This window comes from Eumetopias jubatus, unplaced genomic scaffold (genome assembly GCF_037043125.1).
Source record: "Eumetopias jubatus isolate StellerSeaLion01/CBP00866 unplaced genomic scaffold, mEumJub1_p1.0 scaffold_9, whole genome shotgun sequence".
NCBI lineage: Eukaryota > Metazoa > Chordata > Mammalia > Carnivora > Otariidae > Eumetopias > Eumetopias jubatus.
The window spans coordinates 92,100,169-92,171,041 of NW_028274815.1; the positions used below are offsets into that span (position 1 = coordinate 92,100,169).

At 48.2% G+C, this 70,873-nt stretch overlaps 1 protein-coding gene and 2 long non-coding RNA genes across 3 annotated transcripts in view; 2 read left to right on the top strand and 1 right to left on the bottom strand.

Moving 5' to 3' along the window:
* Positions 1–1,678, top strand: part of LOC114224532 (uncharacterized) — a 3,700-nt gene extending 2,022 nt beyond the window's left edge. Inside the window, exon 2 of the long non-coding RNA XR_003612392.1 lies at positions 1,173–1,678. This is a non-coding gene — a long non-coding RNA (uncharacterized LOC114224532). The remainder of the gene's footprint in view (positions 1–1,172) is intronic.
* A 6,691-nt stretch (positions 1,679–8,369) lies between these two features.
* NXT1 (nuclear transport factor 2 like export factor 1) lies at positions 8,370–12,155 on the bottom strand. The gene is made up of 2 exons (XM_028123707.2): positions 11,702–12,155; positions 8,370–9,108 (listed from the first exon to the last, which is right to left on the bottom strand). Exon 2 carries the CDS (start codon positions 9,053–9,055, stop codon positions 8,633–8,635), a length of 423 nt encoding a protein of 140 aa, XP_027979508.1. The 5' UTR covers positions 9,056–9,108; positions 11,702–12,155; the 3' UTR covers positions 8,370–8,632.
* Positions 12,156–12,458: 303 nt separating this feature from the next.
* LOC114224520 (uncharacterized) lies at positions 12,459–53,201 on the top strand. The gene is made up of 3 exons (XR_003612391.1): positions 12,459–12,602; positions 44,362–44,514; positions 51,490–53,201. It is a non-coding gene; the product is annotated as an uncharacterized LOC114224520 (long non-coding RNA).
* The last annotated feature ends 17,672 nt before the right edge of the window (positions 53,202–70,873 follow it).

A 70,873-nucleotide genomic window follows, 5' to 3' on the forward strand; every position in this document is an offset into this window, starting at 1 on the left:
GCCACCGTGCACCCAATTTCCTTTTTCCCTCTGCTCTTCAGTTATTTGCTTGGCCCAGGTCCCTGAACCTGCTACTCTTGCAGTGGCAGCAGGATTACTCTGACCGCCAGAGACCCATTAGGAAGTTTACCCAGAGATGAGCAGGGGTCCAATCCCTTAAAAATCTGTTACAAGGGGGATTCCAGGGAAACAGCTACAACATCCACTACAGCAACATGTAATTTAAAAATGAGATTAGGGGCGCCTTGGCAGTGCAGTCAGTTAAGGGTCCAACTCTTGGCTTCAGCTCAGGTCATGATCTCAGGGTTGTGAGATTGAGCCCCGCATCGGGCTCCGAGCTCAGCATGGAGTCTGCTTGAGGTTCTCTCGCCTTCTCCCTCTACCCCTCCCACTCGTGCTCACTCACTCCCTATCTCTAAACTAAATAAATAAATCTTTAAAAAAAACTTAAAAATAAAAAAAATGAGGTTGGAGTGCTTTGTCTGATCTTAATATTCATCTGTATATCTATGATGTGCATGCATGAATCTTTTTACAAGTTTTCCATTTTGCTAAGCCTTTTACTGATTTGTACAAATTATGGTAAAGGAATTGGTAAATGGTAAAGAAATTATCTTTAAATTGTTAAGAAAATATCATTGTCCTGTGACAAATATTTTCCCCCAATTTATTGGCATCATTTAGGCTCTGACAGTGGCACCTCCTTAAATTTTGCACCTTAGGCACCTCATCTTACCCAGACCCAGCCTTCTGTCTATAGGACAGAGGAACTTCCTACAGTTTTTTGTTTGCTTTTTACAAAGGAGACATGGTGCCTGAATTAGGCCAGGTTGTGGAGGAGGCAGGGCTGGTCATCCAATGCAGCATCCAATCTCTGATCTTACCCAAGATGCCAGAGCTACATGCTCTGAAAAGCAGCTCCTACCAGACGGCTCTTCCCAGTCTGAGAGAATCAACATATCTTTAAGTGATTATTGGGGGAATTTAGGATTCTGTAGTCCCGTTGCCCTGTCAAGTCTCAGCGGCAGGGTCAGACTCCTAAAGGAAGCCCTTCCCATTCTGCTCCACACCCCCCTCCCCGTGCTTTAGGAGTGAGCCTAGATTGTATTGATCAGTGACCTCAGTTCCTCACCCCACATATGACCCATGCATTTCTACTTTTTCTCTAAAAGGTGGTGTCTATTTCCAAATCTGTTGACCTTGAACTCGGCCATATGACTTGATGGAGCCAATGGAGAGTGCAGAAGTTACAATGTGCCAGTTCCAAGCCTTGGCTTCAAGGGGCCAAGCCTGCCCCTGCTTGCGCTCTTGCACCTTTGCCATCACCATGAGATCACCCCTGGGAAAGCCCACTGATCCCAGCAGGAAGATGAGGGCATGTGGATCAGAGACTTGCCAGCTAAGGTGAACCAGCTCAGCCCAGGCTAGAAGAGCACCCCTGCACACACCCTCATAACTTGCAAACTCCAATAAGATCAGCTAAGCCTCAGCCTTGTGTCACCTGAATGAAGTAAAAGCTTCTGCTGTGTGCTGCTGGGGTTGGGGGAATGTTTGTTACCCAGCATTATTGAAACCATAAGTAACTCACACAGAACCCTACAGAAATCTGTGCGGTCTTCTTCCTACTGTATTTACATAGTGATCCACCACTTCAGTCAATAAACTGCTAGCACACAGAGATCTCTCTTTGGGGACATACCTATTTCCAAAAACTAGCACAATGCACAGACACCATCTTAGCCAAATTCACAAACACTTATTCTAACCTGTGTTAGAATCTTAATAGTTTTTATAAACTTATATTTTACCTTAGTAAAGACAAAGGATGTTTTAAAATATTGCTCTGCTGCTTTGTTGAAAAAGTGCTGAAAACGTTGTTTACCCTTAACAGTAGGGGTAAAAATACTTTGCCTGGTCGTCCTTAATTTCAGAAATGATGGGGACAAGTTAAAGATGACAACCTGGACTCATATATGCAGTCCTCTGGTATTCTGCAGGACCCCCAAAGACCCCTCTCTGGCTGTTTTTGCCCCCTACCCTGGGATTGGGAGAGGTTTCTGCTCCTGAAAGAACTGCTCGGCAGGAGACTCTTAAGGATCCTGTGATCCTGCAGGCTGGATTTTGGGGACAAAACGCTGGTCACCAGTGGGCTCCCTGGACCGTACCTGACACTCCAAGGCAGATCTCCCACAGGAATTCCCGTCCACAAAACCTTAAAAGTCCATTGTGGGCTTTTAAGACACCCGAGGCCAAATTCTGTCCGTGCCTGGCCCTCTGCCTGGCCTGTTCTTTCCTCCAGCGGGGGTGGGGGGAATCCCTGGTTGGAAGAGGAGGAGGAAGAGAGCAGCCCTGAGGGCTTTTTGCTCGCCTGGGGCAGCTGAGGGCAGTCCAGGCCCCGCCCCCCACCCCCCGCTGTGTGGGCCAGCAGCTTGCAGTCAGGTGGGCACCGTCCCATCACCACTGGCTGGCTTGGAGGAAGGATGGGGCAGCCCGCAGCCAGGGTTTCTGTGCTCCACCTTGGGCTCTGAGCACCTCGTGGGCATGGCCCGGGGGCACCCTGGTGTCCAACGGGTAGGATTCCTACTCCCACGTCGCCCACTGTAACTATCACGTGCCTGCCACGTGAACAAAAACACTCGACAAGTCCTTGGTCTGCGAAATCACGGCGACCACGGCACTGACAAATAAGAACATTAAATATATAAAGGCCTCCAGCGGGAGTGAGGCTCGCCAAGTAGTGGAGTTGGGGGCAGGTCGATCTGAGGCTTGTGGCTCAAAACACGACTCAGGAAGGTGAGCAAAAACTCCAGAGGGGTGCGGGTGCAACCTGGGGACCCCTGGGAAAGATCTCCAGGCAGGAGAAACAGCGTTTGCCCGGCACCAGAGGGAGGGTGCAGGAATGACATGGCGTGGACCGCTGGGACTGCCCTTGCCACCGCCCCCCCCCCAACCTCCGCCCCATTCCAAGGGTCCAGCTGATGGTCCAGAGAACCACTGCTCTCAAAGTGCTCTAGAGTGCATGTGGAAATAGGGATCAGTCTTAGAAGGCTCATGCTGCTTCCGAGGGTTGCAGCTCCCGATGTCCAAAAATGGGAGCACCTCAGTGTCCAAGATTACGGCCTTTTCGTTATATTGCGAGAAATGCCATGAGCTGGTGCGCTCAACCACCACCAAGCTTGTTGATGTTTATTACACCAGCATGGATGAAAAGAGGGACCAGGTGGCCATAAGTGGCGGATGCCACGCTGACATGGGACAGGAGTCCCATCTCTAGACAGAAGTCCCTGGGCGAGTTTTTCAGCTCTGTGCCTTCCTGTTCATTCCATGTCAGCACAGTCCACTGCCAGCCCATGAAGCCCCCAGAAACAGATGGCCAGATGAGTGTCCTCATTGTGATCTATGGGGCAGTGTAGTTTGAGGGCTGCCCACAATGCAACTCCCACCAGACCTTTGTTTTGAAACCACTCACTTGGTCACCACACACAGATAGGTTTCACAGGGCTGCTAGAAGTGGAGCCCCACAGGGGCTCGCCCTCCGCATGGTCTGTAATATGGAGGCCCCCCCTTGCCTTGTGGTGGACAGGGCTGCTGCAGCCCTGTGCTCTACTGAGGTTCACACCTTGAATATGAGCAGCCGATCTGCTGAGTAATTTGCAGTTTGCTATAATTCCCTTTTACCAAGCTATTTTTTCCCTTGCCCTATAAAAGGACCTAGTTATGAAATCCTGAAATACAAAAATGCAATGGAAATGTTGCCAAGTTAGTGCGGCTGGGATTGGAGGTGGGGGGGTTGGAGGAGTGTTGGGGGAAGGTTCAGCTATGGCGGCTGGCCGCCACATGCACAGCAGTTCACACATATGTGTGGCATTCCTTAGTGAAATAGCTCATCTTCAGGCTAGAGCAGAAGATTCAGGCACATACTCTAGGCTTTCCACTCCCACGTGACCCGGTCAGGAGAAAGAACATTCTGGAATTGGATCGCCTTTATACACTTTGCACTAGTCACTGAAAATAAGCCTACTGATCACCTGACTCATCTCCCTCTCCCAGCTGGGAGGTGACAACTGAACAGTAATGGTAAAGCCCCAAGCAGGACGGCAGCAGAGCACAGGCAGGGAGGCGAGGTCTTTCCCACCTTGCCTCCATGGAACCTTGATGGACAGGAGAAATTCTCTCCTTTGGAGATGGAAGGGGGGTTTCTGCATTACCTGTCCTGTGCCCAACAAGGACTGTGGAACCCTGTCTGGTTCTGAGACATATTCCAGTTAAGGAGCTCCCTGTCCCCTCTGGTCACTCAGGCCCCAGTGGTGGTAACACTCTTTCCTCATTTCTGGGTTACCTGGGAATGTCTCTAGACCAGCAATTCTGCTTCCACTGTACCATCCACTACAGATAGAACCAAGCACATGCAGCTATTCGGATTTAAATGAATTAAAATAAAATAAAAACCCAGTTTCTCAGTTATAGGAGTCACATTACAAGTGCTCAGGAGTCCCGGGTGGCTGGTGAGACAGGTCTGCCCATGAGGGTTCTGCTGAAAAGCCTGATGACCTTCTGTTCTCAGCACCACTGGCCACAGCTCCCACCACCCCCCTCCTTCCCTATTTCCAGAGACCACAGTGCAGTTTAGAGTTTACTGGTCTGCGGTGTACATTAGGCTAAGAGCAAGGTGACCAACTAGTCCTAGTTTTTCAAGGACTTTATTTATCTTTCTTTATTTTAAGATTTTATTTATTTGACAGAGAGAGACAGCGAGAGAGGGAACACCAGCAGGGGGAGTGGGAGAGGGAGAAGCAGGCTTCCCGCTGAGCAGGGAGCCCAATGTGGGGCTTGATCCCAGGACCCCGAGATCATGACCTGAGCCGAGGGCAGATGCTTAACGACTGAGCCACCCAGGTGCCCCTCCAGGACTTTATTTATCTTAGCACTGAAAGCCCACCTCCAGGAACCCCCTCCTGGGCAAACTGGGGTGATAGGTCTACCTGGCTAAGACCCACAGAGCAAATAATGTCTCATGGGGCTGTTTGTGGGATGGGGCCAGAGGGCTGCTCATGATGCCATGCACGGTCCCTTCAGTGGGGACCCTTTCCCCATTATCCTGATGACACCGTATGCTCACTCTTAGATGAAACAGTCCGCATTCACCTCAATTCCACCTCCCCCCGCAAAGCCTCAAGTGTGGGTGGAAGGCTCTGTGCCTTGTCCCTTCCCTCAGCTGGGTCAGCCACCATCTTGGAGGAGGCAGAGGTCCCCTCTGGCCACCTGCACCTACCTCTGTTGCTCCTGGGTTTCTCAAGCATGAGCCTTTGGAGGTGAATGTTCTGGTAAGAGGAGTTTGTGTTCTCTGAACTTGTGATTTTTTCCTCTCCGAGGGTACTTGGGTGGGTTTTCTGAGGCCCCCCACATCGCTGAGGTGTTCTGGCCCTGGAGAACAGACCTCTTATTCTGGGGGCTCTTCCTCCCCCTAGCAACTCTGAGGAACCCTAAGGGCCACCTCCACATTCCTGTCGGCCTTTCCCAGATGCCCTCCAGCCTGCACTCCCTGCTCAAGCCCATGTCTCAGCCTGGAAAACTGACGCAGGCTTGCTCCTGTGTACAGGCTCACCCCAGGGCAGCAGCCCCCTGCCTCTCCTCCTACCCTGTCCCCTCAGTCCTGCTGGCTCTCCATCCAGTCCCCAGGGTTCAGACCCCTTTGCTCCATGTCAGAGGGAAGTAAGACCCTTTCCAACATGGCAGCAATGCCCTGCCTAACCCAGCCATCCCAGGTGGATGCCACAGCACCGGCCTCTAGGTCCCTTCAGGCTGTGTCCAGTGGGGTCTCATAGACCCCAGACTATCCATGTCAAGCTAGGCAGACCCCCTGTTGAAGCCCCTTCTCTCTGGGCTAGAGGCAAGGGAGGTGGCACCTCACCACACTTCCCTGCTGAGGGGCCTTGGAGCTGGGGTGGGGAGACAGCTTTCTCTCAGAGATTTTCTCTCAGGAAACCTCTCCCCAAAATGCTCACCCCCCCCCCCACTCCCTTCACCCTCTCTGTGCCATCTTATGAAGAAATCAACACTTGCACCCTTGATGGCCCATTTTGGCAAGCACCGGGGTCTGGGGTTTCCTGGCTGTTGCCAGTCTTGACTGGATGGGAGATGGTACCTCCTGCCATCACCGAGGTGGTTGCTATACAACAGGGAGGGGGATGGAAATGGTTAGTTTATGCATCTTCCTCCCTCCCTCCCACCACCCTTTCATACATATTTTTGTGATTTGCCTGTTCTTTTCTTGTGCTCTTGGTTTTTTTCTATTTTTTCCCTTACTGATTTGAAGGTTCTTTATATAGTAAAGAAATACTATGCCTGTGCTTTGTTGTACGTACTTGCCTCCAGTTTGTTACTGATGAGTCCATTTGGCTGCGTGTAAAAAGGCCCCCAAACAACAGTGGCTTCAAGAGGATTGAAGTACATTTCTTGTTTCCCCTGAGACCCAAGGGAGGTCATCCAGTGCTGGTGAGGGACTCCATGAGGTTGACAGGGACCCCAGGGCCTGCTTTCCATTCCTCCACCCCTTGCATGTGGCCAAATAAGCCTCAGGGCCCAACAGAGCCTCTATCTAGAACATCAACTCTCACACCTGCTCTCTGAATGGCAGGGTAGAGGTAGATGGGTGGGAGGAAAGAAAAGATTGGATGCCCCAGTCTTTCAGGGAGACTTCCCTGAGGTGTCTCATAGCCCTTCCTCATACACCTCACTGGCCCCATCGGGTCTCAGGGCACACTAACTGTGTGGTCTAGGGAAGGCTGGTCTTTCATCTGAGTGCCTTCCCAACTAAACCCACTTTCCGTTGTTCCTGAAGGAGGGGAGAATGGGAGGCCACCAGAGGTGCCCTGGTGCTCTTCAGAATGCCATCTATACTTTTAATTTCCTGAACCGTTGTCCCACAGGAACACACACAGCTGCTGTCTTGAAGATTTTCAGGCCAATGTGATTCACAGACTCCAGAGATTTCACGTCAAGCTCTCTGATGGCCTGATGGGACTTGCACCCTCTATCCAAGGCTGAGGTGAGGCAGGTGCCATCCTACCTCACCCCTTAAGGGTTGAGGGCTTTCAAATTTGAAGCCCAGCATCTCCCTCCACATTAGTCTCTGCACTAATCCTCCCAGCCCACTCCACTGGCCTCCCTATGGGACAGAGCTCCAGGGTCTGACAATTCCGCATTGTGGTTTGGGACCTCACTTCCAAACTCACAAGTATTTCACCAGATCTCAGCTGAACTGCTTGTCTCTGCTTGCTAGGCATGTATCTATAGGATCGATTTGACTACTCTTCATATGTGACTTTGAAACTGAATTTATTTACCATTTTAATGTCTTGCCTCCCAATTAAGACTGTGAATTCCTGAGGGCACCTGGGTCTAGTTTGGTTCCCCAGGACACTATGACAGAGCCATTCCCCTACAACACACTCACTGTCTGCCCCTGTTGCAAATCTTTTTCCTTACTTGGGATTAGGTTTTACTATGGCAGGTGAGACCTGCCCCAAACCAATTAATATCTTCCAGATAAAATTTCTTTCATTTAAAAAGAAATCTAAGGGTAGGTGAACTAGGTCCATTTGGATGGTTCCACATAGTCATCAAGGATCCAGGCTTCTTCCAACTTAACACAATCCTACCTCCATGGATGGTCCAGCTGCCTCCATGGCCCAGAATGAGCCAGAGCCAGTGGTCAGGCCATCGTAACTGCTCTCTAGGAAGCAGGACAGAGGGAGGAAGGGTCTACCAACAAGCAAATTCCCACAAGTCTCACCCTTCTGCTTCTCCATCACTGGCCAAAACTTAAGTCATTATGTCAAATCCTCTTTTTGGTGGGTACTTTGTCCTGCTTACTGTTGGGCTTCAGAAACTAGGTAAGGGGAGGGGTATGAGGAGGAAACTGCCATCTGTGCCACCATACACATCAGTATTCTCCTTCTCCAAAGTTCCCATTCCAATATCCCAGCCCACAAACCCATCTCAAACCTAGCACATTCTTGTCAAAGAAAATGTAACTGGGTAAGCCACGTGGCCATGAGATCTCATTTATTGGTCAAAGGATGATGGAACCTTCTAGTTCTACTCTTTTTTTACATTGGGAAAATGCAATTAGAGTCGATCTTCAGGGTCAATAAAACTAGCTTCCTCTTAAGAGCAGTTCCTCACCTCCTCTTTACAAGAGTAGTTAGTACAGCTGCTTCATTTATAAGCAGTTTTTAACTAATTCTTTAGTATTTCACTAAAGAATTTTATTTCAGGTGCTTTCTACTAAGCTTCTGCCTTTAACCCTCCTTTGCCTCCTCCCTCCTCAAAACTTAGAACGACACATCAAGCAAGGGAAAAGCAGCAACATTTGTATTGTTTTATTTGTCAGAATTTCCAGAACCAGGGTCTCTACTGGACAAATAGAAAAATAGAAAAGTTGACTACTTTGAAAAGGCATCTATGACAAACAAGAATACACTCAGAAAGGGGCTCAAAGGACTCCAGCAAATGCAGTTAAGCCAGGGCAGTGTGGCCTGGAACAACAGAAAGGAACTTGTGTCCCCACATTTTGAGATATGCGTTTCCCTACAGAGCTGGGCTACAACAGAGGCCTTTCCTGGCCCCACTAGCTGGCCCAGTCCTGGAACCGGAAGCAGTCACTTGCTATTTTCCACACCGTGTTGCTGGGTGAAGCCTGGGCGGTCAGGATGAAGTTTTGGTTAAAGTCCCGTTGTTTGTTGCCTTCAAACTTCACTGTTCCACAAATCACAACAAGGACTGTGGTCTGGCTTGGGGTGGCTTCATCATGGACAGGCTGGCAGTCTACCACATTGATTTGGAACTCACTGGAAGGCAACATTTCAAAAAACTCACTCAAGGACTCTTGTCCCGAAACAGCGTTTCCGTTCCACACCAGGGTGGCCGTGCCCATGTACAGGCGGGACAGCAGGCGCCGCCGCTTATCCATGGTGGTGTAGTACACATTCACAAACTCCTCAGCAGCTCTGCAGGCCTGATCTACGTAGGTCTTGAAGTCCACTGATGCCATCTCCGGCCCTGCCAAAGGAGGCCCAGGTGCTCCTGAGCCTGAGGGAGCGGGGGCTGTGGAGCAGGAAGGTTGAAGAGAACCCATGTGAATGCCCAAGTTTGTTCTGCCCCGACAATGGAATAATTCTCCTTTTCTACTGGTGGCAAAACAATTACATACTGTGGGCAGATGACTCTAGGCTCAAATTTTGCTGATGCCTAATCTTACTAAGCCTCAGTCTGCTCATTTTTAAAATGGAAATATCACCATTCATGACACAGTTGTAATGTGAGAATTAAACAAGACGGTGTACACCAAGTGCTTAGTTAAAAAGCCTGATACCTACATGTTTAAAAAATGGTAGCTATTACTACGAATTCCAAAAATCTCATTTTGTAAAAGACAGTACATTTGACTATGGAAGGTCACTTTTTCCTGGAAGTGTGGACCAGGTGTGACTGCCCCTAGAGAAGTGGAGAAAAAGCAGATCCTGGATAAAGACTGTAGACCACAACGAAGGGAGCAGTGGCCCAATAAAGACCAATCAGATGGCATATGATCCTCAGCTGGTGGCGAGTCTGAGAAAACTATCATGAGCTCACCCAACAAGATACTGGGAGAGCAAAGAGAAGGCAGGTTTCTTAAGAGGATAAGAGAGCAAATGTCACTAGGACAGTACCAAAACATTGGTCACGATCCTCATGACAAGCAAACCTGGCAGCTGACTGGGAATGAGAAGGGAGGGCACCTAGCTTCTGTGAGTACAAATACCTACCAGGCAAGTCCTGTGAGCCAAAATGGAAAAACAAGTTAAAAATGGAAAGGCAAGTTCTGGGGCGCCTGGGTGGCTCAGTCTGTTAAGCATCCAACTCTTGATTTCAGCTCAGGTCATGATCTCAGGGTCGTGGGATCCAGCCTCGAATCTGGCTCTGAGCTCAGCGCAGAGTTGGCTTTTCCCTCTCCCTCTGCTTCTCAACCCCCCTCAAATACATAAATAAAAATCTTAAAAAAAAAAAAAAGAATTGAACAAGTTCTATGGGATAGAAGGTGGGGGGTGGTGGCATCAAAAAAAGAATCTCAACTATAGCTGATATGTCACATTTCCTTAAAAAAAAAAAAAGGAAGTCTAAAAGCATAAAGAAATATTACTTGCTTGTCTCAGAGTATGGTACAACTGTTACAGTTCTCTGCTCTTTTTTGCGTCATTAAAATATTTCACTAAAAGTGGGGCACCTGGGTGGCTCAGTTGGTTAAGCATCTGCCTTCAGCTCGGGTCACTCCGGTCCAGACCTTCAATGGGCTCCCTGATCAGCAGGGAGTCTGCTTCTCCCTCTGCACCAACCCCTGCTTGTGCCCTCTCTCAAATAAATGAAAATCTTTAAAAAAAATTAAAAAAAAAATTTCACTAAAAGAAAAAATTCATGAGAGAACATTACTAAAATAATGGATATGTTTAGATATACAAACTTAAATTTTTTGTTTCAAAGACTAACTTTTTTTTTTTTTTTAATATCAGCTCATGAAACAGATAAAAGATTTCACAAGTACTCTTAAGGGCTGAGCAAGGTCGAGGCCTCTGTAAAGAACTGTAAAGAGCAGGCAGGGAGCTTGGTCATAGAAGCAAGCAGTGACAGGACCAGGAACAGACAGAGGTCTTTGCACTTCCTTCCCGGACTCAAAGTCAAGCCTCAGCAGACACGGATTCTGAGCTGGGTATCTGCTGCTTACTTTACATACATCATCTCATTTAAGGGTCACCACAAAAGGATGAAAGAATTTTACAAAGGAGAAGGGAAAAACTTAGGGTCCTGACAGCAAGCACACTCCTGATGTATCTTTATAAGAAAGCACGTGGCCTTTGAAAATGTCAAGACTATGTTGCCTTTTACTTGCTTATCCTTTACCAGCTTATCCTTTACCTTTACTTGTTGTCCTTTACCTGCACTTAGGAAATTAAGTCTCTAAGGGCACCATTCCAGGACTGCTAGTTTGAAGCTGTCCTTTCATGGGCCTCAAATTCTCTCTTGCTGGAATTCCCGACCACCTGACATCCACATTACTCCTCACCCTGACGTGCCCCAGTCCCTCCACCATCTCAAGTCATTCTCAGAAACGCCCCCTCCTCCACGCCTGCTCAGTTCTGCCAAAGCGACTTTCCAAACACAGCTTAGCAACCTGTCCTGGCCCCACACCAGTAAGATAACCACCTCCTTGTCTTGTGGTTCTGCTACCTACAAAGCTGACAGCTTGCCCTTCTCTATCAAATCAGAGAAAAGAATCATGAAAAGTGAGATAAGTAGGAGGCTGTGAAGATGCCGCCTTCTCTCGGAAGCCCACACCGTCAAGTTCTTTGGAGCTGGACCAGAGACGATCCAACAGGCCTCATTTCTGGCGGAGAGTCGCTTTTCATCAAACACATAAAGCCAACCCGCCCTGGCCATCTCTGGCCCGAGACCTGCTCCAGTGCTCTTCATCGCCAAGCGGATTTACTGCCAAGCACTTCGCAAGGGCAAAAACCTGAAGCAGCACTGCAACGACACCACGAGGGAAAGGACAAAACCCGGCTGATTCCTAACAATAGGGGGAGAGCGTGGGGGTGCACGTGGCAGATGTCTCGTGAGTCCTTGGGCCTACTGTCGGCCGCGGGGGACGGTGGGGGACACTTACCTTCGCGGCTGGTGACGTCCGGGCTCAGCGCGGGCGGAGGTGGCGTCCTCGGTCAGCGGGGGGCGGTATCCCCGGTCGGCGGGGGTCGGCGACCTCGGTCAACGTGGGCGGCTCGAGTCAGCGCGGGCGAGCCTGGTTAGCGAGGAGGGGACCTCGGCCAGTGCGGGCGTCTCCCGGTCAGCGTGGCCGGCTGCGCCCCTGTCGGGCGCCCCCTGCGCGACCCCCAGCTCCACAGAGGGCCGGCCCCCGAAGGTCGCGGGGCGGGCCTGCCGAGGCTCCGCGTTCCTCCGCCGCTCGCCTCAGGAGGAACCGAAAGAGTTGCCCTTCTCCTACCCTTCCTCCCGGATTCGGCCGGGTCGCCGAGATCCCGGAGCCCGGGAACTCGTCGGCCCCGTCCGCGGCTTCCCGCGCGCGGCCCGCTGTACCCCGCGCAGACGCCAGCACCCACGGCTCCGCCCACTCCCGCCTCCCTGTGACCGGCAGCTGTGTCAGCCAGCGGGACGGAAGAGCAGGAGGCTAGCTCCGCCCAGGTGTGGCTCAAAGGAGGAGGTGGTTTCCGGGAGAGGGCTTTCCCAGAAGACCACAGAAAATCAGCGGTCGAGTTTTCATTGGCTCAACCGGTCATAGAAGCCGGTCCAACTGGCCAGGTGGGATTCTTGATTGGATGAAATCTCCTAGGTCCCGCCCCCGGAGCTCGAGGTGCGTGAGGTCTCTTCCAGCTGAGTGGCGGCCCGCTTGACAGGAGAGCATGGGGGAGAGTGTGTGATGCGGCCTCAGATTCTTGGCCTACGACCTTCATTCACCTGCAGTTGGGGTAATTCTAGTTAAATAAAAGACGACTTGATCCAACCTCGGGAAACCACCACCAGCAGCAGTGACCCAACTAAGGCTTTCACACAGAGTAAGTGGGGCGCCAGAATGTCCCGAGCGGCCCATGTCCCGCGGTGGCCGAGATGGTGAAGCCCGCACTGCCCTTGTTGAATTCTGCCTGATAAAGTATCGCAGCTGATTACTCTCCTTGATAGTTTAAGTCCCTAAGGACACATAGAAGAAGACCCATTTTAGTTAAATGAGAAACTCAACTAAAAGCTAAAGAGTCGAGGGTGGGAAGAGTCTAAGTTTGGGAAGTAACAAAAGTGTGCCAGAAAGGGAAACAAAGGCAATTTCCTCTCTTGTCCTGGGAATTGAGGAGCTCCGAGGAAAACCGTCTGGTTCCAGCTATGGCCCATGGCCTGGTTGGTATTGTGCTTCTCTTCTCCATCTCTGAAACTAGTTGCATTTCAGCCAATCCGCAACCCTAACTTTTCCTTAAAACAACAGGCTCAACAGGATGGAAACAGTGTGGGACTTGGGAAACAGAGTTTAGAGCAAAAAAAAAAAAAAAAACAAAAACGTTTCTTTAGATCCAGATCCTCAACTCAATCCACTGGTCTAAGAGACTGAATAATTCCTTAAAAACTGGGAGCCCTCTGGGCATGGTGAAGTTTACTGATGTTGCCATATCTTTGAAGTGTGGTGCATTTAACTCATATCCTCTTGGCTACCCTTTGGTGTACCTTTGCTTGCATTCCTGAGAGAACCCTTGCTTTCAGATTTCATGACAAATTTAGAAACTGGATGGGCTATTTAATGTAGACAAACCACCTCCTCCACTTAAATCAAGTAGGTGAAGAATTTGGATTATAAAAAAATAAGGTGGGGCTGAGTAGAGAGGGTTAAATAGCGTCTTTGGAGCAGTATTCACCCAGACATATCTTTATAAAGCCTGGGACAGTGAAATTAGTATTTTAGTATATGTGCTGCCGAAGCGAGCACAGTGAAATTAGTATTTAATGTACAAAAATCCAAATCACAGCATCAATGGAATGAGGGCTGACTGTGTGGTAGGTTGGAGGCTGTGATACTTTAGGTTTTATCACGTATCCCATGTAAGACTTTTTTATTTCATTCTTGGGGGAGGTATCGTTATTCCTGATTTATAGATGATGAGGCTGAAGGACAGAAATTAAGTGCCACAAAGCTGCTTCAAAACTAGAAAAGCTGTAGGAGAACATAAGTCCAGCTCTGAGGCCTTGTAAAAGCACAGGGCTTTAGCCCTGGGAGGCAGCAGAGCCAACAACAGCAACAGGAGGGGAGGAGGGCAGGAACCTTTCAGGTTTATGTCTCCAGCATCTAGAATTGTGCCTGACCCACAGCAAGGGCTCAGTCGGTACTGTTTGAATGAACAGGCAGGATGGGGTTCAAGTCATTGCTCCACAACATTCTAGTTGTGATGAATCCTCTCTAACAGCCACTCTCCTACGCTTGGAAGCAAGCCTGCTTTTTATTCCCCCTGCAGTCCTTGAATTTGGGGGGTTAGAGACACCCCTGACTCTAAGACACCACAGTGGCACTGTATGTCCTGAGCACACTACTGGGGTGGTAGGAGACCCAATTTAGGCGACTGATTCTCGAGAAAGTGTTTGCTAGGGGATTTGGGGAAAAATGCTTTTTCTCTCTCCTTCCAAACATGTGGAATATGGATGGTGCAGCTGCAGCCATCTTGCCACCGTCGGGGGGAGCCCTTGGACAGAGAGGCAGACAGAAGACGGGAGAGAACTCAGGCTTTTGGTGGCTGTGTTGGGAACCAAATCAGACCTGAAGTTTGGACATTCCAGTTTCAAGAGCCAGTGAATTTGCTTTATTTTTTTTTAATATTATTTAAAGTTGGGCATAAACATAAAGGTATTTATAACTTAACTAGTGTGACTTGGTGCACTAGCAGAGTGATGGTGGCAAGCGAGTTAACCTCCCAGAGGCTCAGCTGCCTCATCAGTAGAAGGGCAACAGTAACAATATTCATTTCCTTAGGCTGATGTGAGGAACAAATGAAACAATGCACGGTAAGTACTTAGCACAGGCCAAGCACAAAGGAAGCATACAGGAAACGTTAGTACACTTTATGTTTTGCATTGGTAGCAACTTCCTTATTTGCCAACAATTCCTCCAACAACTGGCTTTTAAAGTTGGGACAAGTGTAGTGACAAATTGGTAGGATTTGTCACCAAATCACAAGCACATCCTCTGGAAGATGAGCCTGGCTTAAGCAGCGTTGGAGCCAGCGGCCCCATTTGCTACGTGGAGTCCGTTCGGGGAGGAAGGGCGCATCTGGTCATAATGCTGAGCCTCTGGCAGCTCTGAAGACAGGCCTGACTTATGGATGTTTAGGTTCGTAAACACAGGATTGAGCTTTTCCCCATTATCAACGTAGCTCTCTGGTGCAGGATCTAACAGCGTTTGTTTACCATGCAAGGCTGCATCACTTGGCGCCAGGCAATCTACAGCAGTGGCTGGCCAGTTGTGCCATGTATTGTCACCAAAAACAAATGTGTGTGGCTTTTCCCCCCACTGTCTTAGCAGAATCAAATGAGCTGCTGCTGGACCAGAGTGAGCTGGGGCTACATTTCCGTGTCACCTGAGGCCCTGAGTTTTGGGGAGATTCTGGGAAGGCAGGAATAACTGTCCTTAAGCTTAGGAGCTGAGGTGTGGCCTTGAGCAGAGAGTAAATGAAGGAGATGTGGAGAACTATGGCACCAGAGAAAGAGAGGGAAAGAGGGTGAGTTAGATTACACACACACACACACACACACACACACACACCTCTCATACTTACACATACACACTCATGAGCTGTGGGGAGTGGCTCCCTCCCTTGATTCTCTGTAGTTTCTCATCCTTATTGTGACAGATTATATTTTCCAAAAATGGCCACAAAGATATTTCAGTCCCACATGCTTGTCTGGAACCTTGCCTTGCCACATTCCCCTTGACTCAGGCAGGCCTATGTGAGTGTGTAGCTTCTGAGATAGCCTCTGCTAGGCTTTCTTGGTACTCCTGTGCTGTGAGTAGCCCAGGCCACATGGACAGGCCCGTGTAGAGGGGAACCCTGGCAGCCAGCAGTCCTTTGAGTGGATGGCTTTGGAAATGGACCCTCTATTCCTGGGTTGGGCTACCCGGGACTGGTGTGGCATGGAGCAGAAATGAGGCTTCCCAGCCAAGCCCAAATAGCAGATTTGTGAGCAAAATAAATGATGTAAGCCACTAGGGTTCATGGCGATCTGTTACAGAGCAAGAGAGCCAGGACTCTTTCTCACCATCATCCCCAAGTCTTGCTGAGGCCCTGCCCCAAGCTCCAGGAGAAGATCTCAAGTGACAATACCTCTCCTTTAAATTTACATCTGTATGAATCAGGTTTGCCACCTGCTGCCAAAGGAACTTTGAAGATGGGGCCCCAATAGACCTTACAAGGCAATACCACCTCAAAGAACTCACCACTGTCCTGAGGCTGGCTCCCTCCTGATCTCTGAGAATTAGTCAAGACTGCACTTTAGAGAAGGGTATCCGTTTGTTATCTACAGCCAGAACCAGCTTCCCAGACACTAGCACATTCTCCTTTGCAAGACAAGCATATTCTCAGTGAGCAGGTGAGGGGGCATCCCAGCAGCATAAGCAGGTGACCCCATGAGTGCAGGTCAGAACGAGGAGAGGCAGTGGTTGCTAACGGGTTATGGAGCTGACAGGGCTGAAGGACCTCTGTCTCCAGGAAGAGAAGTGTCCCCAGGGGGACCAGATACTGAGTTCATGAGCAGAGCTCCCTCCTACCAGCACCACCCATGTTTACCCCTCTTTTTGTGAGTTTCTGCATTCCGCTGGCAAATACTTAAATCTGCTCACTGACATCTGAGCCTTGGGGGCCGGAAGCCTCCTTTCTCTTAAAGATGACATTATGTTTGTCTGCCCTGGTTAGTGTTTCACTCACTTTTAACTCTGAGGGGATGGTCTTAGTTTTCTGTTTTAAGCAGGTTTCATGAATTCATGTATATGAAGTGGCTGGTGTGCAGATGTCTTGGTTTGGATTGCTTCTCCAAGAGGCGGAAGTCACTGATTTGGGAGGTGCAGGAGCACCAGTAGGGGAGTGGAGAATTGAGGAAAAGTACATGTGGTATTGTGATTTATAATAAGAAATATATATTTGGTCTGCTGTTCCTAGCACAAAGCTCCTAAAGCCCTCAAAATTTCTTAAGTGTTGAGAGCCATAAAAGTGTTAATTAAAGGTTTTTTTGTTATGTCAATGAGGTAATTTTTAGGAAAGCCCTTGGATCTCTGAGGATGGGGGCTGGTTGCCAGGGGAACCAACCTTGTGGCTAGAGGGTTGGAACTGTCAGTCCCACCCCTCAACCATCTGGGAAGGGAGAGGACCTGAAGATTGAACTTTAATCACCTCTGACCAATAATGTAATCAGTCATGCTTATGTAATGAAGCCTCCCTAAAAACCCAAAAGGATGGGGTGCAGAGAGCTTCTGAGTTGGTGAAACAGGGAGATTTGGATAGAGTGGAGTTGGTGTGCCTGGAGAGGGCATGAAAGCTCTGCATCCTCTCCATACCTTGCCCTGTGCCTCTCCTATGTGACTATTCCTGAGTTACATCTTTTTATAACAAATCAGTCGTCTAGTAAGTAAATTGTATCTCCGAGTTCTGTGAGTCATTCTAGCAAATTGATTGAACCCAAGGAGGGAGGGGGTCATGGGAACCTCTGATTTATAGCCAGTAGATCAGAAATATGTGACAACCTGGACTTGCAAATGACATCTAAAGTGTGTATAGCGGGCAGTCTTGTGGGACTCAGCCCTTCATCTGTGGCATCTAATGCTATCTCCAGGTAGATAGTGTTAGCATTGAGTTGAACTGTAGGATAACCAACTGGTGTTGGAGAATTGCTTGGTGTAGGGGGAAAAACCCACACATTGAAATTGGTGGTCCCAATCAGAATATTAGTAGATTACTCAGCCAGCTCCCACCATGGTCACTGGAGTCTAACCATGCTGCAGAACTCAGCATAGAGCAGAGGCAGAACAAAGGCTTCAGAAGGATCCTCCCTAGAGGGCTGAGGAGGAGGGAGCTGAGGTATTCACATACCAACTCCTGAGAGTTGAGGGCTGCTGAGGAGGGTGTCATTTCCTTGGCATTTCTGGCCTGCTGGCAAGAGGGCCAAGAGATTTCCCTTCCACGTATGGAGAAAGTCCTTAGGCATTTGGAAATCAGCCTGTAGTTCACTGTTAAAAAGGATACAGCAGGCCGAAAATGGGATCACTTGTACTAAACCTCATGCCATCAAACCAAGACTTAATACGGAACCTAAATGAAGTTTCAGCTGCCCCCAGAAATGTAACCTTTAACCGGTCAACATGGAATTACCTGGTCAGCACTAGTGAGATAATCCACCCTATAGGCCCTTCCATTCCCCTTAGGAAGGCAGCTTTACCTGAAACAATGCATTCTTTGCTAATAATTTACTTTTCTGCTCCCTTTCTGCCTTTAAAAACCTTTCCTTTTCTACAACTCAGGGGATCTCCTTTCTACTTGCTAGATGGGATGCTGCCAAGTTTATGAATTATTGAATAAAGCCAAATAGATCTCAAAATTTATTCAGTTGAATTTTTGTTTGATTTGACACCACTGAAATGGGAGGTCCCAGGCCCATGGTGGGCACGTGGTATGGACTGCAGCAGACATTGTGAGTGGTAGTGCACAGAACCCCTGAATGACCTGGCACACTCAGTGTCCTTCATAGACATCACTAGAGGGTGTGGCTTATGAGGTGGCTGGTGACAGGGTTATTGCCCCCAGACACCCAAGCATGTGGGCTGACTACAGATCTGGGGGGTGGCGCACCAACTCCTCCGTGTGCCTCCTTAAGCCATGGTGCCTTGAGCTGACCACATGAGGAAGAGTAAGATGTCTCCTGCCCTCAGTGAGCAGAGGGGGAGAAAACTATCAACATGAGAGCCTCAGGGAATGATGGATAACCCTGTAAAATGGCTTGCTCTGGAAATGCAAATCAAAACCCCAGTGAAGTCCTCTTTTGCACCCTCTAGGATGGCTATAATCAAAAAACGGAAAATAACAAGTGTTGGCGAGGATGTGCAGAAATCAGAATCCTCCTACATTGCTGGAGGGAATGTAGAATGGTGCAGCCACCATGGGAAACCATCTGGCTGTTTCTCAGAAAGCTAAACAGAACCATGTGACCCCACAATTTCACTTTTGGGTATACACTCAAAAGAATTAATGACAGGTACTCAAGCAAGTATATGAACATGAATAACCAAAAGGTGGAAACAGCCCAAATGTCCATCCATGGATAAATAGATAAAGAAATTGTGGTTTTGCCACACAATGAGATATTATTTGGTCACAAAATAAGTGAAATGCTGACATATGCTACAATGAAAACAGTATGCTGAGTGAAAGAAGCCAGACACAAAAGGTCACATGTCGTATGAGTCCATTTATATGGAATATCCAGACTGGATAAATCCAGAGAGACGGAATGCAGATTGGTGTGTGCCGGTGTGCAGGGAGGAAGGGGGGAAAACTGCTTCATAGGTGAAGGTTTTCCCTTTGGAGTGACCTGTGATGTCTACAGTGCATTAAGTTCCTCTTGCTTCATGAGGCTCTGTCTTGCTGCATGCCAGTCAGTCCGTTCCTTCTGCCTGGGAGAGCACAGGCACCTTCCTCCCGCACTTCACTTTGGTCTCACTGTTGCTCGTGCTCCTGTAGCTGCTATGTGGATCCTGGAGTTCAGGCTCAGCTGTCTTTCTCCAGAGCCATTAGAACAATCCAGGTAAATCAAGCAGAAGGAACATGGGAACTTGGAGCCAAATAGACTTGAGTGACCTAACCCTTGGAGCGCTCGGTTTTCTCACCTAAAATCGGGGCACGATTCCTAGTGCTAACGGGTGGATAGACAGGCAGTGCCTGTCCCTCAGGGGCATAGCTTGTCATGACAGCACCCCAACATCTGCTTCCATCTTCCTTTCCTTACAAGGATATTGGCTTTTCTGATCAGGAATCCAAGCATGTGGGATGCCTGGGTGGCTCAGTTGGTTTAGTGTCTGCCTTCAGCTCAGGTCATGATCCCAGGGTCCTGGGATCGAGCCCCACATCGGGCTCCCTGCTTGGTGGGGAGCTGCTTCTCACTCTCCCTCTGCCTGCCACTCTCTCTCTCTGTCAAATAAATAAATAAATAAAATCTTAAAAAAAAAAAAAAAGGAGTCTAAGTATGCTCTTCAAGAAGATTTTGCCCAGGGCAGGGCTCTCACCATGCAACACTCTTCCTCTCCACCCCTGCCAAGCTCCAACCACACGGGTCCTTGCTGCCTTCTACAGCCCTCAGGCTGCTCTCCCACCATGCCTGTGCTCCTGGCATTCCCTACATCTGCACAGATTCCCTCCAGCCTTCAGGGTCAGGTTCAGGTACCCCTGTCTTCCCAACCTTCCACACTTTCCTGAACTGTCTATGGTGCATCCCCTCTCCAAACGGTTCCTGTGCCCCTTTGACAGCCCTTGTTTTGTGCTGTCTGATCCATCTCAGTCATCTGTGGAATAGGAAGAGCTCTTTCCCAGCTGAGGGCTGGGCACAGCAGGCTGTGTGGGCCTTTCTTTATCCAGAGTCAGCAGAGATGTTTGAGTGGTGAATTGATCTTGGGCTGATCTTTGTTTTCTGAGAGGCAGCTCTCAATTGGGAGATATGGGGGTGTCTGGGGAAGACACTAGCCCACTGGAGCTGCACAATGTGATGAAGCTGCAGGACTCAGGAAGCAGAGCCAGTGAACAAGCAGTGCAGTGAGAGGGCCCCACGTCCACCTTCTGGGTTCCATCCCTCACAATAAAGAGATTAGGGTGTCTGTGAAGAAGAAGGAGGAGGAGAAGAGGAAGAGGAAGAAGAGGAGGAAGAGGAAGAAAGAAGAAGAAGAAGGAGAAGGGGAGGGGGAGGAGGGGAAGGAGGAGGAGAGGAGGAGGAAGGGGAAGAAGAAGAAGGAGGTGAAAGAAGGGAAAGGAGAGGGGGAGGAGGAGAAGGGGAAGAAGAAGGAGGAGGTGAAGGAACAAGAGAAGAAGAAGGAAGAGGAGGAGGAGAAGAAGGAGGAGGAGAAGAAAGGAGAAGAAGGAGGAGGGGAAGAAGGAAGAGGAGGAGGAGGTGAAGGATGAGGAGGAGGAGGAGGAGGAGGAGGAAGAAAAACAAGCAGAAGAAGAGGAGGAGGAGAAAGAAAAAGAAAAAAGAAAAAACAAAATTGCACTTGGCTTGATGGGCTTGGTGCCTTGATGTGTGAGGAGGATTTGAATAAGGAACCAGAGTCTTGGGAGCTTAGAAGCCAGTTACAAGAATTTTCCTTCTTGCTAGCAACCTGGGGAAGCTGCATGGAGCAGACAGTGGGGGTGCCTTCCATTTTCTTCTTCCTGGATGAAGGTCCTCTGGCCACAGACTCCAGCCTCACCCAAGGCAGGGCAGGATGTCCCAGGGTTGTATGTGTGGAGGGGGGCTATACCCAAGGGCCTCCCTCGACAATGACAGAAAGGGGATGAGGGATAAATATCCCTGCTTCCATGACTTTGCGGTGGGTCATGCCCTCCACCATCTTCAGGAGCTCCCCAGGGACTGACCCCAGTCTCTGATAGTACCAACTTGAGCATGGACTCACCTTGTACTGGCTTCTCCCTACACCCCAACAGGTGTATTTTGTGATCACTTCCACAATATGCTGCTTATCCGTGAGTGATGTTCTCAGAGTCTGATGCTTGGGGAATTCACTCTGAGCCTTGAGCAAGAAGACAAGACTCTCAACATTAAACTCCTGGGGAATCTCTTGAAGCGTCAGTATTTTGGTTTTCAGGTCTGTTTCAGTGACAAGCAGTAATAAACCCAACCACATTTAATTCTAACGAACTATAAGCGGAGGTTCCCAAACTTGAGGAAGCGTCAGAACCCTCTGGAGGGTTTGTTAGCTCACAGGTGCTGGAGTCTTAGCCCCAGAGTTTCTGCCACCAGTAGGACGGGGTGAGGACAGATTTGCATTTTTAACCAATCCCTAGGGCATGCTGGAACTGCTGGTCCAGGGACCACACTTTGAGAACCCCACTCTCAATTAGAGAACAAAGCAACTGTGGATAAGGGCTCAGAGGTGTTCCAGGGTGAAGGCTGGTGGGAAATGCTCACTGAGGCAGGTTTCCTAGTTTCTGCTGATAAAAGTGATCCCCCAAATCCAAGCCTGGAATTCTAATGTCTTTAATGATGTTAAAGTACTAAATCAAGCATATTTTCCACTCCCGTGGCAATTAGTTCAGACCTCCCTGTGGAGCAGTTTTCCTACTTCAGAAGCAGTCTGGACTCCTCCAGCCCTTCATTCTGAGTTGCTATTCACAGCAGTGGCCACAGGAGTGCGGTCTATACTTTGGAGAGAACTGTTCTTGGATTCTGAGCTGGCCTCTGCGCAGATGGCCCCAGGACTTTTGAGTCTGTTCTCATCATGAACAAAAGCACTCCATTCCTAGACCAAACATTTGAAAATGTTGCAAAGCCCAAGGACAGCTCATTTGACTTGACAGGTGGCTGTGCAGAGGGACTTCTTTGATTTTTTGTTTTGTTTTGTTTTTTCTTTCCCTAGGAGGAAGTTTTAGAAGCCTTTTGGAAAAGTGGATGTCCCTTTGCCTTCCCAAAGCAGCAGAGCTTGCATTTTTTGGTATTTGCTATTTAGAATCCCTGAGGCGCTGTCTTAAAACGCCACTTTATTAGTGTTTTTGGTCAAATGTTTGACATTTTGAACCTCTATCCAGGAGTGGTTTCAAGGCAATATAAATGAATAGTATACAATGGGACAAAATGGCTAAACAGGTGAGAGGATGGAAGAATCAGCTCAGGTCCCCCAGGCAGCCAGCTCTTATTAGCCAGGTCCAGACCACATGGGGGAGAGTTGCTATGACACTGACCCCAACAGAGGCCCGCCCCTTGGCTTCTCCCCAGGGGATCAGATGGTCAGCACAGGCCAACACTTGCAGTCTGGGCTTCCTACTCCATGGGCCCCTGGAGTTCTTAAGGCAGTGAGGGATCCCATCTCTGCTGGGCATACCCTGGGGGCCCTGACCAGGAGAGCTGCCCCTACCCCAAGCCTCCCACTCCCACCCTCCATAGTCCTTGGAGGGTCTGGTTTCCTGGGGGTGCTGAAGGGCAGCTGTCAGTGAATGGCCAGGTGGCTCTATCCACTTTCTAGTAACCGTCAGTCTTCTACCCTGAGTGGAAGCAGAGGCTGCCTTTAATTTAATTTAAAAACTTAAACTTCTGGCACTTGTATAGAAGAGTTTATAAAGCAAAGCTAGTGCCTCTTGTACTGCCCTCCTTCCCCTCCCAATCCATGTCCCTGGGGCAAACACTTGCAACTGTTTCTATTTAAAAAATCATTCTACAATGATCTATTTAAAAAATAGAAACAGTTGCCAAGTGTTTGCCTGAGAGACTTGATCTCTGTTAGCTCTATAAATCGGAACAATAAACTTGTAATTCAATTGCTTGATTTATCAAGTTTAGACAATGTCCAATGACCCCATTACAATGATAGCTCAGTTACAAGGTACGTTCTTAGCAAATTTCATCATGTTTAGTTCCATCATGTTTAGTGACCTTTGGAGCTTTAAATAAGTGATCACCCCTCTGCTTCTTATTCCACCTGTGATAGAGAATATCAGCTCTCTGCTCTCTCAGAGGAGGTTAGCGGTTTTCTCAAGCATTTCTCCTAAAGTCCCATCTTCATACATAGTGAGATGCTGTCACACACGGCCACCCAGCCTAAAGATTGTGCTGATTTGTGTCTCTCAGAACTAGCTGTGATGTATGACTCTTCTGGTTGATGAGATATAATTTGAAGTGTTGTGTGGGACTTCCCAAAAGTGAGGAGGATGGGCCATTCTCCCTCCTTTCTCCATTCTGCTACCTGAAATGCAGATGTGATGACTGGTGCTCTCACAGCCCTTTTGGGCCAGGAAGATATGGGCTATATCCTAGTGATGGTGGGGTGGAGATGGAAGGACTTGTGATTTCTTGGAGCTGCCTTAAGAGCTCTGGACTGCTTATGTGCAGACTTCTTTTAAGTGACTGAGAAATACAAGCCTTTTTTTTTTTTTTACATCATTTGGGGCTCATTTGTTAGATGCCTTAAAATCTAATCCTAACTAATGTAGTTAGGAATAGTTTGAGTATACTTACCTTCCATTCTACAATGATTATATCTCTTATTCTTTGTCTAGATGGAATTTAAATATTGAGAACAAATAAATAGAGTTTACATTACTATGCCCGTGTAACTGTGGATCACTATAGATCCACACAGTATGTGAGGATTTGCTCTTCTCTCTCTCTCCCAAGATCTGTACCACCCCAAGGATGATGTTTTCAGATTCAAAGTCCAATATGTTCTCTTGCTCTACACTTCTTAAATCATGCTCACTTTCCTTGGTGTAGCATTTTGTTTTTCTTAGAAGTAATTTTTTTAAGTTTATTTTTAGTAATCTCTACACCCAACTTGGGGCTCAAACTCAAAACCCCAAGATCAAGAGTCACATGCTGTTCTGACTAAGCCAGCCAGGCACCCCCTTTTTTTGGAATTTCTAATTGTTTTTATCTTTGTTGCTCTTGCTGGTGACAAAATAATAATGTGCCTTAATCACCTCCTATAGTCTGCCAGCCTTTCAAGAATACAGTTCATTGACTGAAATACCCTTTACTACTAGAGTCATCCTTTTTTTTTTTATTTTATTTATTTGATAGAGAGAGCGAGAGCATGAGCAAGGAGGAGGGGGAGAAGCAGGCTCCCCATGAGCAGGGAGTCTGATGCAGGGCTTGATCCCAGGACCCTGGGATCATGACCAGAGCTGAAGGCAGACGCTTAACTGATGGAGGCACCCAGCTGTCCCACTAGAGTCATTCCTTATGGACCTTTGGATCTTTCCAATTTACATGCGTTTCTTTCAACTTGGGAAATGTCATTCTATTTTTTTTTTTCTGTATGAATTTCTCCTCTCTATTTTCTCTATCTTTTCTTTTCTCATAATTTTGACCTTTCTCTCTTTCTTTTGTCTATGACCTGGTGTGATGATAAATTTTACATGTCACCTTGACTGGGCTAAGGGATGCCCAGATAGCTGGTAAAATATTATTTTGGGGTATGTCTGTGAGGGTGGTTCTGAAAGAGATTAGCATTTGAATTTGTAAGCTGAAGAAGAAAAGAAGATTGCCCTCACTAATGCAGGTGGGCATGATCCAATCCACTGAAGCGCTGAATAGAAGAAAAAGACAGAGGAAGGGCAAATTTGTTCTTTTTCCTTGAGCTGAGACAGTCTTCTTCTCCTGCCCTTTGATATCAGTGGTCTTGGTTCCCAGGCTTTTGGACTCAGACTGAATTAGACCACCGTTTTCCTGGTTCTCCAGGTTGCAGACTGCAGATCTTGGAACTTCTTGCCTTCCATAATCACATGAGCCAGTTCCTAGTATAAGTCTCTCAATCTCTCTCTTCCCCATCTGTTTCTCTGGATATCCCTAATACATCTGGGAATTAAAAAAAGAAAACTTTATCTTGCATCCTTTCTATTGATTTATTATTTGTCATAATTTGCCAATTATATCTTTATTTTCTTTTTTTAAGATTTTATTTATATTTGACACACACACACACACACACACGCATACACACACACATAGAGCATAAGCAGGGGGGAGAGGCAGGAGAGGCAGAGGGAGAAGCAGGCTTCCCACTGAGCAGGGAGCCCGATGTGGGGCTCAATACCAGGACCCTGGGATCATGACCTGAGCTGAAGGCAGAAACTTAACCAACTGAGCCACCCAGGTGCCCCTATATTTTTTTCTAAAATTTCTTTCATGATCTCATGTTCTCTGACTAGTCCTTTTTTTTCTCACATTCTGTTCTACCCTACTTTTTTATTTTCTTTTTCTCCTCCTCCTGCTTCTTCTTCATTTTTAATGTAATGCTCACAATAGCTTCTCAGATTTCCCAATACCATGGTTAAGTCCATGGAAACCTCTGGGCAGTCTGGGTTTGAATCCTGATTCTGCTGTTTACAGCTGCATGGTCTTGGGCAAGTTAACTAACCCCCCTCCTCCCTCCGTTCAAGTTCATCAACCATAAAATGGAGGAGACAACAGAAGCCCTCTCATTATCCCCACCTGTCAAGTCTCTGGCGAGGGCTGTGGCAGATTGCATTGTCTGAGGTGGCCACACATTGTTGTAGCTCTCCCATGCCACCTGCTTTTACATGGCTGATGCTCCACCCTGGGATCTGGACAGACGTGAGTTTCTGGCCGTGTCATAAAAGGTGATGGTTTCTACCTGGTCCCTCCCCGTCTCCCCCTGTCTCTGTCTCAGGACCCTGGCCCTTAAACACAGCTACCACGCTGTGAGAAAGGCTGAACAGGGCCAGTCTGAAAGAGGACTTGGAGAGGCCCATGTGGGAAGGAGCCCAGGCCCAGGTGACAGTCAACATCGACATTCAGGTGTGTAGTGAATGAGTCTCGTGCCTCTGAATTTCCTATAGCTGAGGCCCCACATAGCATGGAACAGGAACCGGCCATCCGCACTGTACCCTGCTGACCCACAAGACATCATGAGCGTAATAAATTAATAAATGGTTGTTTCATGCCACTAAGTTTCAGGCTGATACTCAGTCAGAGTAAGTGCCACAGGCCTTCAGCTGTGACAAAGCACGGACTGGTCTGATTGAGTAGGCCCAGCCTTGCGCCCAGGTACGGGGTGGGGTTTGTGGCGGCAGGCCAAACCAAAGTGCCACGGGGCACCAGGGAAAGAAAATGTGCTGGAAGTGTCACTGAGTGAGAGAAAGCACAGACCTTGAGGCTGTGCAGCACTGTGTCTGCCACGTGGCCCCCTGGTGACCCTCCCTGCACAGGTCTCCTTCCCTCGGAGCACACACAGCCTGTGGTCTTAGGGGACAGCCATGCAGGCAGCCTGGTGTGGACAAGTTGAGAAGCCTCCCCTGGGCAGAGGCTGCCACACAGGCCACTGCCCTCTGGGGCACAAGCAAAGGACCCTGTCTGGAAGCTCCACGACACCCTTGGTGGTGGCAGGATCCAGGTTGCTGAGGCAGCTGTGAAGTATCTGACGGTCTGGAGTGCTCCTGTGTGAGGCTGCTCATCCATGGAGCTGATCCCAGAGAACGAAAGTCTCCAAGAAATGTTGCCAGAGCTGCTCTGGGAAAAGCCCTTCCGTTTTCCTTGGAAAAGTCTTTCTTTAGTTCGGAGGACAGTGAAACCGAGAGCCCTCGCAGCGTGGCCCACATCCTGCCTGGCCTTGGGCTAGAGTGATGGACGGGGAGCATACAGCTCACCTTTTGTCACCAACGGTCCTCTGGGTCGGCTCCTGAACCACTGCCAGCCTCACTCTGGTGGCCAACGGCCCTTCTGCGGTCAGCTGCCAAGGGAATTTGGTCTGAAGCTGTCAGCACAGCAAGAATAGCCAAATGTGAAGTCAGGAGGAGTCTGTCCCAGCAAGTTAAACAGAAGCAGCTGCAGAGCCAAGCTGTCACCCCGGCCACACTGAAATCCCCACGGTCAGTTTTGGGCCCCTGGGGACCGTTTCCTCTCTCAGGAGCATGGAGTCGTGAGGACTGTGGGCGACAGTGAGAAGAATAAGGTACATGGGCCAGAGTCCAGGGCCTAAGACATCGATGGTGATGGGAAGCTGACAAAGACACGAATGTCTGAGCATTTCTCGGGGTTTCTCTGGCTTCAGTTACTCCATCTCGGATCATCACGACAGTGCCATGAGGTATGTCTTAGGTTGGGTTCCCTGGAAACATGCTCCAAGGTGGAGATTTGAGTGTAGGGGCCCTGGGGGTGGCGCTCAGTGGGGAGCCACACCTGGGACAGAGGGAGCAGCTGGGCCATGATACAAGTGCAGCAGAGGCCTCTTTGCCCCTGTGGGTGTCACAGTGAAGACCTAATTGAGTTGCGACTGTGAGTGGCTGGTCCATCTGAGTCCACAGGAGATGTGCTGGAGCGGTAACCAGCTTGGAGGCAGGCACGTGTACACCATGGTCGTGGGGAGGTGCATGCAGCCCAGCATGCTCAGCCTGTCAGCTGCATTCATTGTAATGCCCATCCAGGGTTGGCTGGGAGCTATTGTAGGATCCCAGCACACCCCCATTCACTCCCACACACCCTCTGCACCCACCCGACAGAATGTAAAAAGTTTTTATAAAGTCCTTAACTGGGTCGAGTCGAGTATACTGTCCAGATGGTCTCAGCACCACATCACTATCTGAAGGCTGTGTCCTTGGGGCAGCCTCTGCGAGCCAGTAAGACAAGCAGAATGCACATTCCAAACACAGGGGAGGGGGTGAGGAGCGTCTGATTGCTGGAGTCTACCTCACGGGCAAACTGGCTGTCATGTCCTCTGAATGACCTCCCCCAACACTTGGGGAGGTAGTCCCCAGCATTTTTTGCCGGCCTCTCTCACTGGTCACCAGCCAAGTCTTGTTCATCCTGTGGGGTCCAGTTAAGGTTCTGACTCCCCACAATGCTTTCTCAGTGAACTCCAGCCCACTTCTAGCTCAGCCTTCTTGATATGAGGATTCATGCCCCAAACATTCAGTGGGCCTCCACTGGGAGCTGGGCATGTGCTGGTGCTCAGAGCAGGCAGAGCCCAGTCCCCTGTACCTGGAAGGAAGGTGGGTGAAGATGTGGACTTCTTTAGCTATTGCATACAGAGGACAAGCACAGTCAGGTTCCTGCTAAGCACCTTCGGAGCATGGAGTCATTTAGCTCTCTGCCTCACTGTGGGAGGCTCGTGCATCTCCAGTGTAGAGAGAATAACTGGAGTTCGGAGACTGGCCACCTTGATGTTCCAGCCAGGTACCGCATTGCCAGGTAGGGCCTCACCAGCCGAGAATGGGCCCCTCCACCCAACAATGCACCACTGACCTAAGATTGGACCTCCTGACCTAAGAACTGGACTCCCCAACCCACGTAAGTGTAAACTCCCAGACCTGAGGATGCATTCCCCAACCCAATATAGATTCACACATATAGAGGGGGCAGAGAGTGTAGAGGAAGGAGGAAGGGTGAGAGAGAGCAGGTGAAGGTTGGATGGTGGATACAGTTGGCCCTTTTATGACCTGGCCTTGGCACTCAGACAGTGCCCCTTCTGCTGCCTGCTGCATTTGGGATGGGATATAGATTGAGTGGCCACCTTTGGAAAGGACAGCCTGGCAGCAGTTATATGACCTGACACCATGGAGGGTAGCTTTCGGTGTGCTAGATGGAGGCAGGAGAACAAGCTAGAGACCAGAGCAAGGGCTCTATTGAATGCAATTGCTACTGGTGGTGGGGAATGATGAAATAGAATGAAATACAATCGGGGAGAAAATCTGGAAGACATGGGGGCTGATTGTAGGTGGTGGGGAGAGGGAAGAATGAGGATGAGCCCAGGGTCCTTACTTGGACCCCTTTGTGTGTAGTGACACCGCCAGATGACATAAGGGATACAGAAGGAGGGGACTGGTGTAATTTTGGAATACTGTGTTGAGGGGAATATGGGTGTCCCAGTGGTAAGGCCATCTTGTGTTGGGGTAAGTGCAGGTGAGACTCCTGCTCAAGCTGTGCATTTGTGACTGATGACAAGTGGAAGACAAAGCACAGGCGTGGCTGACCAGGTTGGCCTTGGTTCAGGGTGTACAATGAGAAGCAAAGGAGCTCAATTTTTGGTGTTCCCGGCATAGAAGAGGCTCTCGATAAATGGCAGCCATCATTATCACATCACGTTGTATGTTTTTCCAAAGGTCTTTTGTGTTGTTTGCATCAGCCAGTATGTTAGCTGTATTTTACTCTTGGCCACTGGCGCTTCTTTCTCTGTCGAATATTAGCATTTATTATACTTGCAGTGGGAGAGAAAAGTGGGCATGGTGAATCAGATGGGAAAACAGAGCTGCTTTCAGAGTAGAGTGAGCTCAGAGAAGATTGCAGGGGTGTGACGGATCAGTTCATGCAGTCACCTGGGGATGCCTCAATGACTCGAGTACCTGGAAAAACAAAGCATGTGGGTGATTTGTGGAGGAAACCCACCAGTTAGGGGAACTTCGGAAGAGTTAAGGGAGGAGGGGCTTCAATGCAGTTCCCGGAAAGGACAGGGGCCTGAAGCCGATGGAAAGATGAAATGAAGGGTGGATCTGGGCATGATAGCCAGCCACCGAGGGGGGCTGGTCTCAGGCTGACTGGTGGTGGGAGGAACCTGGAGGTGCAGCCTGGGCTTCCCAACTGGAAGCAGCTCCTTAGCCTCCAGCCCTCATGATTTCCACTTTGTAGATATCCATCCAGCACCTTTTCTGAAGCATTTCTGTGCAGGATCCTCAGCCAAAGTTTTCATTAAGTAACAGATAAAGGAAGGGCGCCTGGGTGGCTCAGTTGGTTAAGCGACTGCCTTCGGCTCGGGTCATGTTCCTGGAGTCCCAGGATCGAGTCCTGCGTCGGGCTCCCTGCTCAGCAGGAAGTCTGCTTCTCCCTCTGACCCTCTTCCCTCTCGCGCTATCTCTCATTCTCTCTCTCTCTCTCAAATAAATAAATAAAATCTTTAAAAAAAAAAAGTAACAGATAAAGGAAGCATGCACTGAAAGGCAAATAGGTCACATCTGGACCCCTGCGCCTCGGCAAAGGTGTGAGTGCAGTGGGCTGTCCCCCTGGGCAGTGCGTTATGGGTGGTAATATTACAATCCAGAGATTAATGGAATCCAAAAGACACTCTGGTTTCATGAAGGGGAGAAGAAATGAGATTGGGGAGGCTTAGATTATCCATTTTGATTTACTTCCCTCTACAAAAAACAGGCTGGGGAAACAACAGCAGAGGGATGAAAACAAGGAAAAGGGGGCTTAGCTGACATCAGACAGAGGCAAAGACAAGTGACATCTGGGTTCTGAATGATTTGTCTTTATTCATATGTTTTGGTTGCTTTTATTGATTATGGCTCTTATAAGTTGAATCCATATAAGAAGGGCTTGAGAAACTTACAATAAAAAAAACTAAAATAGAAATCAAGGGTTATAAAAGCAGTATTTATTCAGGAAATGGTGATGCTGTTTTACAATATTGAGTAGTAACTAATAGATTTAATGAAAATCCTCAAGGATGAGTTAGATGATGATAGGGTTGATGCTCTTCTTACTGACCACCAACTGCTGACCAATCAAAACCAACTGAAACAAGGCAATCATGTTTTATAAATGGACAATGCAGAAGAGGAATTTCCAGAGAGAATCTAATTCTGTGAAACATCATTTATTACCCTGGGTGGAAACCAGTTCCATGAGCAGCTATGGCTGGCTCGCTCCCGTCACGGATCCACCAGTGGGAGAGGTCAGAGCCCACAACTGGCCTCCAGTCACCTGAAATAACCTGTGCGGCCTCCATGTTGCACACCAGCCCAGTGTTGAACCAGAAGAGGGGGTGCCTCAACATGTGTGGATGGGTGGTTGAGGAAGACATTATTGGTGTTGGTAGGAAAATAGGAGTTCCACCTCTGGTGAAATGATTCTTTCTTCCAGGGTCTGGCATTTTATTTGAATGATTCTCTAGAAATTATTTTGAAATTTTCTGCTAAGCAAAGGTTTGTACATATGTCAACCAATAGCTCACCTTTATCCAGAGAAGGTGAGATAGGAGGTCTGGCAGTTTCTCTGTGGAAATGAAGGGGTTGAGTCTAATGTATTTTAGGATTTATGATGGGAAGGAATGGGGACTCATCAGAATTCTACTATGATGGCTTTTGATGAGGCTTTTGGGCCAGAAGGTGACCTGATGCTCTGGACTGGGTCCCTGGGAAAGGGCCTTAGCTGGTCAAATATGGCTTTAGAGAGCAGCTGAAAAACAGAAAGAAAAAAAAGATGTGCGTATGGCCCATTTCTGTTAACGATACCTTCGTCTTCCCAGTCAGTCCTGCCCAAAACATGGCACTGGTCCCTTCCCCTCCTCCCCCAGGTCCCACCGTGGGTCCCCTGTTGTATTTTCCAGTATACTTCGCTTAGGAAAAAACACCAAAGAAAAACCATGCAAACAAAACCATCGGCTCCTGGAAGAAGGAGCATATTCTCCAGAGGTCATTCCCTTTCTCCTTTAATGTCAATAAAGCCTGCCTCCCATCCACCAGGCCACCAGCATGCTCTCCAGAAGTATATTTTGGCTTGTAAACTTGTATGCTTTGTGGGTAAATGGGAAGGCCCTGGTTGTCCTGGGGGGCGTGGTAGACCCTGCCCTGCCTGCGTCCTTATACTGGTCACTGCACCAACGATGCCTATGTCTCTAGGTAGGATCAGCCCCATGGCTACAGTTCAGGCTCAGCACTCCTGTGGGACCAGGCTGAAGCTAAGGGCCTTGTTCAGCTAATTCCCTGCCCTGTTCTGCCTCCCTCCATCTTTCTCCTGAGCCCTCCTTCGAATCATGAGCACCAAAGTTCTGTCTCAGGCTCTGCCCTTATAAGACTTCACTCAAGAGGGGCATCTCAGTCCCTTCTCTCTCCATCTGTCTCATATGTGGCCCTGTTCTTCCCTGTTCCTTCCTCCTCTCCATGACTTCACACCTGGGTCATTGCAAGTGTCTCCCAGCTTCTTCTACCTCCTCTGGGAGTGTAGCACCACCAATTTAATGCATTTTATGTAAGCTGCTGGATTGGCTCCCTCATACAGGTCCTTGTTGCTAAGTATCTACAGTTTGGTTCTCACATGGTGTGTGGTGTGCAACCATGAGGCTTGCTCAAAATGCAGATTTCCAGTGCCCATCTCTGATGTTTTGATTCAGTGAACCTGGTCCCCTCCCATCCAGGTGAGTTGGATTTTGAGAAGTAGGCTTTATATGAGACTGATTCTTCCTCACTTTCCGTAAGTGTTCTGTGCCCATTTTGTTCTCCTTTCTGGAGCATCTTCAAGGACAGGATGTGCAGACTTTCATCTCCGTGGAAGACAAGATTAGCCCAGTCTCTGAGTACAGTCATCCCACATCATAATATGTTTGATAAAGGAAGAAAAGTCAAAAGGAGAAGAAGGGCAAGGCCAAGGAGGCACAGCCTGTGTGTGGGCTGTCACTGGGGAATGTTCTGGGCCACTTGGTGTTCCACTGCACTTGGTGAAGTTTTATTGTATCCTTGAGCTGTGCATGCCAAACTGTTGAGAATGGAGGGTAGTCACTCAGAACAAGAGTGAGTTCCACACATTGTCTTTGATGGAGAAATTCTCCCAGCTTCAGTTTGTGGATGGTGTGCCAAAAAAATGCAACCAAGATGTATCATGGAACCAAGAACAATATCTTACTTTTTCAGATAAAATTCTTTAGCTAGGGTAGACATTTCAGTTCTCAAGGACATAATCTTTTCAGAAGGCAACCAATAAGCACATTGGTGAGCATGGCAATGTAGCCAAAGAGAAGGTGTCCCTCTGTCCTAAGGAGACTGACCCAGCTTTATTTAACCTATTTTTTTAAAGGGAGGGAGTCCACTGTTGATTTTAGCAGCAGCAAGACTCAGGGGGTCTGGTTGGCTTCAGGCTTCTGAGTGTACATGGGGGAAGGGGATTGAAAAAAATGGGTCTGGGCCCACCTAGAAGGCATGGATAGGTACTGGGTCAGAACCTGCTGGGGAACCCACAGGGCCCAGGGAAGGGTGAGATCCTAAGGTACTGATTAGGAAGGGGGGTACCTCAGTGGGACCATGCTGCATGACAATCAGGAGGCCTTGCAGGGCAGCTCACTTTGGGCGGGGGTGTGGGTCTTAATGCACAAAGGTCTGTTGATGGAGGAGCCCACATGGGTGGGGGGGCGGTGGAGAGCAGCTCATTCCATGGGTGTTCAGAACACAGGCCTCAGCAAACCTGAGGTCAACCAGCCTGAGGTGGCGCCATGAAGCCTACATTCCTGGCCCGGAATAAGAGAGTGGTGTTTGAAACCTTGGTGGTTTGGGAACAGGAGGAACAGCTAGGAGCTAAAGGGCATACAGGGTGGCCCCAGGGACCTAGGTGACTGGCGACATGGGATGACTTTCCTGTTGGGGTCATCAGGGCTGGGGGTCTGCCTCGGGGGTCCACTGCTTCCCTGAAGAAGAGGAGAAGTTGTCCCGAGGGAGAGGACGCAGACACACCCAGCTACAGCTCATCTTCAGCAACCAGGACCCTGCTGACATATTTGAGACCATTTTTCAAAGCTTTCTGCTCTTGTCAGTATTTCTTTTTTTTTAAATTTTATTTTATTATGTTATGTTAATCACCATACATTACATCTATTAGTTTTTGATGCAGTGTTCCATGATTCATTGTGTGTGCATAACACCCAGTGCTCCACGCAGAATGTGCCCTCTTTAATACCCATCACCAGGCTAACCCATCCCCCCACCCCCCTCCCCTCTAGAACCCTCAGTTTGTTTCTCAGAGTCCATATTCTCTCATGGTTCGTCTCCCCCTCTGATTTCCCCCCTTTCATTTTTCCCACAAGCCTGTGCTTATTGCTTAGGAACAAACTCCATGATCTGGAAATCAGATCAGATGGTATTTCATTTTAAAGAGCTGTATAAAATGATTGCAAACTTACCATCGTGCACTGTCAGGATTTGTGACTGGCAGCAGCTCCCAAGTTGCAAGACTTTTTTTTTTTAAGGAAAGACAAATTGGTGCTCAAAACTGAAAACTGTTTCTCAAGATTCTGAGCTAACAACTGTTTTTACTGTCTTTTTTTTTTTTTTTTAAAGATTTTATTTTTTTGACAGAGAGACAGCAAGAGAGGGAACACAAGCAGAGGGAGTGGGAGAGGGAGAAGCAGGCTTCCCACGGAGCAGGGAACCTGATGTGGAGCTCGATCCCAGGACTCTGGGATCATGACCTGAGCCAAAGGCAGACGCTTAACGACTGAGCCACCCAGGTGCCCTGTTTTTACTGTCTTAAATAATAGCTACTTCCATCTGTGTATGGGTTTACACATATTTTACAGAATTCTTTACAACATTTCTGTTGTAGGTGGGTTTTAGGATTATTTCCATTTTACAGATGAGGAACCCTGGGCTGACAGGGTGAGGCATTAGTTTGGGTGGCGCGTTAGTCTGCCCTGGCTGTGTGACAAAGTAGGCAGGGTCGCCTTCTTCTGAGGCCTCCTCCTTGGCTTGTGGGTGGCTGTCTTTTCTCTCACTGTCTTCACGTGATCTTCCCACTGTGCACATGTGTCCTAATCTCCTCTTCTTTTTTTAAAAAAAAATTGTTTTTGTTTTTTTTCCCCAGAGATATAATTGATGTATAACGGGGAGGCTGGGGTGGCTCAGTCTGTCAAGGTTCTGTATTCAGCTTAGGTCGTTGTCTCAAGGTTGTGAGACCGAGCCCCACGTCAGGCTCCATGCTCGGTGGAGAGTCTGCTTGAGATTCTCTCTCCCTCTCTCTCTCTGCCCCTCCCCCTGCTCTTTCTCTCTCAAATAAGGAAATAAATCTTTAAAAAAATAACTGATGTATAACATTGTGTAATTTTAAGGTGTACTGCTTGTTGACTTGGTGCCCTTAAATATTGCAAAATGATTGTCACAATAGCGTTAGATATTATACTGTATTTGTCTTTCTCGGTCTGACTTACTTCACTCAGCATAAAGCCCTCACGGTTCATCCATTCTGTTGCAAAAGGCAGGATTTCCTTCTTTCTTAAGGCTGAATAATCCATTGTGTGTATGTATGTGTCATACTGATTGATTTCCATACACTGACCTGTATTTGCACCCTAGGGATAAATCTCACTTGATCATGATGCATTATCTTTTAAATTTGTAGTTGAATTTCTGCTCTGATCTTTATTATTTCCTAACCCCTTCTGCTAACTGGTCTCAATTTGTTACTTTTCTACTTCCTTGAAACATATAGTGAGGTTATTTATTTGAGATCTTTCTTTTTTCTTAATGTAGGTGTTTATCATAAACTTGTCTCTTAGAACTGCTTTTGTAGCTTTCCGTAGATTTTGATAAGTTTTGTTTCATTTTTGTTTGTCCCAAGATATTTTTTTAAATTTTCCTTTTGTTTCCTTCTCTGACCCATTGATTGTTCAAGAGTGTGTTATTTAATTTCCACATATTTGTGAATTTTCCAGCTTTCCTTCTGTTGTTGATTTCTTATTTCATACCATTGTGGTCAGAAACAATACTTGGTGTGATTTCAGTCTTCTTAAACTTGCTAAGACTTGTTTTATGACCATCATATGATCTATCCTGGAGAATGTTCTGTGTGTGCTGGAAGAGAATGTATAGTCTGCTGCTGTTGAATGGCATGTTCTGTGCATGTCTGTTAGTTCCATTGGTCTAAAGTATTGCTCAAGTCCAACGTTTCCTTGTAGATTTTCTGTCTGGATGATCTACCCACTGTTGAAAGAGGCATACTGAAGTCCCCTTCTGTTAGTATAGTGTTGTCTGTTTGTCCCTTCAAATACATTAGCATTTGTTCAATATATTTAGGTGCTCCAATGTTGGGTATGTGTACATATATTTATGACTAATATCTTCTTGATTTATCGACCTCTTTGTTATTATATAATTACCGTCTTTGTCTCTTGTTAAAACTTTTGGCTTAAAGTCTATACCTGATATAAATATAGCAACCCCTGCTCGATTTTGGTTTTTATTTGCATGGAATATCTTTCTCCATCTCTGCACTTTGAGCCTATGTGTGTCCTTGAAGCCAGAGTGAGTCTTTAGTAAGCAGCATATTATTGGGTCTTTTTGTTTGTTTATCCATCTAATCACTCTATGTCTTTTGATTGGAGAATTCCATTTATTTACATTTATAGTAATTACTGGTGGGTAAGGACTTGGTAATACAATCTTAGTCATTGTTATTTGGCTGTTTCATAGTTCCCTTGCTCCATTCTTCTTCTTTTTTTTTAAGATTTTATTTATTTATTTGAGAGAGAGAGAGAGAATGAGAGAGAGAAAGCACATGAGGGGGGGAGGGTCAGAGGGGAAGCAGACTCCCTGCTGGGCAGGGAGCCTGATGTGGGACTCGATCCAGGGACTCCAGGATCATGACCTGAGCCGAAGGCAGTCGCTTAACCAACTCAGCCACCCAGGCGCCCCCCTTGCTCCATTCTTCTTCTCCTGTTGCCTCCCTTTGAGTGTGGATTTTTCTGCAGTCATATGGTTTGATTCCCTTCTCTTTATCTTTTGTGGACCTACTGTAGGTTTTTGCTTTGTGGTGAACATGAGGTTTACATATAACATCTTAGAGAGATAGCAGTCTATCTTACACTGATTACAGTTTAACTTGAATCTCACACAAAAGCTCCATCCTTTTACTCCCCCAGTTTTATGTTTTTGATGTCACAAATTACCTTTTTTTATATATTTTTTATTTTATTTTATTTTTTTATTTATGTAGTTTTTATATTGTATATCCATTAGCAAAATTTTATGGCCATAGTTATTTTTAATACTTTTGTTCTTGAACCTTTGTGCTGGTTAAGTGGTTAGCACACTCCTATATTACAGTATTTGAGCACGTTGAGTCTGGCCACAGGCTGCCTTTACCAGTGTGTTGTGTATTTTCCTATGTTTTCACATTACTGATGAGCTTCTTGTTGTTTCAATGGATTGTCTTTTAGCTCACTGATTGTTTCTTCTGTTTGCTTAAGTTTGGTGTTGAAGCTCTCTTTTAAATTCTTTATTTCAGTAATTGCATGCTTCAGCTGCAAAATTCTGTTTGGTTCTTTTATATGTTAAATTCTTTATGTGTGTTCTCTGAACATCTTTAGAACAATTATTTTGAATTCTTTATCAGGCAAATTTTGACTCTCCATTTCTTCAGGGCAGTGACTGGAGGCTTACTGTAGTTTTTTTCTCTGATTCTCCATGATCCCTGTAGACTTGTGTCTATGCATTTGAAAAAAGTAATCACCTCTTTTAGATTTTATGGGCTGACTTTGGTAAAGGAAGACTTTCACTTGCAGGCGGGGCGTGCTGGTGTGTGCTGTGTCCCTGGGTGTAGCAGTGCAGGGTGCCAAGTGTGGGGATTTATGGTAGCACTGAGTCTGGTGTGCATGATGTCTCCAGCTCGGGCCCTAGGATCCACAGCACCAAAACTGGGTGGTCCTTGGCAAGCATTGTAAGGTGGCTGTGAGGGCTGTTGAGGTCCTAAACTGATCCACCAGGTCTAGTGGCTAGGGACCAGAGCAGGGAGTGGCGATGGCTGGAGCTGGTGGTGTGCACATGCTCAGCCACAGAGGCCTGCTGCAGATGCCTATATAGTGGCATCTGCTAGGTGCAGGCACATATGCGGTCTTGGGGGCTGGAGCAGGTAGCAAGGTCCAGGGTGAAGTATAAGTCTACTGGCAGCTAGTTGCAAGGGCCTTGGCTGTTGGCATGGTGGTCTGAGACCTGCGTGGTCTCCCCCTCTGGTGTGTGCACCCTGCAGCAGAGGCTGGTAATGGGTGTCAAGCTGGTGGTGTGCAATGCACAGCTAGAAAGGCTAGCCCAGAGTGCACGCAGAAGTGCGGACCCACTGTGGAGGGTCTATGGTGGCATCTGGCACTTGTACAGCTACAGTGGCCTGGGCTGGCTGCCCATGTGGTTGGTGGGCTCTGGGGGGTGGGGCAGGGAGTAAGGAGAGGCTCAGGTGCTCTCGGAGACCCTGCCAGAACTCGTTACCATCTACCCAGTAGCGGCTAAATATATCTCATATTTATTGAGTAGGTCCGTCAAGCACTCAGCTAACCATGTGATGGTGCTTCCCTGGGCCTCCTCGCTCTTGGTGCCAGCTTGCTGCAAGTTAGAGACTGTCTCCTGGTTGCCAGATCTCCAAGTTCTGGGAAGAAAAGTCAGGGCTTAGACCACGTCCCTTTACTCCAGGGCCTGACCTCATAGCCCCTAGGTAAGGGTGGATGGTGGTGGGACAAGTGGAAAAATGGTGTTCTGATTAAACTCAGAGTAACAACAAACTGGGCTCCAGGAAGGGCTGACTCAATATCTTCCAGGCTGTCCTGCCTAAGGATCTGAATCCAGACCCCAAATTCCTCCCCCTTTATGGGGCAGGTATAGACCCACACCAGGCAATGACAGTTTTACAACCTGGTTAGGGCAGTTTTGCTCTACCTTGAGAGTTCCCAAGCTGGTGCTGAGACTCTGGGGCAGGGGAGGGCTCCTTGCTCCAAATGTCACAACTGGATCACTTGACTTTGACTGTGGGGTACAGGCTAAGTGGCAATTTCCACCCTGCCAGGTGTCTAGACTTCTGCATGTGCCCTTTCTGTTTAGAAGCAGTTTTTGTTGATGTGGTAAAACAGAAAGTGTCAAAGAGCTCAGCCATCCATTGTCTGCTGGAGAAGTCAGCGAGCTTTGTGCAATCCAGAGTCCTCCCAGGGGGGGTGGTGCATGAACACAAGTTCAGGGTGGGCTTCCACCTCCACGGGTGGGAGTATGGTCATGGTCAGGTGATGCAGCTCTGTGTGGCCCCGGGTTGCTCTGCTGTGTGGCTGTTCCTGGGAATGTGGGTCAACCCCATCTCCATGGCCCTGCATCAACTCTACCCACTAGCACAGGATCCTCTGCCAAGAACACTATGGAGTATCTCTTCCCTAAGGGTAGAGGATGGGTAAGGGCGGAGGAGGAGGCCTCAGGATTCCAACCTTCCCTCACTCTGTGTGGCCTGAAGCCACGGTGACTGCTCACTCCAATTTGCCTGGGACTGTCCTGGTCTCAGCCCTGAAAGCATCCGGTCCCAGAAGCCCTCATTCCCAGGACGATTGGTCAACCCACCTCCAACATACCTCTTTCCCTGGCTTAACACCCATGACCAACCAGGGCTACAGGCATGAACTAAAATCCTGGGTTTCCATGACAGGGTCTAATTTCCCTGGCAAAGTCTGGGGGAAGGAACTACAGGTCGAAGTCAGCAGCCTAAGTTGTTCAGAACACTTGCACTGACAATGGGCCCACAGTTACCCTGCTGCGGTTGCTGCTGGCTGGCCACCCTGGGCAAGGGGGGTCTGCCTAGCATCCTCGTTCCCACCCTGGGCCTGGTGGTAGCAGAGTGGTACAGGGGTGAAGGGAGAACTTTACTTCTCATTTGATATCTTCCTCTATTTTTATATGATTCAAAAAGTCATGTGCACCCATAAAACTTAATTTAAATATAATCAGTCAATGAAATAGGCCCGGCCCTCCCTCTCTCCGTTCCTCCCAGGGACACCTGCTATCCATGTTGGCAGCAATACGCGGTCACAGGCTGTCACTGTGAACACACAGGGAGTGTGCAGGAAGCGGGGCCAAGGGCTGGCATCATTATAGCAGGGAGGTGTTATCACATGTCATATCACGACATCAGGGAGCTGTTATCACATGTCAAGTATTCTAATAGCTTTGAGTTGCTATCACACATACATTATAGCAGCAGTGAGGTGTTTGCACCTCCCATAGACTCTGATAGCAGTGAGGTGCTACCACACGGCATCTCCCACCACAGGAGTGAGGTGCTACGACGTACATCATACAGCATAACAACAGTGACCTTGAGGAATTATCACACACACGTGCACACACACACAATGCCAGGGATGGCGGTATCAATTCAGTGTGCGCAGGAGGCGTCACGTCCCTGAAGGGCAGCACACTCCTGCTGTCAGGGGCTGGGGCTGAGCTTGTAAGTAAGTGTAATCTGTTGGTTTCTGAAGGGCTTTTGGATGACTCTGAGCTTTCAGGTGAAACCCTGATCCCTGGGCGTCGAGTTCCCAAGAACAAACAAAGGAGAAGCGCAGGACTGCAGCATTAGTGCTGACCCTCTGGTTGCATCCCAGGCCCCTGACCAGTGTCCTCTCGGATGAGGTGCTTCCACCCCAGACAGCAGCCCAAAGCTTGCCGGAGCAGCACCTGCACCCCCATCTTGGCTCCCTTTGCCTCCTGCTGAGCTTAGTGATGGTAACTATGTCCCTTTCCCGCAGGTTGGTTGCGAGGGTGCATGGAGCTGGCTGCTGGAGCGCAGAGAGTGAGGAGCTGCTTGTACCCCTCAAGGACCCAGCTCCTGGGCTCAGAGGGCAGGGCCTTCCCTCCCCCACCCTCATGTCAGGCAGAGGGTTAGCGCCTCCAGTCCTCAGTTCTCTCCTGTGTAGACTCTCATAGTAGCAAGCTGGCCTGTGGTGTTGACATGTACTGAGACAGGTCCCCACCGTGAGGCTGAAAACAGTAGCCCCCACCGCTTAATTGTTTTATTGAAACATAATACAAAACATTCCAAAATGTTCCCAAATTCTATGTGTCTAGCTCCTAGTGAAACCTGCACTCATATTGGGAATGAGAACATCACCAGTACCCTATAATCTCCCCAATGCCCCCAGCCAGTTACCCCCCAAGTGAAACCACGGGGGGCCAGCAGCCTGGATTTGATCTGCCTGCTTTTGAACTTCCCATAGATGCACTCACCCAGCAGGCTGCCTTTGTGGGTGGTGCCTTCCTCTCAACGTTTTGATTTGAGGTTCACCATGGGGTTGTGAGGAGTTGCAGATTGTTTATTCTCCAGGATAAAGATGGCTCCACTGTGCATTACACCATGATCTAGTAATCCGTTCTGCCGCGATGGGCATTAGGGCTGTCTTTATTGTACTGTCATGATCAGCTTAGACACTAGCCACCCGGAGCCCACCCAGAGCTGCAGTCAGGATCTGCATGCCAGCGTGGTACCCCATCCTGGTCCTACCCTCTCCGTATAGGTGCTTGGGCTGGGGATCCAGGAGCCTCGCCTGCACAGAGGTGGGAGCCTCAGCCTCCCCAGGCATCTGGGCCTCATTTAGACTTATGTCCCTTATCAGTCCAGTGGCTCCTAGCTGCATCCATCTGCTTTTCGATGGGATCCCATGCAGGAAGGCAAGCACTATCCGGGTTGTGGCAACAGAACGTTTTTGCGGGGAGGGCCTTTTGCTCATATGGATGGGGGCCTCTGTGGTGATGAGTGAAAGATGGAAAGATCCAGGAGTCCTGAGCAGGGCTGGAAGGACAGAGGGGAGGCAGGTGGCTGCAGGCTGGTGTTTTTGCGAGAGGGAGAAGCAGGGGCGGTGGGGTGTGGACAGTGCTGAGAATGTGGATCCGTGCTGTGCCCAGTCCAGGCACCCCGATGAAGGCCTCCTCTTGAAAAAAACCACCCATGTAGACATCACGCCCATCAGATATATAATAGCTGTATCATCCTCAAAGTTCAGTCCCTTTGCCCCCCAGCTCCAGGCAACAACTGCCTGTCATGGAGGATTAGCTCCTGCTCCTCTAGAGCTGCCAGGAATGGAATCGTAACTGTATGGAATCGTATTCTTTGTGTCTGGTTTCCTTTGTTCGGCATAAGCCTTTGAAATTCACCCATGATGTCAGGTGTATGCACGGTTTGTCCCTTTTTACAGCTGAGTAGTAGCCCCTGTATGGACGCACCACAATCTGTTCATCCATTCACCTGCTGCTGGATGTGTAGGTTTTTTCCAGTTTGGGGTTATTAGAAATAAAGCTTCTAGGGAACATTTGTATGGAAGTCTTTTTGTGGTGTTGTCTTTTCATTTCCCTTGAGTAAATATCTGGGCGAATTCTCTGTCTTGTGGTTAAGGGTACATTTCACTTTGTGAGAAATGCCAGACTGTGTTCCAAAGTGATGGCACCATTTCGCCCTCCTGCTGGCTGCGTGTGAGAGAGCTCGCTCTTCCACAGGCTCACCAGAACTTGGTGAGGAGTTAGAGCACAAAGACTTCCAGTGGCCGAGGTGTACAGGTCAGTCGCCTCTCGCCAGGACGGTGGTTAATTCAGAGCCTGCTGTTTGCTGTGGAGCAGGTTCTCAACTCTGGATGCACATGAGAGCCACTGGAAAGCTTTTGAAAATTTCCAAGTCCAGGCTTCACTTCAGATCAATTAAATTCATAATTTCTGGGGCTGTCCCCAAACATGAGCATTTTTCAAAGCTGTCTAGCTTAGGTTGAGGAGTACTGTTGCATAAAAGGTAGCACCCTCCTCCATTTGTTGGGGAGGGTGGGGCCTGGTGCCAGTAAATGTGCTGCTCTCCTTTGAAAGACAAGAACTGGTCCCGAAGGATGAGGCTGCCTGGAGCATCAGTGCCCAACGTTAAGACTTTGATTGCTGAGGCATCCATTCCAGACATCCATCTTGAATGAACATCTTGGCAGGTGTAGGACACAGCTTCTGGCTACCTAACTACCTAAGGAACAGGCAGAACAGGCTGCCCCACCCATGAAGGTTCTCTCTCAGAAACCCCAGCGTGACCTAAACACCTGACCGTGTGAGTGACCCCGCTTCTCCCTTCCCCTGTTCCAGTTCCTGCTCTTAGGCCTTGAATTTGCCAATGCAGAGTAAGCCTGTGAAACTCTAGATACTCCACCCTGGACCCTAGTAAAGGCAGGGCCCCAGGCTGCGTGTGTGTTACCCCCCTCTCTCCCCAAGACCTGGTTATGTGGCTTTTGGGTGTGCTGTGTACCCTTCTAGAACCTGTGAGTAATAAATCTTGTTCCTCATCGTTCCCTGATGGTTTTGCTTGCAATCACAAGAACCGCAAGGGCTGGCCCAGCCTCCACATTGGCCCTGGCGGGGTTGGGGAGTGTCCGCGGGGCGCAGGGGCAGTAAAGACAGCCCAGCACCTCAGGTGTTGCTAGCCGGAGCACAACACTGGCCCAGACAGGCAGGCCACCCAGCTGTCCCAGCTGCCTCCCTGGCCTTCTGCTTCTGCTTCAACCAATGGTGCTTATTCTGAGCTGGGGCAGGTGGGGGGGGGGAACCAGAGAGGAGGTTCCTCTTCTCTCTGTTCTCAAGTGATACCCACAGAAAAGCACACACTTTTTGGAGCTTCTCCCCACCAGAAGCTCCTTCTGAATCTCATTTGCGGGTTTAGCCTCACTTCCCTGCCTTCATGGCGTCCGCGACATGGTCAGAGCCAGTCCTGAGGCTGTACAACCACCCAAGCAATGCTGACCCCCAGCTCGAACTTCCTGCTCAGATCCCTGAGTTTCAGCCTCAATGACCCATGCCTCCTCTTGGGGGTAGTAGAGTATCTCAAATCAGCACAGTCAAAACCCAATGCTTGACTCCCCCCTCCCCACACACCTTCTTCTTCATCTCTCTAAAGGGCAAGTCCAGTCTCCTGGTTATTCTGTCAGAACTTCTATGGAGGCAGAATAATGGTCCCCAAGGATGCCCAAGTCCTACTTGATGGCCCCTGGGAACATGTTACTTCACATGGCAAAAGGGGCCTTGCAGGTGTGAGGAAGGTGAGGGTCTTGATTATCTCAGATTATCCAGGTGGGCCTGATGTGATCACAATCTCCTGATGGTAGGGAAACAGGAGGCTTAGAGTCAGAGAAGCAGATGTGATGAGGAGAAGCAGAGGTTGGAGCATCGCAGCTCAAGCCAGGGATGCAGGGGCCTCTGGAAGCTCGAAAAGGCAGGGAGCAGATTCCCCACTAGAGCGTCCAAAAGGAATATAGCCCTGCTGACACCTTGACTGCAGCCCCGCAGGACCTGAGGCAGACGTCTGAGTTATAGACCTGTAAGGTAATACATGTGTTTCTTGAAGCCACCAGTTTGTGGTCATGAATTTGTTAATGCAACAATAGGAGACTTGTCTCCTTTCTGTCACTCACACCTGTGCTGGAACCTTCAGCAAAGCCTGTCAGTTCTGCATCCAAAATATTTCCAGAATCTGACCACTCCCAATCCCTGCCCTCATCCCCTCATCTGCACAGGTGCAGTAGCCTCCTGGTAAAGACAGCTAGTGGCTCCCCAATACTTATGTTCTTTTTCTCTTTAGGAATAGAACTGATTTTTTGAATCATGAAAAGCACATGGTGGCTCTGAATGGAGACCTGCCATCCTCAGTCTCCCCTGGAGTTCTGGCCAATAGGAAATACACAGAACTGTCATAGAAGAAGAAGAGAAGACAACTCCCAGGAAATAAGTTTAAGTGAGTAGAACAGGTCCTACCTCACCTTTTCCTCTTTCTTGCTGGTTGGAATATACATGTGCTGGCTGGAGCTGAGGCACCACCAGGGAATATGAGGCAGCAATTTAAGCTGTCATGGAAGCAGGCTGGAAGGACATTTGGAGATATAATATCTACCTTGATTTGCTTACCTCTTGATTTGGTTTTATGTTAGAGAAATGTCTGTCACTGAAGTCTGTTATTTGGGGATTTTGTGTCGATCCCAATGAACACACATTTTCCATATAGTCTTTCTGTTTCTTCCCTCACCCCAAGCCCTTCACTGTTCTCTGCCCCAAATCCTCCAATGGCTTTCCTTGCTGACCCAAAACCAAAATCTACCAATGCCAACAAAGTCCCTGCATGATATAAGATATGTGCCCCCCTTTATCCCACCTACTTCATCTCCTACTCACACTTTCATGCATCTGAACCCACCGTAGCCACAGTGCCCTCTTTGTTTTTCTGGAGTACTCCATGTTTGCTCTTGCCTCAGGGCCTTTGTAGTTGCTGCTCACTCAGGTGGAATGCCTTTCCACAGACACCAACAGGGCTGGCTTTCTCTCTTCATCCTGGTCTCTGTCCAAGTGTCAGCTCACCTGAGAGGAACAGCTTGCGCTTCCCGACCCCGATCTGTCTGGTGCCTTGTGTTTCCCCATGACTGCAGCTGGAACTGCATATTCTTTGTCTTGTGCATGATCTCCCTTCCTCTCCACAGATGGAAGGCTCTTTGAGGGCTGGACTTGTCTCTGCTTTGTCGACAGCTGTATCCTCATTGCCAAGAACAGGGCTGACAGACAACAGGTGCTCAGGAAATATTTGTTGAAAGCATGAACGAACAAATAAGCTGTTCCTAGCTAAGGGGCCCCAATGTTTTCCAGGGGGTAAGAGATAAAGACTTGATACAGTAAAACCTTGGTTTCAGGGAAACTGGATGCAAAAACATCTTGAAGAACAGGATGCTTGGAGCAGATCACTGTAGAGTTTGGGATCTTGTTTTCTGCTTGCCAATGGAGGTCGGGCGGTGGAGCATTTTAGGGCCAATTCTTATTGAAAAAGGATCTTGCAGAGCAGAGGATAGATAAGTCATGGTTTTTCCCCTGAAGAAATGTTTAGTTCTTCTAGGTTGTCACTCTAAACCAGTGGTTCTCAAAGGGATCGATGTTACCCCGGAGAGGACATTTGTCAGTGTCTGAGATACAATCTGTTGTCACAGCTGTGGGTGGGATGCTACTGGCATCTAGCGTTTGGTGTCAGGGATGCTGATAAACATCCTAAAAGCACACAGCCCCCACAACAGAGTTAGCCAGCATCCAATGTCAGCAGTGCTGAGGTGGAAAAATCCTGGCTTAAACATATCTTGTGCAATAGCATCAGTATCATGTTATACTGTGCTGGTGTTGCATACAGAATTTTCCAAGACTCTTCCAGTTCAGGAGAAGTAAAAGGAGGACTGTGTTTTGCTTTCAGCATGGTCAATCCATAGCTATTTACAAGTGTCAATAGATCAATAAAATCTGAGCAGTCAATGTGTTCCTGCACGCTGATTAGTTACATTCTATTTCTTTCTCTCCTACCTCTGCTCCCCTCTGCACCCCACTCCTTGCCCTTGTTACCGGACTTTGGCAGAATTACTGTAGTTTTAAACTCTTCTGATAATGAGTGAATGAGTGAATAAATGAATGCATGAAGTACATGCAGGAAAGAAGACAGCATGGAACTCGGTGTGACTGTCCTTTGCCAAGGGAACTTCGCAGGGTGGGGTGGGAGGCTCAGCAGTGAGTCTTTAGTAGACAACCCTGGGCTGCTGGTGAATGAAGGGGGCAGCTGGGGGATGCATAGCATCTGCTCCAAGTTGGTTTATTTAATTGGTTCTCCATTCTCAAATTTTATGGGGAAAATCCAAATGTGAATCATTTCTAGTTTCTAGGTAATCCCAGATACCAGCTTTTGTTGTTAGACTTCATCTTAAAAGATGAATATCCAAAAGATGATGGTTTGAAAATTGTGGCCATTTTGATTGTGATGAACGAGCTCTTACATCCTGTGAAACTCAGGATTTACCAAGCAGGGCCTGGCAGTGCTGGAGCAGGGAAAGGAGGAAGACAGGGGCTTCTGTAGCATAGCCTGATTCAGAATGGGGTTCCTCTAAAGGACCACCACCTTCAGCACCCTGTGAGTGACCTGATCGGCCATAATTTGATTTTCCATGTACTGTCTAGGTAGCCAACACTGGGCTTTTATGACAGCATACTTCATTCTCTCTGTCTTCTCCCTCTCTGGCTTCCCAAGTGTACTGCACCGCATAACACATCAGAGATCAGAATGTCTGGAATTAGCAGAGGAGGATAGGTCTGTGTGGTTAACTTGGCATAAACTTAATGGAAACCAGAATCCCTCTCTTGCTTGGCCCCACCCTTCGCACAGCTCTCTGTGTGGCTCTGCAGGCAGAGAGCAAGGCCGTTTGCTGCCCTGGGGCCCATTTAGGATAGCAGCCCCTCACCTTGGGGATTAAGTGTCAGGTTCAGGGCCAGAGATGCATGAAAAAGCAGAGTCAGACAGGGCTCTGTGCCTGTAAGATCTGGAGGCAGCAGCCACACAGGGAAGATTATTTTGATTTTATCCTCTCCTTGTTGTTAGCTTAAAAGTTGTTTGTTTTGAGGAATAGGGCAAACAAAAAAAAGGAAGAAAGAAAGAAGAAAAGAAAGAAAGAAAGAAAGAAAGAAAGAAAGAAAGAAAGAAAGAAAGAAAGAAAGAAAGAAAGAAAGAAAGAAAGAAAGAAAGAAAGGAGAGGGAGGGAGGTAGCGAGGAAGGAAGGAAGGAAGGAAGGAAGGAAGGAAGGGGAGAGGAGGGGAGGGGAGGGGAGGGGAAAGGAGGGGAGGGGAAGGGAGGGGAGGGGAGGGAAGCAGGAAGGAAGGAAGCAAGTCTGAGAACAGAACCAGGTTCTCAAGTCCTTGCTTGGAAATGAGATTCACACACTTTTCAAAAGGCCCGAAAGCAAAACCGCACATCTGTCCTTCTGCCAACGTGGGAAAGATATCTCTGGAAAGGTCCCCATTATTTCCATACAACACTTCTGCTTGGGTTCTAAGCCCAGTGTGAAAGCCCTCTCCTGCAGGTCTCAGCGGAAGCCCTGTGAAAACCACAAAAAGGAATCTCACTGGTGCCCAAACAAGGGGAACTTCTCATGAAGGGCTTGTTCTACAAACTGCTTGTATTTGAATTGATCCCACCTCAGTCCTCTCCCTCCCTCGCTCCCTCCCTCTCTTCCTTCTTTCCTTCCTTCCTTCCTTCCTTCCTTCCTTCCTTCCTTCCATTGTTAAATTCATTTGCTGAGCACTTTGAGGGGAGTGAGTACAAGAAAGCTGGGGGCAAATACCCAAACACGTACTACCTCGGTTGCCCTATCTGTGAGTCACAGGGCCCTTTGGCCCTGACATTGCCCATGAGACTCTTCACCACCAGTGGATGCCCATCCGAGCGCTTGGGACAGGGTCAGCTTCCTGGCATGCCACCTGACCAGCCACACAGGGTCCTGCTCAGACGGGCCCTGCCCTGAGGTCAAGGCTTTCCAGTTGCTGTTCTAGAATTCTTAATAATTTTGAGCAAGGAGTCCTGCATTGTCAGTCTGCACTTGACCCAGGAGATGATGTTACCAGGTCGGCCTGGGACTTTTGTTTTTCAACTGGGGAGGAGGGAGGAATTTGTTTGGGTAAGGTAGCCGAAGAGGGTGGGACATCCAAGCTCAGCTTCGTGGACCCGTCTGAGCAAGGCCGAAAGCCAGGGATGTCCCTCAGAAGAAGAACCCCATTTGGAATGTGAGTAAAGGTTAAGGTGCTTTGGGGACCAGGAGACCCCACGTGTGATAGGGTTGGAGAGAAGACCTCCTCATCTTATGAGAGCCCAGCCCTGCTCCAGCATGCAGATAGTGTGGGAAGCCAGGAGTGAGTTGTGCTGTGCCTGTGCACAGATCCTCCCAGAGGGGCAGGTGGTTGTGAACGGCAAGAGATGACAGGAACAGCCACAGAGGGGACCAGGGATGTGGGTGGACAGCTGCTGTATGCCACTGCAGCTAATAGCTGGCTTTGTGGGACCGCCTTAGGCCGCCTGCTGCCTGTGGGGGTATTGATGGGGCGGGTATTGGAGCCATTTTATTGGCACCTGGGTACCCTGAGGGTTTTGAAGCCCAGAGGCATTTGGGGGACAGGTTAAATGAAAGTCGGGAGACCTCTGGCTCAGGATTGCTATGTGACTTAGGAGCCTCAGTGTTAAATTTATCAGAACATGAGCTGGGCTTCACAGGAAACAGTAGTAGCCACATGGCTGTTTGGCAAATCAGACCTGATTCTGTAAAGCTGAAATCAGAGCCTGGGAGAGCCTGGATTCTTTGTCGCTAAACTGAACATAAGAGGAGATGGGCCTTCAAAGTCGTCCAGAAGGACTGCTCCCTTCTCTGGAAGGAATGGAGGCCCAGGGCTGTTATGTGTCATTCCTGGGGTCCTAGACAAAAATTCCCATCTCCTGACCCCCAAAGGGTGCTCCTCCCATGGGACCAGACTAGGCCATCCCCAGGTCCTTTCAGGTCTGTGTGTCTGGTTTTCTCTTGGTTACCAAAGTGTAGTCCAAGAGAGCCAGCTGGACAGCTGAAGGTGGGAGAGGGCCAGCTGGATCTCCCTGGCCTTCTTATACTGACCATTCTTATTTATGCTCAGGGCTCAGTTCAGGTGTCTTTAAACTGGTAAGGCTTCCTGGAGCCTGTTGACTATACCAGGTGATCCTAGAGTAGCACTTAAGATAGCAGCTCTCAAACTCCCCATCCTTTGTGTGGGCTCTGATCTCCTCACACGCAATTTTCTTGTTTGCCTAAATTAGTCAGCTTCAGGTTCTGTTGCTTGCAAACCAGACCCCTGCCTGGTCTGGGAAAATATGGGGCTGGGTGCGTGAGGGTTGGATGTGTCAGGGTTTGGGGGGACACAGAGGAATGTACTTGGCCAGCTTGGGGTCTGTGGCTGTTCAGCATGGACATCTTGCCAGGTAACTGTGGATGTAAACCTTGTGACTTACCAGGGTGCTGTTGAATTTAGTGAGCTTGCTGGGGTGGGACGGTGATGGGGAGGGGTTCTGCTTCTCACCTGTCCCACCTCCTTGCAGCTGAGCTCGTGTTGTTGGGAAGGGCGTGCTTGTACTAAGACCTCTGGCTCTTCTGCAAGTTTGCTTGAGTCTTAAGCAATTTCCCCAGTAGACTGAGCCTGGAAATGGAGCAGAAAACTGCTCGGTTCCAGAGAACAATCCTGCAGAGCCAGGAGTTTTTGGTTCACCAAGAACAGAGTGTTTGTTTGCGTCAGCAGGGGTCTGCAGGATCCTTGGGCGACCCCTTCTCTCTTTGAATAGCAATAATAGCAATGACCTTCACCCCAAAGTGAGTCCAGGAAAACATGCTTTCTCATAGATATGTCTACTAAATGAGCAGCTGACACATGCCGGCTGGGTCCTATCTGCTGGATAAATGCTTGTGTGCAATCGCACTTCTTAGTGGGACAGTGGCTCAGGCTCAGGCTCCAGGGACATGCTCCCACTGGTCCTTTTCTCAGGAGTTTGAAGGAACCACCTTAATAAGCCAGGGAGACATGGGGACCAGGCTTCCCTCCCAGGGGCAGTAGCCTGTCTCCTTGGGCATCAGGGGCATCTCTTGGGGATATCTGCCTTCTTGTCAAACTTCAGCAGAATCCCACTCATACAATCAGATTTGTTTATGCTCTGCTCGACACTTTGATGGATGGTTATACTAAAGGCCCCCAGTGAATCTCAGCTAATAACCTTTTTGTGTCCACGCCCCTTTGCGATGTGATGTTGTAGTTTTTCCTATCAGGCATGGAAGCCTATTTCTCCACCCCCTCAATCTGGGCTGGTCCTGTGAATTGTGTGGACCAACAGAATGTGGAGGAATTAACACTGGGCCAGTTCTGGAGCCTTAAGTGCCCTGGAGCTCTCACTGACCCTTTCTTGGAGCTCTGAGCCTTCCATGGTTGGTGGAAGTCTGGTCCGGCCTGCCAGAGGATGACAGGCCATGTCAAGGAGGTCTGAAGCACCCCAGCCAACAGCCATCACCGACTGCCAACCAGATGGGCAAGTGAGGGTCCTGTGTAGGCTGGAGTCACAGCAGTGAGCACCGATAAGTGCAGGAGGAATGCCCAGGCAACCCGTAGAATGGTGGGAAATAATAAATCATGGCTATTTTAAGCCACAGATTACTGGGTTGGTTTGTTACACAGCAGTAGAAAACTGAAACATATACACACTTGACTTATCTTTTTGGAAAGTGGCTGGAAGGGTACTATGTGGCCATTTTTGTACTTTGAAAGCAGCACTGACTGCTCTATATTGAGCAAAGGTAAATAAGCACCAGTCTAAATTTCTTTGGAATTACTCAATTCAAGAAATTCATTCTCCATATCAAAATTTGGTGTGTAGATCTATATCTATCTATCTATCTATCTATCTATCTATCTATCTATCATCTATCTATCTATCATCTATCTATCTATCATCTATCTTGATATATGTGTTTGGTATTTATATATAATATAGACTTGTAAGCTTTGTTTTCTCTTTTTGTTTTTTAAACTTGTAAGCTTTGGACCAAAAATTCAATATCTTTTGCATGTTCTTTCTGAGTCAAGGATTATTTATTTATTTATACTCCCCCCCCACCCCAGAGACATGGCCCTGAATCTACCAGAATCAATTTTTAAAGTGTCTTCATACCAAGTATTTAGGGGTGACATATCGTGATGTCTGGGGTTTGCTTTACGTATTTAGCAACTCTTACAAAACTTCATTTCATGGTCCAAAGTTATTGCAATTATTACAATTATTTTTTAAGAGTTCATGACATCTGCTGAATATGATGGTGACAAAAGATTTCAGTATTACTATTTTTTTGTCCACACGCCCCAGACTGCCCTCTCCATCTTCTGGAAGTGTGCTCCCTGTGAAGATGGCCTAGACGAGAGTTCAAGAAGAAAGGCAAGACAAAGCTGGGGAAGCAATTCAGCTGAGAACCATTTTTGAAGTTCCTGTTAAACTCTACATGAAGGTAGTGTGACCTGGTGGCACCTGGGGGAGATGAAAGTCATCTTCTCCATCTTTGTATCCTCAACACCTGGCCCAGCTGGGAGTCTCCCCAACAGATGTTTGGAGTGGTGTGTGGATAGTGGCGAAGGGAAGAGCTTCCCAGATCTTTGGAAAGATGGACCATAACAACAAAGTAAAACCACATCTGTGTTGAGTGTTCTAAAACGAGGTGAGATAGTCTCTGGCCTCCAAGCTCCTACAAAAAGTGAAGGTTCCTAGTGCTGTTCCCAGCACCAACCATTCCCTTGCCTGGCCTCCTGTGGGAAGAATTCTTCATTGAATAACATCAGATATCAATTTTTGAGCCAAGAGGTTAAGCTGGTCTATTTAACCCCAATATCCACGAAAACCTGACATCCCGAACCTCTGTCCAGAATGGAGCCCCCCCACATTTGTCCATCCTCTCTGGAGCTCTCATCTGTCTGGCTGCCCCCTCACCAACTCCTCAAATCACCCTGCTGGCCATGCCCTGGGGACACCTCTACCATTACTGGATCCTGACATTTGGGGATGGTTTGCTCATTTCTCTGGCTTCTCCAATTACAGGCAAATTCTTGGAGGGCAGGGCTGTGTCTTGGTCATTTCTGTTTCCTGGGCTATCGCTTAGTGCTTGACCCTGGATGGACATTTGGGTGTGTATTTAGAACAAATGAACAAGGTGATCTTTGAGAGAATAATTCAGTCACTTGTCTCTGATACAATGTGGAGCTCTGAAATAGCCTGTTTGTCATGATTTCTATTTCTAAAAATTAAGGACAGGTAAGTCTATTATCCCTTCTGCCAAGGATCATTTTGGGAACTTGACAATGTTGTGGAGAGAATTTTCTGATTTCTCTTTTCCTATTTGCCTTTATAACTCCAGAGGCAAACACAAAGGCCAACACTTAATCTTCCTTTATCAGTCAAAGCAATGAAACAATAGTAATTAACTCAGTAACACCCTTGGCCATCATGACAGCAGGTGGCTGAAGGTACCTGGCCCGCAGTGGGGAAGACAGACCTTCGGTTTTCTCCTTGTCTTGTTATCATTCCTAGCAGTTGAGGAACCTCACTCTTAGACTCACTGTGGATTGCTGATGAGCAACCAGCAGCAGTTCCAGGGGACTTGCTCTGCCAGCTTTTTCTCAGAAAGTCTAGGAGTGTACAAGTCAGAGCAATGTCTCCTTCCTTGAATCCATGCAGAAAAAAGTGGCTCTTTTCTTGTGATTAGCAAGTTCTGCATTTTTCCTTGTTTTTCCATGTCCTGAAGAGGGTACATATGAGAAAACATAAGCATATGACAGCACTTTGCTTCGTTTCTTGTCTTCTAGGATTATGGATTACCAGTGAAAACCTGTAGTGTCCTTGGTGTTGCCCCATAATGCATCCTCACTCACTCATTCATTCATTCAACCAACAAAAATAAACTGTTGACTTAATGCCATTAGAGATGCAGCTTTCAGTGATGGTCATGGTCCTCTTCTTGAGTGATGAAAACAGACAGACACATACACACACACACACACTGTGACAAAGAAGTTTGGGACACACTTGTGTGTTATGAAGGAAGCAAACGGAATGAGATAGAACCTAATCCTGTTTGACCCACTTGAAAATAAATGAGCCATGGGGTGCCTGGGTGGCTCAGTCAGTTAGGCGTCTGCCTTCGGCTCAGGTCATGATCCCAGGGTCCTGGGATCGAGCCCGCATTGGGCTCGCTGCTCAGTAGAAAACCTGCTTCTCCCTCTCCCTCTGCTGTTCCCCTGCTTGTGCTCTCTCTCTCTGTCAAATAAATAAAATCCTAAAAATAAATAAATAAATAAATGAGCCATAAAGAATAAGTGATGAGAGTAAGAAGGTGAAGACTGGCTTTAGATAGAATTGTCAAGAGAAGGCCTCTTTAGAGTGGACATTTAAGCCAGGTTATTTATTTTTTTAGAAAAGATTTTATTTATTTGTTTGACCGACAGAGAGAGGGAACACAAGCAGGCAGAGGGAGAGGGAGAAGCAGACTCCCTGCTGAACAGGGAGCCTGATGTGGGGCTCGATCCCAGGACCCTGGGATCATGACGTGAGCCGAAAGCAGATGCTTAACTGGCTGAGCCACCCAGGCGCCCCTAAGCCAAGTCTTAAAGATGAGGAGGGAAAGATCATTTTAGGCAAAGGGAGCAGTTAATGCAAAGGCCCTGAGGTAGACAAGATTTTGGAAAGCTGAAGGAGTGGAAGGATGAGACTCATGGCTGGTGCACAATGCTGGTAGGGAAACAGGATGAGGCTGGAGGGGTTTCCAGAGACAAATGACTTCGGGCCCAGATGCCAAGGAACAGAGAATTTTGTTGGGAAGCCAAGGAAGAATTTTAGGCATGGCAGTGACAGAATTCATGTATGTTAAAGGGCATCGACACCGCGGCTCTGTGGGAATGGGTTGGTGAGCAGGAGGTGAGGGTGGGGGTGGTGGGGGTGGTGGAGGGGGCATGGGGAGGGTGTGGGAGATATGAGGGGGTGGGGGTGGGGTTGAGGCCACTGGAGACATTAGAAGTACATCTGACCCTTGAATAACACAGGTATGAACTGTGCGGTTCTGCTTAAATGCAGATTGTTTTTTATACATTCAGTACAGGGTTGTAAATGTATTTTCTTTTCCTTTTGATTTTCTTAATAACATTTTCTTTTCTCTAGCTTATTTTATCTTAAAAATACAGTATATAATACATATAACATACAAAATAGGTGTCACTCGACTATGTATTGATAAGGTCAACAGGAGGCTATTAGTAGTTTAGTTTCTGAGGAGAAAAAAGCTATACGTGGATTTTTGGCTGCACAAGGTGGGGTCGGTGCCCATAATGCTTGCATCGTTGAAGGGTCACCTATGATTGAGGAAAGAGGTTCCAGTGGCCAGGGGAGACAGTAAGAGTGAAAACAGAGAAAAGGAGGCACGGGTGAAAGCTGGGGATTGTATCCACAGGGATTGCTGCTGGGGGTGAGGAAAAGGGAAGTATCAGGATTTCCACAGCTGGAGGAAGCCAGAGCCCCTTCTGACCCCATGCAGGGCATGGCGTCCCTGAGGCAGCCAGGGGGGCAGTCCTGAGGCAGTTGGAAAAATCACCACTGGAACACGGCCCAGAAATTGGCCCCGGGTTTACCATCACGAGTCATCATGATTAACAGGGTTATTAGCCTTCTTGGGAATAAATGAGCTTGTCTATAGTGAGGAGGTTGTTCAGGCCCAGAGATGTGGGGCCTGGCCTGTGCCACGGGGGCAGGTGGTGGACAGGCCGGGCTGGAGAGACCTAGAGCCTGTCTTGTGTCCAGTGGAGGGGAGAGGGCAAGCAGGGGAAGGAGCCAGTGGGCAGTGGGTCCCTGAGGACCCTGAGTACTGGCGTGGGGCAGGCCAGAGGCAGCCGCCAGGGCCCCTGGGTGGTGAGGAGAGGAGGGGAAAGGGCAGGCACTGTTTGTTTCCACCTTTGTTCAAGGAAGTAGGAGCAGAGGACTTGAGTGGGTGAAAGAAGGGGGAAGGAGGGCCAAGGGGAGCGGGTCCTGTGTGGGAGAAGCCCCGGGGACCCGAGGACTGCCCGGTGTGGCAGGGTGGCAGTGTTTTGCTGGTCCCGATGGGGTGTGAAGCCAGGAGGGGCTGTCAGTGGTGAGAAGCTGAGGGAGGTATCAGCAGCCAGTGTCGGGGTGAAGCTGGATGGAGCAGCGGGGTGTGGGAGCCCAGGAGCCGAAGGAGGGAAGGAGGTGGTGGAGCCAGGCTGGACTGTTGGAAATCTGGCTTCAGCTGTGGTTGAAGGTGAGGGGGTCAAGATAATGCCAGTTGGTGACTTCTTTCTTGAAGTCGCTTCTCTATCTTGGTATTTACCCGCAGGGTGATTTTATCAGAGGCACCAGGGGTGTGTCATCTGAAATGTCACTTCTGATTGGGAAGCCGCGTCTCCCCCAGTCACACGGCTGCAGGACATCAGGCTGTCCGATGGCCCCTGCACGGACAGCTGAGGCGGGAACATGCTGTGTGAAAGGCTGCAGACAGACCCCAGATAGAAGAGGAACGCTGCCAGTCGTGGGAGACGGGGCCTGAGGTACAGGCAGAGCAGGAGAGACAAGGCTGGGCCCGGGGAGAGCTGCAGTGGAAGAGGCCGGCTGCAGGCAGGAGGAGGGGGAGGCCTGGGCTTCCAGGCATCGCTGACCCTCTCCCCTACGCCTGTACAGTTGCCCTTTGCCTCATATGCATTTCCCCCAAACCTGGGAGATTTATCATCTCCCATGGGGTCCCTGAGTCAGGAATTCAGACAGGGTGTGTGACTTGTGTTTGCTCCATGATAGGGCCTCAGCCGGGAGATGTGACGGCCGGGGACTGCAATCGTCGGAAGATTCGTCCCCCCGCAAGCTGCAGACTGGTGGCTCTCAGCTGGGATGCCACGTGTGTCTCCCGGCACAGCCGGGTATTCCTCACAGTGCGGCGGTCCCATGGGCAAGCACAGGGGTGGGGAGCGCGAGCGAGAAAGGGAACAGACGCCAGTAGTAGCTGACCCTTGTCACCTTGCTCACACCTCCAGTCATAAGGCGTGGTGACCATCCTTCCCTGTTGGAGGTATTTCCGGGTGTAGGGGACGTGGGCCCACCTCTGGGTGGGAGGGGTATGGCTCACATCTAAGAAGAGTTGTGGCATGGGACCGCCACAGGCCCCTTGGGCACACAGACTCCATCACACCTTCTCAACTCTGAGGAAGGACCACACATCTGACTGACTTTTTTACTGACTCACTTTCATCTCAGAGTTTTGTAAAGTAAGTTCTTAAATGGAAAGAAACCCTAAGTGCACCTTCTGGGTGATTTGGGGGAAAGAAGGAATCCTGGAAAGTTGTTCCCAGGGAAGTCCTGGGCAGAATCTCCCGGAGCCTGGAAGCTCTTCATTCCATGGAGAACGGACCTGTACAGGCTGCCAAGGGGACAAGGAAGGACCTCAAGTGGAACTCAGGAATTCAGCAAGGAGTGGGCGGGTTTGGCTCTGAGAGACTGGCTTGGCTTCAGCACTGCCTCACTTGCTTGTCGGTGACCCAGGCCTCACCTTCTCTGTCTTTCTCTTTTGCTTGCTCTTTTGTAAAAACAATACCTTGTGCAGACTTAGGTAACCCAGGCCATGCAGGTAACTCTCCCAGAGGCTGTGGCTCACGGCAGGTAAGCGAGAGGGGTAGTAAAAGATGGTGCCAAGTAAGAACATACTGGCCTCAGCCGGGAGAGACTTTACTGGCAAGGAGGAGGGGAGGATTGCCATAGGGGGAGTGCTGTGACCTGAGGTCTGCAACGTGTTCAGGGTTAGACACTAAGGGTCTTCCTTTCATAGGGAGGATTGGACAAGGCTGGGAAGAACCAGCGGTGCAGTGGGGTGAACGGGTGGGGGTGGCGTGGTGTATCACCCCAACATCCGCCTGTTCCCAGGAGGGGCTGCACGGAGGGCTGTGTGCTGGCTCAGGCTGGGCGTGGGCAAAGTTCAGGGCCTGGGGAAAGGAAAGACGGCTAAGCCGAGTTTGATTGAGCAGCATTTTGTTCAGGTTGGTTAGTAGGTTCGACATAGTTCAGCTAACAAGAGGCAAAGAATGGGGGTTTGGTGGAGAGCCTGTGCTGGCCTTGTCACAGGTAAACAGGGGACAGAAAGGGTGAGTCTCATCTAAGTTGTACAGGAAAGTAGTCTTTTGCGGTAAGGTCTTTCCAGAACACAAAGGGTGGGGAATTTCTTACCTCCCCTGTCTTCCAGGAACACTGGGCTCAGGTAAAGGTCAGCCTTCCCTGGTGGTTTCCAAAGATAGGCCTGTGCACACACTGACTCTCCCTGCTCTGGGCCAGGCCAGGCCTGTGCACATCAGGACTAAAGACGGAGTGGTGAGCAAGCCGGCCTGGCTGTCTAATCAGCACCATGTGGAGTAAGCTCCCTTGCCCCATAGGTGCTACATGCAGGCTGGCTGACTTGTGTAAAGGTCCCAGCAACACGGCTGGCCCATGCCAGGGCCTGCTGTCCCCAAGGTGTCCGAGGGGCCAGGTATCCCTGCAGGGGCCACGGGAGGTTGGGGTATGGGTTGCAGGTCGCTGGAGAGTATTTGGGTCCCCATTATGCAGGGTCATTGGCTCCTGACGAATGGATGTTCCTCTCAGGGTGGGTTTAGATTGTTGATTCAAGATGTTCTCTCCTTCTGAAGCTGATGTGTGTCTGGAAAAGACTGTCCAAGAATTCCATCACAGATCAAAGACATTCATCATTTTACAATCATTTCTGTAACGTTATAGAGCTTTCAGAATAAAGAGCTTGCTGTAACTTTAAGTCCCAGTTCTCCTGTGTCAATTCACACAGTCTGGGAAGCTGTGCTTATGAAAGGGCATGCTTTGATTCTATCCCATGTCATGGCTTTCTGGCTTATATAGCAGAGCTACAGCATCATGTTTGGATCGATGCATCAGTAAAGCTGCTATGGCAGAAAAACTCAGGCCTTACGTATCATGTGCCCATCCCATATAAAACATAATAGTTAAGCAATCAACTCCTTTGGGATTTTTTGAGTAAATTTGGATTTTGTATGTTTCCTATATTTTGTATATCGTAACTCAATGATGATGAAATTTCCTTGGACTCTGATTCTGGTTTCAAAGAACTGAGTGGGTGTGCATTGACCTGCACCCGATCACCAGAGATCTGCAAGCTTAGCATGGTGGTGGGCGGTGCAGGGCACGGACAGCTGGAATACTAGGTGAGCACAAACAATCCATGGAATGAGGCAGGCTGGAGCGGTCCCCGACTTCTGGAATCAGCGGCTGTCAGCGAGAGGTTTATGGAGTTCTGTGGATTTGTAAACATTTTCAGATGGCCCAGGGTTTCCACCCAAGATCTGCGTGAGCGGAGAGAGATGGCTTCAGGGTCCCGTCTGTGGCACATCCTCCACAGAAGGCTCATCCTGGCCTTGGCTGACAGCACGAGGAATGGAGTGTGTCCAAGGATGGTGTTGGGCGGAGACCTCAGCCCTTCCTCATGAGACCCATAGAACGAACCCAGAAGCAGATGGGGAAATGTAAAAGTAAACATTAATATTGGGGAAATCCTGAATAAAACACAAAATGAGAACTGCAACAAAAAAGATAGCCGCAACCCACAAGTGGTCACAAAATAAGGGACATGGCACTTTGGTAAGGGGCTGCTGCTGTCTCCTTGCCCCCCCCCCCTGCAGTGTGGCCCTGCCCTGCCCAGTGCCCCTGCTGACTGCATCCTGTGCCCCTGGGCCATGGCACTTCTGTCCCTGCCCCTCCTTGCTGGGTACCGTGCCTCATGGTGGCTGCACCCCGGGTGGCTCCAGTCCCTCAAGGCTGCAGGGACACAGAGCACCCCCCCTTCAGCCCCAGGGCGTGCACCACTTCTAGGATCGCCCATCCCTGGTGCCTCATCATCCCTGGTTGTTCCCTTATACTGGAGTACGTCTCCCTCCATTAAAGTTTCCTATCTGAACCATCTGAGTCAAACTCTGTTTTCAGCCAGCACCCCGACGAAATAACAAGAAAGAACTTTTTAATGACGCCAAAGCAGAACAGGCTTCCCTGGGAGTTCCTGCCATTAAAGATGCTCAGGCTGACTCTGGATGATGTGTCAGTTCAGGAAGCAGATGCCAAGATGAAATCTGACATGCAGGAGATTCACCGGGGAGCTCCCTGTCTGTAAAGGAGAAAGGGTCGAGGAAGCCAGTGCAATGCAGCTCTGACACCCGGGAAAGGAGAGTGTGAAGGATAGACAGTTGGGGAAGGAGTGCTCTGAGAAACCCTAGTCAACCCAGGGGGAGCCCTGGTGCCAAAGTTGCCCACTGGGTCCCACTGGGGCAGGATGGCCTGGCTCTAGGACAGCCTGCCATGTTCAGTCATCAGCTGGGAGCAGCCTCGGGAGAGAGAGGCCTTGATGAGAATGCCACAGTGAACTTGGAGGTGCAACAGCTGAAGGCTGTCCACCAGCTTCTCCTGGAGAGAGACCTGAACAGCACACCTCCATGGGCTCCACCTTTTGGGTGAAGTCTCAGAGGCCAGGGACCTGGGACAGGTTGACCTCCAGATTCTCTGCATGTGTGTCTGAGCTCACTTTAGGTCAGGCATGGGCTGTCCCTATCACTGTCTTCCTATGTGGGACTTGTCCAGATGAACTTCCCTGTCACAGTCACCACCCACTGTGGATTAGGGGTCCACCTTACTCCAGTGTGACCTCATTTTAACTTAAGTACATCTGCAATGACCCAGTTTCTAAACTAAGGTCATATTTTGAGGTCCTTGGGGTTAGGACTTCAACATGAATTTTGGGGGAGCAGGACACAATTCAGCCTATAACAGTCATCTGAGATGTTCAGCCCACTTGTGCCTCCAGATGACTCAAGCCATAGCTACTGTGCGGAGACCCTGAGTGAGAACCGTCCAAGTGGAACCTTGTCAACCCAGAACTGTGAGAGTTAATAATAAATAGTAGTTTTTAGTTACTGAGTTTGCAGTGGTGTTCACACAACAATAGCTAACCATGACCCTAGTTTTTGGAAGGTAATTAAGTATCAGGCTGCAAACACTGATTTTTGAAGATGCTAAGGTCCAGGGTGGACCACCCCCCTCACGTTTTGGGGGCAAGGCCTAATGGTATGCTGACAAGGTAAGAGGCAAAACAACGTTCCTATGAATGGGAGGTTACTCTACTTCATGGTGGTATTTGCAAGAGGCACCCTGCACTTTGTCAGTGACTCTAGAAGGATCTTGCTTTTATCCCTGGGCAGACGGCAGGCCCCTGTGCTCGCATGAGGTCTGGCCCCTGGGCAGTCGGCTGAAAATCATCCCAGGCCAGGAGCTCCCGGCTGAGCACTGACTGCTTCTCCACTCAGCCTGTGGAGTCTGTCACCAACGTCATCATGACCAACAGCAGCATCACGGCTGTTTATTTACTATGTTCTGGAAAGCCAAAACCAGGCTGTGGGTTGATGCTCTTTCTGCTTCACTAATGTAGAAACTGAGTCTCACTGCGGAGGCCACCCAGCTAGAGACAGAGGAGCTGGGATTCGACCAGGCTCACCCACCCACGTGGGGCGTGGGAACAGAATTGTGTGTGTGTGTAGGATAGACCGAGGAGGAAGGGTAGTGAGGGTTGGGACAAAGGGCTCCTGTCCTCCAAACTTCTGCTGGAACGTGGGTTAGGTGGGCCTGGGAATCTGGGTTTTGTTGGTTTGTTTGTAAATAACAAAAATGAATTGTTTTCTAGGTGGTTCTCCTCTTCAGACTCCTCTGGGAGCTAGTGTGCCTGGCCCCGCCCCCAGTGCTTTTCAGAGTCAATGATTGGTCGGTTTCAGTTTCCGCCCAGAGGGACTGGGGCCCCTGATGATGCTCAGTGAAGCTCAGGGCCAACCACCCCAGTTAACTGTGAGCCACGCTGCTCCTGCGTCCAGCTCATGCCCTTCCTGCTTCAGGAGGAAAGGCTACTACCATGAAGAAGGCCCAGAGCAGCTTATAGATGGCAGCTCCCGTTAGAAACCACAGCACATTTCTCTCACCAGCCACTGCCGGCCCCTGGAACTGGGTGGTAGCCTTCCCAGGATTATCTGCATCTTCTTGTGGGAAGAGTGCTGGCATGGCCAGTACCACCACGTCGCCACCTCCAGGGACCCCCCACGCACCTGGGAGTTTGTCCTGGTCCCATTTTGGGATGACTTGCAGAGGCAGGTCCAGACTTGCCACTCATAGCTTTGGGCTGGCATGTCCTCTCCCTGGATTATTCCTGTTTCCCATCTTCATTGTTTTTTTCTTTAAATTATATATATATATATATATTAAATTTTATAAATATTACCTCTGAAATTATATATATTATAAATATACTTTACATGTGTATTTGTGTATATATGTATATAAATATATATATTAAAAACTGAAAAACACAGAGAACAAAATAGCACTCACATGTCCTCCAAAGTGCACCAATGTTAATCTTCTGTCATATAATCTTCAAAATTTTGTTTACATATAAAAAATTATAAATTGTAGGTCATGGTGATTCCTCCTTTTCCCCCTCCATTCCCATTAATTTGAGACAGCAACAGCAGAGCATAAAGCTGCCCTTCTGAGCTTGAGAAGCAGGAAGGTGGACCCTTGCTTTACTTTGCATTTCCCTGAAGACCGAGAAGGACAGGTGTCTTTGCACATTTATTGGCCACTACATTTCCTGACTAGGGTATTCTAAAGTTCATTGATCCAGCTTATTTCAGGAAGTAATTCTTCTTACTGGAACTCTGGGTCCAGTGACATGGCTGTCAGGCAGTTTGGGACTTGAATCTGACCCATGCCTAATAACAAAGCTCAGGTGACCACATAGACTGCCTTATTCAGGGTGACTTTTATGAGTCAAGTAGATTATATAAATGTATTTATTTATTTATTTATTTAGATTTTATTTGACAGAGAGAGAGACACAGCAAGAGAGGGAACACAAGCAGGGGGAGTGGGAGAGGGAGAAGCAGGCTTCCTGCGGAGCAGGGAGCCCGATGCAGGGCTCGATCCCAGGACCCCAGGATCATGACCTGAGCCAAAGGCAGATGCTTAACGACTGAGCCACCCAGGCGCCCCAGATTATATAAATTTAGATGTAAATATATTTATATATAAATATATATTATATTTATATTACAAATATGTATTATCTTTATATATTTAATTTAAATATATATATGTTTTAGACATCACTTGGGTACAATTTATACATCTAGTATTATTTAGTTGAGAGACAGTTGGCAGGCAAGACAGGCTTCTTGCACTGGAATTGTGTCAGAGGAAGGGATGGAAACCGTTTGAAATAATGATCAGGCAGCTATTTTTGATTCAGAGAAATATGGTTTGTGCAGCTTCCCTTAAAGTACAGTGGGATGAAAACCCTCTTCCCTTCCCTCCAAGTTGACATTTAGAGGTGAGGGGCGTTTGGCAGAATGATGGGGTCCTTTCAAGGAGAAGAGGTGGGGTCATTCTTAGAAATTCCTGTTTCGATGGTACCTGCCCATGGGAGCTCTGTTCTCTAGCACTCTAGCTAGTGTCACCCTGGTACGTGTGGCCCAGTTTGTGACACAAACTGCCTGCCCCAAGCCATCCAAGTCTGGCTGACAACTCACTGGAGTCCCATAGTACATTTGAACACAGCTCATCTGTCAGGGAGTTAAAAGTGGGTCTCACTGCAGATTATTTTTCAGAATAGGCTTCCAAAAGCTGCTTACTCATGAAGAAATCGTTCTTTCCCTGGAGCCTGGTGGGACCCTGTACACTGTCACCACAATGATCTTTGCCAAGAGAGCTCACCTCTGCGTCGGCGTCCATGACATCTGGATCCTCTCTGCATGGCTCAGGGGTCCACCCTTTCCTCCCTGCCCCCCCCCCCCATCCCCACTTCCCTGTGGCCTGCGGCCTAGGGATGCAAGTCTCCTTGGTGGAAATAGCTAGGGCTAAGGTCTGGGTGTGACCAGCCTGTCCTTGTGGCACCTTGGCTCCACGCTCTTCCCAGAACAAAGTGCCCTTCCCCTTCCCTGCCATCACTTCCTGGAGTCACGGCTCATGATGCTTGACATTTGCCTTGAGCATTGCCCCTTCTGAATCTTTGCTGGTGAATTTTTCTGAGGGGTGGAGAGGCCAGGAAGAGACGCAGTAAAACCTCGGTGACCCCATCTAGAGGCCCAATGTCACCGGAAAAAGCCCACTCAGGTTGAGTTGCGGGAACATTACAGCCAGTGTCACAGGGAAGCTTCAGGGAGAGGTGCCTGGGAGTTAAATCCGGTCTCCTGACTGCAGGGCCCACCCAAAATGATGGTACAGAGGCTGGAAAGCAGGGCCTCTCTAGGCCCACTCCTCCCTGTCCTGCCTCTAGCGCTCTGAGCTTCCCGCAGTGTGTTCTCTGGCAAAACCCCATGTGGCTGCTCTGACCTCTCTAGTGAAGCCCAAACTGATGGAGCTCCCAGACCCTCACCTGTCAGAGTGGGGGGCCCTCCTTGCCAGGGCTGAGCCCCTCATCCAAACTCTGCAGCTCTTCAGTTGCAAACAGAGACCAGCCCATCCCTGGTTCAGTACTCCTTTCACCAGAAATGAACAGGTCCGGGACCACCACCCCAAGTCCACCGTTTTGCCAGGAGGGAGGTTGTAGAGGGAGGTATTAAGTGGTAAGACTGAGCTCTTGTTTTGTAGAGAGGCTTTCAGGGATGTTCCCTTGTGTAAGAGAGCCCAAGGGGAGGGAAGTAAAGAGTTCTCTTGCCCTTGCCTGGAAGCATACGGGCTGGAGGATGGACAAGCTTGGGGTCCAAGGCCAAAGGCAGCACCCACAAAGGGGGTTTTGGGGGCTGGTGGGATTTGGGGGCTGGATGTACAAATCAGGAAGCCTGGCTGAGATACAGCTCTAGTCTCTTCCGGAGATGGAACTCTTGAGTTGTCTTTGGAGGTTCCCTGGGAGGGTGTGCCCTTGGGATGTGAGGTTCTGGGTCACCAGCATCTCCCTTAGTAGGGCAGCCAAGGTGGAGGAGCTGTCACTTATGGAATACCTGCTGTATGCCACTAACATTTTATACATAAGACGGTGGCCAAAATATGTTTCCTTTTAGTTGGTATCAGAGTCCCTACTGGGGAGAATACTCCCTGCTGAGGAAACGCTTGGAGCCAGGCTGAAACCATCCCTGTCCCTGTGATCTTGTGGTTTATAGTGAGAAATATATATTTGGTTTTTGCCCCCAGTTCTGGCACAGAGCTCCTAAAACCCTTGGAGTTTCCTGTGGTGAGAGCAATAAAGGTGTCTTTTGTTATGTTAACAAAGTAACTTTATGTTAACAAGGATGGGGTGTTGGTTGCCTGGGGACCCAACCTTGTGATGAGAGGCTTAGGACGTTCAGTCCTACCTCATAACCTGTGGAGGTGGTCAGGAATCAATCACCAATGCCCAGTCCACCGTGATTATATAAGGAAGCTTCCATAAAAACTCAAAAGGATGGAATTCAGAGAGCATCCTGCTTGGTGAATGCGTGAAGATTCTGGGAGAGTGGCGCACCTGGAGAGAGTGTGTAAGCCCTGTGCCCTTTCCTCACACCTTGCTCTATGCATCTCTATCATATGGCTGTTCCTGAGTTATTTCCCTTTATAATAAAACCAGTGATATAGTAAGTAAAATGATTCTCTGAGTTCTGTGAACTGCTCTAGGGCATTAATCGAACCCAAGGTGGGCGTAGTGGGATCCTTCAGTCTATAGCTAAGTAGCCAGAAGCACAGGGGTCAACCAGGACTTGCAACTGGCCTCTGAAATGGGGACAGACTTGTAGGGCTGAGCCTTACTGATGGGGTTTTGGAATATAGGGGAGGTTCAACGGGGTGGAGTCAGGAGCCGATGACTAGGAAAGAATTCTTGAGACATTTTTGGTGCAAAATGGTCATATCTGCGTCCATGCATATCTCTCAATGACATTCCAGTCAAAGCCTTGGTAAAATAACTGACGTTTCCAATGATGTCGTGTTACAAGAAGAAATTCTTATTGAACTTACGCAAATGACTATGGTTGCCATGGGAGAAAGAACACTTTGTGAGACCTTTTGAATTCTGGAGGATTCAGGTAGAAAGAAAAGTTAAATGCTTCAATTTGTTTACAAATGAGTATTTTATCACATTTCTGTTTAGTCGTTGAGATCTTAAGAGAAAGTCTCCTTAGTGTGGAAGAGTAAACATTAGAGAACCAGCCACGTTTTTCAAAAAAAAAAGAGTACAGAACTATAATCATATTTTTAGTTTATTTAGTCCCATGTTACTATTTCTTATTTAGTTTGAGTGTAGCGTTAGTTCTGGAAATTCTTACCCATTTCAGTTTTAGGATTTTAAAGATATTGAATACCTGTATTTGTCCTAAAAGTCCTTTTTGTGAATCTCCTTGAAGATGAAGCTCATTTTGCAAGAGAATAAGAGCAATTATAAATGACAAAAACTCAGAATAGACATGGTTAAAGATCTGATGAGATGAGTTTACAATATAGCTGGCAAGGAAATCAGGTTATTTCTGTGACACATAACACTTCAATAGCCAGAATATTGAGTGATGATGACCTTATATTAAAACATTAAAACTTTAGGAATTGCATATAACCTCTACAACAGTTATAGCATTTACCCAAATGTAACCTAAGGCTTATCATTTGTTTTAACAGTACTTCTGGAGTGACTTAGCATACCAAATGAAAGGCCTAATGAGTTCATTTACAATTTAAATCTTGGGAAGTTCATTAAAACCTTAGGAAGTTATAGCACATGCCTGAATAGGATAACCCAATGAGGTTTATCCGAGGCATGATTATCGCTAATTGAAAACTTTTCCTACAGATCATTACAAAACAATTATTTTTATTTAACCAAGGTGACAATAAGAGATTTGAAAGGCAAATATGTAGGGTGCTATAGTCGTTAGCAAAATTTAGCTCCTTTAATACTGAGAAATTAACCAAGTGATTGAAGACCTGATAATGACAAAACATAGAAACTGATTTTCTGAACAGAGAAGAGAAAAAAAAAAACTTTGTTTACATTTTCTTATCCAGAGCAGATGAACAATTCAAGAAACCTTGTGTTTTGAACAGAGAGAATTTCAATCTTATACCAGTGTGCCTTTAAAATCCATTCTTTTCAATCTTAGTCTGTCCTGACCACACCTAGAATTACTTTCCAAGGATTTCCCAGTCTTAACTGCATTTAGCAGAATTTTGCACCCTTAGTCTCCAGTGAAAGCTAAGTAGTAACCAACTGTTACACCAAAACTTTTAGAAGGCAAACTTGTGAATCAGTTGAGCAAAGCATGTTTACCAACAGACTCAGATATTCTTAGTTTCTTTGCAATAAGAAGTCAAAAGCACAAACCTACATCCAGTAATCAATGCTTTAGCACTTTATCCTATTTGAAAAAGACCTAGATGTCCAATGAATTAATCCCATTTATTATCCAGGCAAACTTTAAAGTTTTAGGTTACCAAAGGCTTTGAAAGCTATCTTAACTTCTATGAAAACTTTGATGAGACAATTAACCATCATTTTAGTCATCTTTTTGCTAACTTGCAACAGAAATAACATGAGCTTATTTGACCTTCAGTAAACCTCGATGGAATAAACTTCACTGTTAGTGCTGACAACTTGAAAGACATGTCTATCTTAATTAAAGGAACAAACTTAACTTAGTTTACATACTGAATTATGTTCCACCTGGATCCTCCCCATTGCCGATTTTTACGTGAGACACTGGTGGGGAAATCTGGGGTGGGTGGTGTTAGGTCCAGGGGGTGCTCTTCATGCCTTGACAACGAAGGGAGAAGGAGCCATGGTGCCTGAGGCACCGAGGATGGCACAGAAGCCAGTCATGCAGGCCGCCTCCAAGGTGGTGCAGAAACAGAAGGGGGAGGAGGGAGAGAGAAGAAGCAAAGTGCTGCCAGAAGGCAGGGCAAGTGTTGCGGTTTTAGAGCTCATCACCTTCAACCAGAGCAGATGCCATGTTTTCCCGCCAACAAGGGGGAATAGGCAGTCCACGTTGGGCCAGAGAAGACAGGGAATTTCCCCAAAACAAAGGGAGTTTCCGTAGCTGCTTGGGAATATTCCTTAAAGTCCCCGTCCCAAGGGAGACTAACCACATTTGGCTCCAGTTATAGCCATTAACCTGGGAAACGAGTGAGGGAGAACCCCCTCCCCCCCATCTGTTAGGAGGAACAGAGAGAAAGAGAATCAGAGTCCCCTTTGCTAGGAATGGCCTGTGTTTCCTCCGGCAACCTGGGTTTGGTTGGAGGAGGCCTATTTAAATAATTACCATCCAATGTCACTAGGGGGTTTACTAGCGGACACAGTCAGGCCATCACATTCTGCAAGAGGCCCTTAGGTCGGGGTCCTGGTGCAAAGCAATGAAGGCTTATGTATGGGCAGTGAAGGTATCTAGGTCCATTTGCCCTATTTCCTGCAGAGGAGATCTAACTGATAGATCCCACTGAGGCCAGGCAGTGTTACAGGAGCTTAATCCTTTCCTAAGTTTGTAATCTGATTGTTTCCAGTGGGTTAAAAGGCACCCAAGGGAGAGTCCTTGGGAACCAAAGAAGCCTAATGAGGCCATCGTCCCAGAAAAGTAAAGAAGGTCCATTACCAAAATCCCCCCTGACTCCCGGGTGGCGTCCCACACAGGATATGTCAGAGGTTCCCTGTGTCAAATGCCACCGGAGGCGTCCCTCAAACAAAAATCACTATTGATCACCATCCTGCTTTCCACGAAGACATTCCTGCCATAAAAGGCCCTGGAAGGATGCCGGCATCCCTCCCCCACCCCATCGCATCCTAGGCTGCCGATGGGTGCCTGGTGAATGGACGGAAACACTTGTGCCGTACTATCCTATGTACTGAAGGTTGCGCACTGCCCTGCCGTCTTAACCCATGGAAAATACTAGAAAAATTTTATAAGGGGAAATTACCAAATTTTGTAGCTCTACTAGTTAGTAGAGGACACTGACGGAAAACAGTAAAGATGGAAATCCATCATGATTTAAGCGACATTCCAACACATGTAGTCTTTATAGCCAACTTCCCTAGGAAACAGTCCCTGGTTGGGTCTTAATTCAATTGGGTACTAGTTTTGGCCGGCTCCGGGTGGAGTTCCCGTGGCCAGAAGCAGCTAGACCAGGGATGTGAAGGGGATCACATTAGATCAATCAGGAGGAAACCTCACATGGGAGTCTTTAAGATTGGCAGCCGTCCTGGTGACTTAGGTAGCTGTCCCGTGCCCAAGACAGACGACATTGTATAAGGGCAGCAGTGAAGAGAGAGCATCAAATTTCTGGGTCTTATTAACCATCCCGGCCGGGTTACTAACTTCCAGCCAAAAGGCAGGCTTTCCCCTCCCTGTAGAGTAGCCATGGGCTAGAGGATTGCAGCCTGAGCAATTGATGTGAAAGTGTTCCAATAAGACTGTATTCCTTGAAGAGTCCCTGGAATGAGAGTAAAGGAAGAGGAGAGAAAGTACTCAACCAATTTTGCACCAAAGCTCAGAGTCCGGATGTAAAGACTCAAAGCCCCACGTTCAGGCGCCATATGACGGGGTTTTGGAATATAGGTGAGGTTCGGTAGGGTGGGTTCTGGAGCCGATGACTAAGAAAGAATTCTTGAGACGTCTTTCGTGCAAAATGGTGGTTTATTAAAGCATGGGGATAGGACCTGTGGGCAGAAAAAGCTGCTGCCCCGGGTTTGTGAGGGGTGGCTGATTATATACCATGGGGTTGGGGGAGGTAAGGGAAAAGGGAGGTTTCAAAAGAACTTTCATATGCTAAAGAGGACCTCCCGGAGACCTTGCCCTTGTCAAGTTAAGGTTGTTTACCCCTCTAGTAAGGCATTAACATGAAGATAGTTGGGAGCTTCCTGGAGGAACATTACACTCCACCTGCTTCAATTATCTGTCAATAGGCTGCAGGTTAAAAAGGCATTTAATTGTATCTACATTTCCTTCTGGAAGCTAGGTTACTGATGATAGGAATGCTTCATTCTTGTAGATTGCTAAGACATTTGTAAACTGAGGGAGACTCATGTCTTGTAGGATTTTGATCTCTATATATTAACTATTTGTTTCTCCTTTAGGGCAGCCAGGAGTGCCTGAGGAATGTCACATATATCCCATGGGGGGGGGTGTGTGTGGGGGGTGTCAGCTTCTGCTTTGTCCTCTGCTTGCCTTCTGTTCCCTCATCATTACCTGTGGGATCTGACATTGTCTCCCTGGAGACAGAATTGAATTGAATCATAGGACACCCAGCTGGCATTCGAAAATGGCTTGGATGTGTTGGGAAAAACCCACATGTTGGAATTAAGTACAGAGTATTAGTCCTTCTCTCCCCTGGGCTCAGGGGTCTGCTGATTTTAAGACTTCTGAACAAGGGAAAAGAGTCTGGGAGGGAAGGATGTGGGGGTAAAGGGAAGATCAGGTGGAGAGAGGCCAGGCAGGTAATGGAAGCCTGCATGGTAAACTCTGGGTGCCACTGCTTAGGCCCCAAAACTTTGCAGAGGCCTTAAAAATGCTCTCAAAGAATATAGGAATGGTGCATAAGCACATGAAGAAGTGCTCAATCTCCTTAAGCATCAGGGAAATGCAAATTAAATCACAATGAAGTTCCACCACAAACCCCATGGGGATGGCTACATCAAATAGCCCTGGCCACAGCAAGCAAGTCTTGATGAGGCCGTGGGGCAGTTGGACCCTTGCTCATTGCAGGTGGGAAGATGAGGCAGTAGAGCTACTCTGAAAAATTCTTTAGTGGTTTCTTAGAAAGCTAAGCTATGCTTACCTTATGACCAAACAATTCTACTCCTAGGTATTTTTGCAAGAAAAATGGAAACATTTTCTGGAATGTTTGCAAGAAAAATGGAAACTAAGAGACTTAGTCATAAAGGTTCATAGCAGCTTTATTTATAATAACTCCAAACTAGAGACAGCATAGTTGCCCAACAGTAGGAAATGGACAAAAAATTGTGGCTCATCCATGCAGTGGAATACTATTCAGCAATAAAAAGTGAACAATTGTACATGCTGGGACATGAGTGAATTCCAAAAACATGTTGTGTGAAAGAAACCAGACACAACAGAATGGGATGCTATTTCTGTTCTAAAAAAGGTGAAATAATGTGTGGTGATAAAAGTCAGATTATGGGCTCCTTGGGGAGAGGTTGCCTGCAAAAGAGCAAGAGGAAATTTCTGGGCAGATAAAATGTACTTTTGGTAGGGGTGGAGGTCACATTGATGGGTACATGTGTCAAAACAGATCAAACCATACACTTTGGGTCTGTGCCTTTCACTATATACACATTCTGCCTCAATGGAAATGGTCTTTAAATAAGTGCTTGAGATCAGAAAACAATATGGACCCCAGATGCAGTGGAATACTGCAGTGTTGGAATGACCACAAAACATGATCATGTTCCTGTAATTAGTTGTTAAACAGCACATTACTAAAAATGTTACATTTGAAAGCAAGTGGTGATTTAGCTCCTCTTCCAAGAATTCCCAGGAATGTGTGATAATTGCCCAGATGTCTCAGCCAATTATACATTAATCCCGAGTTACCATTAGCTAAATGATTTTGAAGTTAAATTGATAAAAATCCTCCCTACTGAGTGCAGAGCCCAAAACTGGGCTCCATCTCAGAACCCTGAGATCATGACCTGAGCTGA

What these genes read in the sequence shown, in the direction of transcription:
- NXT1 (XM_028123707.2), bottom strand. Translation starts at nt 9,055, where the DNA reads ATGGCATCAGTGGACTTCAAGACCTACGTAGATCAGGCCTGCAGAGCT.